Source organism: Camponotus vicinus, unplaced genomic scaffold (assembly GCF_025532165.1).
Source record: "Camponotus vicinus isolate PSW18456_S1 unplaced genomic scaffold, iyCamVici1.0 SCAF_13, whole genome shotgun sequence".
Taxonomy (NCBI): domain Eukaryota; kingdom Metazoa; phylum Arthropoda; class Insecta; order Hymenoptera; family Formicidae; genus Camponotus; species Camponotus vicinus.
Window position 1 is genome coordinate 10,689,775 of NW_028141949.1, and position 56,026 is coordinate 10,745,800.

The window sequence follows — 56,026 nt, forward strand, 5'->3', positions numbered from 1 at the left end:
CAACATAGCCCGACGGTCTATTTTATATATTATTATTATTATTTTTTTATATTGTATACTTTTTATTAAACACACATTTAAATAAATTATATATATATTTTTAATTGTAACAAAATCATGACGTAATTTTTCTTCGCACACATTTCCATCCACCCAATCCTTCAAAGAATACTTCTATTTATATTGTTTGTTAACTGGTAATATTGTATAATATCTCAAAAATGTGTTGTTATCTCGCTATGATTCACAGATTGCTCGAAAACGTCGGACCACGAAATATCTCAAAATATAAGTTTATGACTAATATTGTATACTTGCGATAATACAGAGAGAAAGAGAGATAAAAGGGATAAAGAGATAGATAGAGGGATAGAGGGATGGAGAGGGAGAGAGAGAGAGGGATAGAAATATAAAGGGATAAAGAGAGAGAACGAGAGAGAGGGAGGAATAGAGAGAGACCCAAAATCTTCTTCATAGGAATACCGCCATTTTTGTTTATACGTGCGTCCCCCGCCCCGCAGCCCCCGCGCCATAGAAATTCCCTCCGTCCCACGTGACGTCATCCCCCCTCCATCCTGCGTGACGTCATTCCCCCGCGCCGCTGAGATCCCCTCGCCCCTCACCCCCCTGAGATCCCTGCGTTAGAATTCTCCTAGTGCTAACTACTATGAGAATGTAAAAAAGATGACTTATTTGGACAAAGTTTTTAAAGGTTCGTCAATTAAAAAAGAAATTTAATAAAAGAAAAATACTGTGTCAGTTTGTGTCAGACAAGAATATTATAATATAATATATTGCTAATGTCTAATATAAGTAAAAAATGCATTTTTATAACACATTTTATATACATACTTCTTTTCATGCATATTTCTTTTTCATTGTCCTTAATGTATAGAAACTTTACGAAAATATCCTCCATTATTTCATCTTACAAGAAAAGCGACATCGAGTTATACTTTTCATAGTATCAACGTTAGTATACCAAAAGGTCAGGATATATGGATTCCAATTTACGCAATTCAACGAGATCCGGATATTTATCCGAAGCCAGATGTATTTGACCCAGAAAGATTTTCTGACGAAGTTGCGCAAATTAAACACCCGATGTTTTATTTGCCTTTCGGCGATGGACCAAGAAATTGCATAGGTAAAATGAAATAAAAAATAGATTTAAATATATATTGTTAAGTTCTGTTTGTTTTGCTTATAGGCAGAAATTTTCTCTCTTGACAAGCTTAAGTTTATTCTTATAGTATTTATTTTTTATATTTTTAGATATTTTTAATTGAAACCTTTAATACTATACTTGTAATAATTTTTTATTTTAAGGTGCTCGCTTTGCTGTTCATCAGACAAAAATTGGACTTATAAAAATATTGCGAAATTATAAAGTCGAAATTTGCGAAAAAACGCTAATTCCCTATATAAACGATCCTCGTTTGTATCTCATATTAACCATTAGATGGAATATATTTGAAAATGATTAAAATCAATCGATCTTAATTTATGTTCGGCTTTTTCTAAAAAAATATGCGTCAAGAAGTGAAGAAAATATATAAAAATAATTGCCATTTATTCCAATTGGACTATTTGAATTTTAAATCGATATCTATATAATATCATTAACATTTTTAATACTTGCAATTGATTAATAATTCAATTTAATTTATATTGTTATATACGTATGCAAGAGATAGAAAAATTGTACTATATTTTTTCTTCCAGTGAGTTTTAGAATGTGTAAAAATAGAAAATAAACAATATAAATTGTTTATAAATTTCCGATATATTTAATATTATTAAATGTATATAATATATGTATATAATATATGTAATATAATATATATAATAAAACATATATAATATTATATATATATAAATATATATGGTTCATTCCACGTCAAATCAGCCACCCCCCCCGCCCAAAATTGTATTGAAGTAAATTTAACTTCTAAGGTACCAAAATTTAGCTTGAAATATCTAGTTTTTTATGCCGAATGGCGATTTTGAAAAATGTCAAATAATAACCTTGGTTTGTCAGTTAAACAAAAAATGGTGCCTTTTTTCGTGTTCAAATCTTGATTATTTTCTTACAGATGAAGTACAAAAGTAATTTTTAATGTAATTTGATCCGCTGAATTTAAATCTGAAGTCAGAAAAACAAAATTTATATTTTTGCAAATAAATAATTAGTTTTTATTGATATTTACTTATAAAAAATAAAAATAATGTTATTATTTTTAAGAATGCTTTTTTCTCTTTTTAATACGACATTTCTGTGCTAGAATATTAACTAATTATCGTATTCTGCACAATTACATAATTTGTCAATATCAGTTTTTGTGAAATGAACTTTTAACTAAGTAGAAACGTGCGAGGTTTTATCAATTTTTTTTTTCTCTCTCTCTCTCTCTCTCTCTCTCCAATGCCTTAGTGTTTAATGGTTTTACTAAATGACGCATTATACAAATAATAAAAAAAGGATAGACTGCGCGTTCTATATATGAGAGGAGCTGAAGTTGGTTGGAATTATGATTCCCAGCCAACTTCAGCCTCTCTCATAATTTCAACCAACTTCAGCCCCTCTCACGGAACGCGCAGTTTATTCTTTGATATCTATGATTGGAGCGCTTTCGGATGTGGTTTCGCGCGTATTTACAACTTTAAGTTTTATAAACTTTAAGTTAACTTTAAGTGTTGTATATTTTTATGTACTTTTCTGCGAAATATTCTATTATACGGTATTTATTTTGTTTAATGACTTTTATGTCCTTCAAGTGTCTTTTCGAAAAGATAGATGCTGCAATCCTTTTCGTCGTCCTGGCGAAAAGGGTCACGTTGGTAAAGATTTGCGAAATATACCTTTAAAACTACGAGAAAAGTATTCTAAAAACGCTAAAATATGTACTGATTGTCGCAAAAAGTTATATACAAAAAGAAACGAGGAAACAAATTCTAGCGATCATGAAAGTTGTTGTAGTAGCGATTCTAATGCATCGTCGATCGCTGTAGATAATGACGTCAGTCCTAGAGAAGCAGAACTAGAGGAAATATTAAATGGAATAAAACAAGTATTCAATTCTTTGTCTAAGAATGATCCTGAGCGTATAAAATTATTAACGTTGGCTCCTTTGTCATGGAGTATACGGAAAATTTCTAAGGAGTTTGAGTGTTCTAGATATACTGCAGAAGTTGCTAAGAATCTGCGTATAAATGAAGGTATTTGGTCATCTCTTTCAGCAAGAACTGGAAAAAAGTTACCGCTCAATACTGTACAAAAAGTTCAAGATTTTTATGAATCAGATGAAAATAGTCGAATAATGGCTGAAATAAAGAATACTGTTACCATTTGGAGTGATAAAGAAAAAATTAAAAAGCAGAAAAAAGTTACTCCTTTTTGATCTAAAACAATTACATCAACACTTTAAGATGAATTATCCTGATTATCCGATTAGTTTTTCTAAATTTTGTGAATTACGGCCGCGTCACTGTGTACTCGCAGGTACAAGTGGCACACATTGTACTTGTGTTTGTACCATTCATCAAAATTGTAAGATAATGCTTGATGCTATAAATATTTTTGCAATATCAAAAGAAATGGATAATCCATTGAATGATTATAAAGATTGTTTAAAAGTTTTGATGTGCGATAATCCTACTGTTTTATGTCATTTTAACGAATGTTCTAATTGTTCAGATGATGACAAACTTATAGAGATTATTGAATACGCTCCTAAAAAATAAACGTTTCTGAAATTGTCTTTAGTACTTGGCAAACTACTGATAGAGCTACTTTAATTACAGATAAACTCCTAAATCAGGAATTTTTAAAACAGCTTTCTTGTAAGTTACAACAATTAAAGCCACATAATTTTATATGCAAAAGACAGTCAGAATACTTTATAAACCAAAAAAATAAACTCTGTGAAGGCGAAGTACTTGTACAACTTGATTTCGCAGAAAATTACGCATTTGTTGTGCAGGATGCAGCTCAAGTGTTTCATTTTAATAATAATCAGTGCACTGTTATTACAGTCTTATATTATTATCACTGTAATGAGAAACTGCTACACGGTAGCATGGTAATATTATCTAATTGTTTATCACACGATACAGTTGCTGTACACATCTCTCAAAAACTGATTATAAATGAATTAAAAAATACATGTACAATTAAGAAAATGATCTACTTTACTGACGGTGCTAACAGCATTTTAAAAACCGGTTCCAAATTTGTAATTTGTTGCATCATAACAAGAATTTTGGGGTGCCAGCAGAATGGCATTTCCACGCTACTGCTCATGGAAAAGGAGGTTGTGATGGAGTAGGTGCATCTTGTAAACGAGAAGCAGTACGAGCTAGTCTTCAAGCTCCAGCAACATGTCCTATCTTAACTCCTGAAACTTTGTTTGCTTGGGCAAGGAAGAAATGTTCAAATATGAAAATATTATATTTTAGTGATAAACAACATAAGAAAGTAGCAGCATCTCTTCGAAGTCGATTTCAAAACGCACGAGTTGTTCCTAATATACAAAAACAACATGCATTTATACCAATAGAAGATAAAAATTTAATTCTTAAGAGATTTTCTTTAAGTCCTGTAGGTGTAACTTTTTCTTTATGAATTAAATAAATTTGATCTCACGTGATCAATAAAAGTTAATTTTGTTTGTTCATTTTATGATTCCAATAATGAAGCAATAAAGATGTATAAAATGTATTAGTTTTACATTTTAAATAATAAAAATTTAAAAAATTTAACTAAAATTTAAAAAAATCTTAAAAATTTTTAATAAAACATAAAAACTTAAAAAATTTGAAAATTTGAAGGACCTAAAAATTTAAAAATTTTCAAAACTTAAACTTAAATAATACAGAAAAGAAAAAATAATGCGAGCTTTGGAAAATAATCTATAGACAATATTAACCCTGTATAAACGCAGAAAGCTTTTTTATAACAAATTATTAAAAATATTGATATTGACAAATGTGCAATTGTGCAGAATACAATAATTAGTTAATATTCTAGCACAGAAATATCATATTGAAAAGAGAAAAAAGCATTTTTAAAAATAATAACATTATTTTTATTTTTTATAAGTAAATATCAATAAAAACTAATTATTTATTTGCAAAAATATAAATTTTGTTTTTCTGACTTCAGATTTGGATTCAGCGAATCAAATTACATTAAAAATGACTTTTGTACTTCATCTGTAAGAAAATAATAAAGATTTGAACACGAAAATAGGTACCATTTTTTATTTAACTGACAAAACCAAGGTCATTATTTGACATTTTTCAAAATCGCCAGACGGCATAAAAAACGATGTTTTAAGCTAAATTTTGGTACCTTAGAAGTTAAATTTACTTCAATGCAATTTTGGGCGGGGGGGGGGGGGGTGGCTGATTTGACGTGGAATGACCCATATATTTATACAGGGTGTTAGGGAAATTTTTGCCCATACGAAGTAAGGAGGTAAATTGGCGAAGTAAGGAGGTAAATTAAGAAGGAAGGACTTGTACTGTTTTGTGATATTCGCAATAATTAACGAAAAATTAAATAAAGAATATCGGCCAATCTGCGTGAGTAGAAGCACGCGGCGACGAGAGTCGTCCCACTGTAATCTTATACTAGGCGCGCGGCGAAGCGATGGGCGGATCGCTCAGCTGTAGTTGCATGCTGCTGGCGTATGCACTCTGGCAACATCCTGCGAGAGCTGAGACGGTTTTAGTAAAAATCATGTGTTCGCGTAATAAATTAACAGTGAAAATGAAGTGTTTTCTGCAGGAATATACGAATATGATTGAGGCATACGGGCTAGCGGGAGAAAATACTTATCGCGCGGCCGCAATTTACGTGGAATGATTTTCCGGGCGGGCACGAAAGCCAAGTGAACGTACAGTTTTACGAGTTGTGCAATAATTATGTGAAACTGGGTATCGTGCATAATATCGGGATAACCGGTCCAGCAGTGCGTCTTCGTGTACCAGATGAAGAAAGGATTCTTGAAGCATTTTATGAAAATCCTGGAACTAGCGTGCGTCGTGTGGCACACGAATTTGGTTTTTCGCGATACGCGGTACATCACGCTTTACGTGTAACGGATTACGCTCGTATCATTACCAACGTGTGCAACACATTTTATCGAGGGATTTTCAACCACGGATCAATTTTTATGAAGGTACTGTCATCATCAATTTTTTACATTTACGATACATTCAGTAACGGTACAGTACAGTACGGCGTACAGTAACGGTATTTTGAACAATTTTCACAAATATTTAAATTGAGAGTGGAATAGGCCTATGGGGGAAACCACTATAAAAAGAGCGCACCATGCTATCTACCGCAAAGTGGTGTGGAAATGATAGCGCATCATTTTCTCGCCACTAAAAGGACGGGTCATTTTTCGGCGCGGTATTGCGATATATCGCACGCCACCATCATGTCTCGGAGAGCGATCCGCCCATTGCTTCGCCGCGCGCCTAGTATAAGATTACAGTGGCACGACTCTCGTCGCCGCGCGCTTCTACTCACGTAGATTGGCCGATATTCTTTATTTAATTTTTCGTTAATTATTGCGAATATCACAAAACAGTACAAGTCCTTCCTTCTTAATTTGAGCCAATCTACCTCCTTACTTCGTGTGGGCAAAAATTTCCCTGACACCCTGTATATATACTGGGTGATCCAGAACAAACGTTTGTCCTTAAAAAGTAAATTGTCGAGTCTATTCTAAGACGATTTTCCCTTTACCAAAATTGTCTACGAGGCTTAGTTTTTAAATTATTAAATATAATAGTTTGCGAATTACGGAACGAGTACAAGAAGTAGACAGGGACGTCGCAACTCACCGTCCGATACAGGCGATCATGTGGGGCGCTCGACGCGATCAGCTGATTGCTGCACACGATGAGTGTAACAATCAGTGTGTGTGTGTGTGTGTGTGTGGTGTATTTATGCACCCGTATCCACACATGCACCGTACTCTCTCTCTTTCTCTCTCTCTCTCTCTCTCTCTCCCTCTTTCTCTCTCTCTCTCTCTCCCTCTTTCTCTCTCACTCTCTCACTCACTCACTCACTCACTTATTCTTACCTTAATAATGAGATTCTTCATACTGCTGATAAATAGCAGTGCCCAGTGTGTTGCACGATAATAATCGTCGTCGACGAGACGTCGTTTCTTCAACACGCAGTCTGACACATCGTCAAATAAGCGAAGTTTTTTCTTTCATCACTTTCGACACTTTTACAAATTTACTCGCGCACTTAATCACTCACGATTGATAAAAGGAGGAATTTACCAACGGTTACGGTACGAATTTAATAAACGGTTAACGCATTTAATTATTAATTACACACTCGATTAAAGAAACGCGTTAACAGAACGCGATACTCGATGCAAAGTGCGCGACGCGACGACCGACGACAAGCAGGTCAGGTTAGTACTCAATTTTTTAAAATGGAACACCCTATATATTTTTGCACATTCTTGTAGCTTATCTCGAGAGCTTTCCAAAACACTATAATTAAGTACCTTTTCATTAAATACTTTCCGAGTAATGAGGCTTGAAATCATTTCTTAATTTTACATAAACCGTAAAATATCTTGTAAAATATTCATTTTTCGATTATCCTACCTTAATACTTTTATGTACAAAATAATAAGAGAAATCAATTGGTGTAAAGAAAACACATAATTGTTTCGAAAGAAAATATGTAATTTACAATTAACAATTACATATTTTTTTTAGAAAACAACTATGTTTTTTCTTTACACCAATTGATTCCTCTCATTATTTTGTACATAAAAGTATTAAGGTAAGATAATCGAAAAATGAATATTTTACAAGATATTTTACGATTTATGTAAAATTAAGAAATGATTTCAAGCCTTCTAACTCAAAAAGGGGGACTACTTGAGGGAAAAATATTTTATTATATATTATATCGTAGTTATATCTCATATAACGAAAGAGTAATTCAATTTAATTAAATTAGTAATAAAGTAAAAGATATAATATAAAAGTAAATGTAACTTGTAAAACTTGAGATGTAATTTATTTAGAATCAAATTCTTGCTTTATCCCTTAAATAGGCAGTACATGAATAATTTCCCATTTATCATATTGATTCCAATCAGTTTAATATTCTGAATCTCATCTACTTGTATCAGATGTCAAAAATAAGGTGATAGAAATTAAAATCATAATTATTACATTTTTGATCTTTTATTAATAATTGCGACTTTATATGTATATATTTCTGACAGAAATTAGATTACGAGAAAGTATAGATCACATAGCGGTATGCGAAGGAACGAATTATATAAAATGCAAACTCTGTTCCATTTCTGCCGTCAATCTGCTATCAGAGATTGTGTGCGCAGATCCTGCTCGATTTTTGTTATCAATTTGCTATCAAATTGCGCCGCACAGATTTCTGCTATCAATCTGCCGTTAGTTATATCTGCAGACTTTACTCGATGCACAGATTTCTGCCGACAATTTGACATCAAATTTCGTTGCGCAGATCCTGCTCGGTTTCTGCCAACAATCTGTTGTCAAATTGCGCTGCATAGATTCTGTTCAATTTCTGCCATCAATCTGCCGTCAGTTCATATCAACAAGTTCTGCTCGGTTTCTGTTGACAATCTTTTGTCCAGTTATGAACAAATTTTGTTGTATTTCTGCTGACATGCTGGCAACATGATCGAATATATCAGTTCCTTTATACAAACTGTAACTTTCTGCCTTTAAAAATTGTAATAGGTATTTGACGAAAATCTGTTCTAACAGATTTGGCTATCTGGGATATTATATTAAATACGCAAAATACGTTTCGTCGGAGAGAGTCCATAAATATAACAATCAATGTACCAGGTGCTTCAATAATATAATCCAGTTACTCCCATTTGAAATGACGTTTTACTGTTTCTAAATTGTTGTGTTATATTAGATACATCTCTGTACACCTGATAACAGATATAACAATCTTAAATAATCTTAAATAACAAAGTGTAACAAAGTATATTGAAAACAAAAAACATAAATTGCTCATCATTAAAAAGATTTTTACTTGCTTGTCTTTCATCAGTTTCTCATCTCAGAAGACCGCAGTCTCCAGGAAACATTATTAATAATATCAGCAACTAAAATTGCACCATCCAGTGATGCCAGAATGCCCACGCGAGCAACGAGCAACCGTAGTGGAGGGAATGACGCGCGCAAGCGTAAACTGCGTACCGTGAGAGCCGGAGCCTCGGCTAGCTTCGGATAGTAGACAGAGGTATTGTTAGAGGACAGAGATATTGTTTTCTGTCTCCTTCTCACTTTCCACAGTCGGTGACGAGGCAATGCTTCTCGTTCTCGTTACCTCTGGCCTCTCGCTTTATTTAATACGCGTAACAGCATTAAATGTTTTTACAGCCTTTTTGTATTATTATATTATATATTATGTATGCGTTATGTATTAAATATACGTATTTTAAAATCGCTAATATATAATACATAATGAATACATGATATACAATATATATAATACATAATAATTAATGAATGTGCCGATTGCGTCGTGCACGTTGCGATATATCGAAGTCGTTCCGCAAACGTAACAATATATTTGCAATAATAACGACAACAAACGTATACTGACCACTTATACGTTTGCGTCGTGACAATAATATAAAAATAATATAAATGAATGGTGACTTTGGGGTATCACCAAAGACGCGTTAGGTTTTTTATTTTAAAGTGTGGACCTTCGCCCGGAGCCCTATTGTACCACACTTTAAATAATATTATATTGCACTAATATATCTACATATAATTATCTATATTACATTTATGCAGAAGTTATGTTTTTTAAAAAGATATTTTTTACACATTAATATTTTTTAAGTCTGGTGTCTATTATCGACAAGAAATTTTTTAATATTTTGCAAGTTTGGTGTCAATTAGCGACAAGAAATTTTTTAATATTACATAATATAACATAATATAACAATATCTGAAAGAGAGGGAAAAAGAGGATAAAGGAAGATAAATAATTATTTGACACATTAAATTTAATTAAAGTAATATTTTTTTATTATAGTTGGGCCACTGCGGCCCCTCATAATTCGGCCTCGAAAATTTCTGCGATGTTGGCTTCCTCGACCACCTCGGTCAGCTATCATTTGCCGGGCATACCAACGGGCAGGTGATCGCCCGCCCGGTCCTCTTCTTTGTGTATCTAAAAAATAAACATTTACATAATTAATAGTGCATTATAATATTCGTGCAAAATAAATAAATATCATTTAAATAATAAATAATATATACTATTTGAATGTTGCGACATTGGTGTTGTCGCCGGCGTTGACGTTGGTGTTATCGTCGGTGACGGCGTCGACGTCAATATCGATGGCGGCTGCTGCTGCTGCTGTTGCTGTTGCTGCTGTTGCTGCTGCAGCAGCAAATACTGCAACAAGTGGTGCAGGAGCAAAAGCTCCTGCAACGACAGTTGCAGTATTTTCTGCATATTTCCAATTTCATTTTCTCCTGTAAAAATAAAAAGTACATAAAATTAAAAAAAAGATAAAAGTATAAATTAAGAATTCTTAATATTTTACTAATGAATAGAAATAATAATAAATTGATTTATTACTTACGAGACATGCTGGCGTGTCTAGTCTTATACGACGTATCGTTGTTTGTTGACGTATTACAACGGAATGAAGCACTATTGGCATTTGTTCCAGTGATGCCAGATGACCAGCAACGTAGTGGAGGGGGTAAGCACACAAGTGAAAATCGCGTGTACAGATCACGATACGTTCTGGCATTACCTTGTACTTGCTAATATTATAATATATATATTTTGTGCTAGTAATGTATTTCACCTTGTGACTTGCGCTGGGTGTACAAGAAAGAAAGAAGGTGAGAAAGAGAGAGAGAGAGAGAGAGAGAGAGAGAGAGAGAGAAAGAGAAGCTGAAACAATCTTGGTTGTAAGTTCCAATTGTTTTTAAATTCTTATATATTTTTATCTTCCTTATTTTCTTTTATTCATTCTTCTTGAATTCTTTGTTTCTGTCTATTACTTGTTCTATAAAAATGTCTGATGAATTAAGAAAAAAACCTAAACAAAGTTTTCAGGAAGCTTGGCTTAGTAATGATGTAGTTAAATCTTGGATACGTAAAGTATCTTCTAATGATAGCTTGTATCATTGCACTATATGTAATAAAAATATTTCGTGTAACACACATGTTTTGAGGCATGCGGATTCTGCGTCCCACAAAAAAAAATATTCAGGAAAATACTTTGTCTTTAAATGATAATAATGAAAATTCACATAAAAATATATACAAAAAAATCTACATTTCAACCACAATGGATGGAAATCGAATTATTTAAATCGTGGTTACGTGAAGTGCCGCATAATAAAAGTTTATTTTTTTGCACTTTTTGTGATAAATCTATGGTTGGTGATTTATCACATATTTATCGTCACCCAGAATCCAAACCACATATAAACATGTCTAAAAAAAATAAAACAGAAATAAAAAATATAGATATAGATATGATAGACGATTCCCTTTTGCCGTTTGATGAACGTAAAAAAGCAGCGGAAATACAATATGCCGTTTTAATTGCAAAAAAAAACATACCTCATCAAACAGCACAAGAAATTTTAAGTTTTTTTCAACACGTAGGGCAAGATCCTAATGTGTTAAAAAAAATGAGCATGGGTCGAACGAAATGTAGAAATATAATTTCTAATGTTTTGTATCCTGTTGAAAGTGAAAATGTCGCTAATAAGCTTCAAAACACAAAATTCTCCATTTTTATTGATGAAACATCAGATATTTGCAATGAAAAGTGGATGATATTTTTCGTTCGATACATTGATCCCGAGACATTAGATATTCGCTCACAACTAGTCAAATTAATTAATATTGATGCGAAAGATTATAGCGCTATAATGTTATTCCATGCATTTAAGTCTAAAATGTGGAAATTACAAATTCCCTTTTTAAATATTGTTGCCCTATCATGCGACAATACACCTGTAATGATAGGGAAACATTTATCATTTAAAACCAAATTAGAAGAGATGTGCCAACATGTATTAACATTTCCGTGCCCATGTCATTCAGCTGCGTTAGCTGCGCATGCTGCGTGTGCGAAAATATCATCATTTTGTGATGAATTTAAAAAAAAATAGCTAATTATTAATAGCAGTCCAAAACGTTTGTCAATTTTTCAAGAATTTTGTGATTGCTTTCAAGAAAGTAATCGCAAAATTTTAAAATTAAGTGAAACGCGCTGGCTATCTCACCACACATGTGTCGAAAGGCTTTTTGAATCGTGGGATACAATTAAAAATTTTCTACAAGAAATGGTTGTGAGCGATAAAACAACATCTGGAGAATATCTTTTGTCTATGATGTATAATATAGAAATGAAAGCTTATTTTCTTTTTCTGAAATATATTTAAAATTTTTTTAATATATTCAATGCATATTTCCAATCAACAGAAACGAGAATTCATTTATTGCAGTTTAAATCAGTTAATTTTTTCTCCCAAGTCTGTCAAAATTTTGTTAAAAAAGAATATCTACAAAACATAGCCACAAATATGGATTTTCGCAGAAACAAATTTAGAAAAATATAAATGAAATTTTTATTAGATGAATGTGAAGCGTATCTTAATAATTTAATAATAGAAGATCATATAGAAGCAGTTGTAACCATTCGACAGAATTGTTTACAATTTTATATAACTGTTGCACAGGAAATACGTAAAAGATTGCTTATTACACATAATTTTTTGATAAAATTACAAGTTTCTGATCCATCTATATCTTTATTCGATAATAATAGAGAAACATCGTTTCAGCATGTTTCTTTTATTGCTAAATATCTTGGTGATTTCGATGAAGAATCCTTAAGAAAAGAGTGGCTTGCGTTACCAACAGATTTAACTCAAAAAGAGAAAGAAAATCTATCGAAATTAAAATTTGATGATATGTGGAAAAAAATCTTACAGTACCAGTTGTCAAATAATACTTATAAATATCTCACTTTAAGAAATGTTCTCAGTGCTGTTTGATCACTTCCTAATTCAAATGCAGATCCAGAGAGAATGTTTTCAATTTTAACTGATTTAAAATAAAAAAACCCAATAAACTTTCTTCAACCATTGTTAATGCTATTTGTGTAATAAAATCAGCACTGAAAACTAGAGGGGAAACAGCTATAAGCATGACAATAAGCAAACAACATTTATCTCGAATGTTATCTATTAAATTATATGCAGATTATCCTTAAAAGAAAAGTAGTTTAACTTTATATGCAGCAGATGAAAGTGTCGGTTAATCGTTTACAATGCAATAATAATAAAAGAGAACAAATACTTCATAAATATTAAAAAATTTCTTGTCGCTAATTGACACCAAACATGCAAAATATTAAAAAATTTCTTGTTGCTAATTGACACTAAACTTGCAAAATATTAAAAAATTTCTTGTCGCTAATTGACACCAAACTTGCGAAACATTAAAAAATTTCTAGTCGCTAATTGACACCAAACTTGCAAAATATTAAAAAATTTCTTGTTGCTAATTGACACCGAAGTTAAAAAATATTAACGTGTAAAAAATATCTTTTTAAAAAACATAACTTCTGCATAAATGTAATATAGATAATTATATGTCGATATATTAGTGCAATATAATATTATTTAAAGTGTGGTACAATAGGTTCCGGGTGAAGATCCACACTCTAAAGTAAAAAACTTAACGCGCCTTTGTGATACCCCATGGGTGGTGAGGAAAGTCACCATTCATTTATATTATTTTTATATTATTGTCACCATGCAAACGTATAATTGGTCAGTATACGTTTGTTGTCGTTATTATTGCAAATATATTGTTATGTTTGCAGCTTCGATATATCGCAACGTGCACGACGCAATCGGCACACTCATTAATTATTATGTATTATATATATTGTATATTATGTATGCATCAGGGTTGGGAAGTAACTCGTTACTTGTAACGAAGTTACAGTTATAGTTACTTTTTTTCGGTAACTCTAACTTAACTCGTTCCTTTTCTTCAATTTGTAACTGTAACTTAATTCAGTTACATATTTTCGGTAACTAGTAACTAATTTAATAATTACTTTAATAGTTACTTTATATGTATATATATACAGGGTGACCCATTTTAACTTAGGCAGCCAAATAACTCGAAAAATAAGCAAGATAGAGAAAAATGTTTTAGACAAAAGTTGTATGGTTTCGAGGGGGCCATAAGATGGTATCATTGGTTTGACCTTGAAGAGTCATTTGAAGGTCACGTGAAGGTCACTTCAATTTTTTTAAATGGAATACCCTATATATTTTTGTACATTCTTGTAGCTTATTTCTAGAGCTTTCCAAAACACTATAATTAAGTACCTTTCCGTTAAGTACTTTTTGAGTTATGATGCTTGAAATAATTTCTTAATTTTACATAAACCGTAAAATATCTTGTAAAATATTCATTTTTCGATTATATTACCTTAATACTTTTATGTACAAAATAATGAGAGGAATCAATTGGTGTAAAGAAAACACATAGTTGTTTTTAAGAAAAAATATGGAATTGTTAATTGCAAATTACATATTTTTTCTTCGAAACAACTATGTGTTTTCTTTACACCAATTGATTCCTCTCAATATTTTGTACATAAAACTATTAAGGTAAGGTAATCGAAAAATGAATATTTTACAAGATATTTTACGGTTTATGTAAAATTAAGAAATTATTTCAAGCCTCATAACTCAAAAAGTACTTAACGAAAATGTACTTAATTATAGTGTTTTGGAAAGCTCTCGAGATGAGCTACAAGAATGTACAAAAATATATAGGATGTTCCATTTAAAAAAATTGAAGTGACCTTCACGTGACCTTCAAATGACTCTTCAAGGTCAAACCAATGATACCATCTTATGGCCCCCTCGAAACCATACAACTTTTGTCTAAAACATTTTTCTCTATCTTGCTTATTTTTCGAGTTATTTGGCTGCCTAAGTTAAAATGGGTCACCCTGTATATATATATATATATATATATATATATATATATATATAAAGATATAAAATATATAATATATAAAGATTTAAAAAAAATATATATATATATATATATATTTTAAATCTTTGCAAATCGTATTGGACCGCCTTACACTTGCATATAAACGCTTTTATCGATTCTTTATGATCCAATGCATATGCTCCCATTTTTTATTAATAAAAATTTTAAACATATTGAATCATTTAACACATCTTAGTATTTCATGATATGTGTTACATTTGTATTAATCATTATAATATGTAGAGTATTTCATATATGTTATAAATATTAAAAAAACTAACTAAAAAAATATAGTAATAAATATTTGTAATTTGGATTATTCGTGATGTATATATATACACATATATAAAATATATAGTAAAAATGTAAAGATTAATTATATACATATACTATCTATCTTAAAATAATGAAATTAAAAGAGCAATGCAATAAAATTATATTTTTTATAAGTTTTCTTTTACATTAAATAAAAATTTTTGTTTTTATTTAGCTGTTTTGAAATTAAAATAAAATATATATTTCTCTCTTTAAAGTGAATGCCATTCTAAAATTCCCTATAATTTGCAAGAATTAAATTAATACCTTATAAGATTGTCATTAAATTTTTATTACTGCGTGCAGATTTAATATTTTTATTTCCATTCCAAGGAAGTAACTACAAAGTAACGACTCGTTACTTTTTAAGTAACTCTAACTGTAACGCGTTACTTTTCAGAATCGGTAACTTGTAACTGTAACTAATTACATTTTTTACTAAAAAAACTGTAATTGTAACTAATTACTTTTATAAAGTAACTTTCCCAACTCTGGTATGCATTATGTATTATATATTAGCGATTATAAAATACGTATATTTAATACATAACGCATACATAATATATAATGTAATAATACAAAAAGGCTGTAAAAACATTTAACGCTGTTACGCGTATTAAATAAAGCGAGAGGCCAGAGGCAACGTGAACGAGAAGCATTGCCTCGTCACCGACTGTGGAAAGTGAGAAGGAGACAGAAAATCAATATCTCTGTCCTCTACTATCCAAAGCTAGCAGAGGCTCCGGCTCTCACGGTACGCAGTTTACGCCTGCGCGCGTCATCCCCTCCACTACGGTTGCTCGTTGCTCGCGTGGGCATTCCGGCATCACTGGCACCATCTGAATCCACACCAAAATCTATTTTCATATCTATCGAAGCACTATATATAGCGCAAATTCGCTCAAGAATCTCAAAAATAACAAGAGTAATACGTTTCATAATATCCACTTTCATTTTTTGTTATTTCTTTATGCCACCCATTACGAAACCTGCAATGATTTGCTCATCGAACCACTGTGGATCATGATTAGCATCATCTTTAAAGAATGTTTCCTGCAGAGGTAGATTGAAATTATAAACTATAACCCTCTGGCACTCCTGTAAAATGTATAATTATACATGAATGTATTATCCATTCTGACATACTCCTAGACTTGTTAATGCCAAGAGAACAGTATATTAATATATATACTTGGATATCTTCATTTCAAAGCATATATTTCATATTTATACATATAGAAAATGTATTTTATTTAGAGATTATATTATATTATTATAGAGAATATATATTATATTATTATAGAAAGAATATATTATATTATTATTTATACACATAGAGGATAATATTTTATATTTATACAGGGTGTCCCATTTTAAATAACGACCTCAAATATCTCCCGAATAATACGTTTTACAGAAAAATGTTTCAGACAAAAGTTGTATGGTTTCGAGGAGGCCATAAGATGGTATCATTGGTTTGTCGTTAAAGAGTCATTTGAAGGTCACGTGAAGGTCACTTCAATTTTTTTAAATGGAATACCCTATATATTTTTACATATTCTTATAGCTCATCTCGAGAGCTTTCCAAAACACTATAATTAAGTTAGTTTTCATTAAGTATTTTCCGAGTTATGAGGCTTGGTCATTTCTTAATGTTACATAAACCGTAAAATATCTTGTAAAATATTCATTTTTTGATTATGTTACCTTAATACTTTTATGTATAAAATAATGAGAGGAATCAATTGATGTAAAGAAAACACATAGTTGTTTCGAAGAAAAAATATGTAATTTGCAATTAACAATTATATATTTCTTTTTTAGAAACAACTATGCGTTTTCTTTACACCAATTGATTCCTTTCATTATTTTGTACATAAAAGTATTAAGGTAAGATAATCGAAAAATGAATATTTTACAAGATATTTTACGGTTTATGTAAAATTAAGAAATTATTTCAAGCCTCATAACTCGGAAAGTACTTAATGAAAACTAACTTAATTATAGTGTTTTGGAAAGCTCTCGAGATGAGCTACAAGAATGTGCAAAAATATATAGAGTGTTCCATTTAAAAAAATTGAAGTGACCTTCACGTGACCTTCAAATGACTCTTCAAACCAATGGTATCGTCTTATGGCCCCCTCGAAACCATATAACTTTTGTCTGAAACATTTTTCTGTAAAACGTATTATTCGGGAGATATTTGAGGTCGTTATTTAAAATGGGACACCCTGTATATGTGTATGTTAATTTTGCGTCTTTCTCTTTCTTGTTGTATCTTTCTTATCAGATAATGCATTTTATCACCTGCATGTTGCAATCAGTTCTTTATATGTTTTACAATCAATGCGATGGTGCAATCAGGTGTTTTTTCTTTTGTATGAGTCACAGCCTGTGTAGATAATATATGTATATATATTTACATTAGCAAATAAACACAGTTAAAAAAATTAGTCTATTTATATAAATAAAAATATTAATATTTTAAAAGATCGTTAAAAATAAGTTATAATTTTCATACATCTCACATGTCAATAAGATTTTTATACATCTACATTCGCAAATAATATAAATAACAAAATAGCGCGAATAGAAAAAAGTTGAAAAATACATTGAGATAATCTTTTATTGTAAAGTACATTACCAATTATAGTGCAAAAGTAGAATTTTCGATTGCGACAGTATTTTTTGTACCAGTCCTAGACAGCTTATGTTCTACTTCAAATGTAATACAGTATGTAAGTATATTGGAAATAATTTTTTGTACAGAGTTACCACCAATATATTTTATTTTCAATATTTATTATATTCTCAGAAATATCTCGTATATTTTATAACGTAAAAAAAAACAAAATTTCAAAAAGTTAAAGATATTTTTTGGAAATCTTTATAAACTTGTTATTTAAATTTTTATATTATTTATAAATTTATATTTATATTTATATTATAGTATTTGTTGCAGTGTTGCGAGTGTATATGTACTTAAGTTTTATAAATTTATAAAACAGTGAAAAAACCATAATTTTCGGTATAGATGTATCTATATTATACACTCAACAAAATTATCAAAAATTATCGTTGTATTATTATTCATTATTACTTATTTACTTTTAATTATTTATTTTTTTAATATAAATTTATCATTTATTTTTTGTGATTTCTATTTAAAAAATTCTCATAATATCTCATAATATTTTCGAGAAAATATTTCATATATTTTAAATTTATGAGAGATTTCCAAAAAGTATTTTGAACTTTACAAGTTTTCTTGAAACTTTACAACCTTTTTTTAAAAAAAATGTGGAATGTAAAACATTTTATTTCAGAATATACATACAAAAGGCATATACTTACAAAGCATTTACGAATTGTTTCATCATTTCTCAACGTTTCATTGAATCACATATATATTCCTCGACAGATGTTAATGGAAAATCAGGCATCGTTATTTCTTCATTTCCTTCGTTTATTGGAATTTTTTCTCTAAGAATAATAAGTATTTCTTCCATTTCTCGTTTATTTCTACTTGCTTCGTGTCTCATTTCTGTTTTAAATTGTTGAAAGTCTTCGTGTAAAATGTTCACTTTTTCATATAAAGAATCTGAAACAAAATAAATCATTCATATTTCATCAGTCTTTTATTAAAATATATAAAATTCTACTGATAATACAATCATTACTAGTAGAACTTTATATATTTTTAATGTTAAAATGTACAGGGTGTCCCATTTTAAAAGTTCCACCCTCATAACTTTTCAGGATCAACGTTTGAAGGAAAACGACTCGGATAAAAGTTGTAGGGAACAATGGGGGCTATCTAATAGTGACCTTGGATTCGACATTGAAGGTCATTTTCAAGATCATTTGAAGGTCAACTTCCGTTTTCTTAATGGGAACCCCTATTTTTTATTACTTATTCTTGTAGCTTATCTCGAGAGCTTTCCAAAACACTATAATAAAGTATTTCTTCATTCAGTACTTTTCGAGTTATGAGGCTTGAAATAATTTCTTAATTTTATATAAACCATAAAATATCTAGTAAAATATTCATTTTTCGATTATCTTACCTTAATACTTTTATGTACAAAATAATGAGAGGAATCAATTGGTGTAAAGAAAAAACATAGTTGTTTTTAAGATAAAATATGGAATTGTTAATTGTAAATTACAATTTTTGTCTTACACAATCAATAGCTATCAAACTATCTTAGGTGAAAAACGACTAATTATTACTTAAAATTGTACAGCGTCATAGAGCATTTTGTGTACATTAGCATTCATGTATGATAATGTATTTAAAAAAGTATCATCTAATCATGTTGCATTATCAATTTTTATTTTAATATGCAATTCATCATTAATACAAGTGGAGCATTGTAAATGCGAGAGATGAATATTACAAATATAATTCCCGAATTCATGTACTCATTCTCCTTGTGTTGACAATGTTGATTACACATCTCCATGTAGTGATGATAATAATTGATATTATCATACATCACATACATACTTTTGTAGATTAACCGAACTTGGATCGTGGCAGCCAATGTTATAAGTTAGTTGGCTGAGATAACATAGAGCTGTAACTGCCAGAGTTCCATTGCTGTTGCATTCAAGTGCGTCAAATTTATTACCATTATCACTTATTTAGATGTCGTTCGTTTCAAAATGAATTTTGCGATATAAAAGATTTGTAAATTTTCGCATAGCATATTTGGCGTATAAATAATAATAATAACATATTTCAAAGAATTATTTTAATTTAGCTTTTTTATTTTTAAGCATTTTGTAATATAAACATATCGATAATTCCACGGAATTTTGATAAGAAATTCGATGAAATTTAATTAAATCAAGCTTTGTAGACATTTAATTCATTAAAAATGCACTAAATTTATTATACTGTTTAATGTTTCATTTTTCTTCTGACGGAATATTGTTTTTCTCCGTTTTAGTTAATATTGTGTGAGACAATTTATCAGGAGCATTTTAATTACAAGGTTATGGAATCTTTCGAAATAATATGCAGCATTGCCGTTGCATTTCTTGGTGCGTATTATTACTTTACATTGAACTTTGGTTTTTGGAAGTCACGTGGCATTCGCGGTCCACAACCGGCACCAGGATTCGGTAATATTAAAGATATTATGTTTATGAAAAAACCCTTACCTGATTTTTTGATGGAAATATACAACGACTACAAAGATGAACCCATGGTTGGAATATTTGCTAACAGGACACCAATTCTTATCGTAAAAGATCCAGATTTAATTAAGGATATTCTTATCAAAGATTTTACGAATTTTGCCGATAGAGGATTTCCCTTTCACGAAAAGGTTCGAACGTACAAATATGTATATTTTAAACTATATTATAACATTCGAATTATATAAAAACGGAACGTATTTTTCAATAATTATAATACATTTTTCTGTTTCCCATATGATAAATTATTGACAATTACAAGATTTGTTTCCAATAGTCTTGAGCAAGTTCTTGCATAATTTAATAAAATGTTCTTGAATTGGAAAATTTGATTATAAAAAATTTGATTATAATTTTGTATTTATTACAGTTAGATCCGTTATCGCAACATCTTTTCGCTTTAGAACCTGAAAGATGGCGACCATTGAGAACAAGGTTTTCGCCCGTTTTCACATCTGGCAAATTAAAGGAAATGTTCTCTTTAATAACACAGTGCGCTGATCGACTTGAACGATACATAGAAAAACTAGTGAGCAAAAACGAGCCTATAGAATGTCGCGAACTAACGGCCAAGTATACGACCGATGTAATAGGTACTTGTGCCTTTGGTATTGAAATGAATGCTTTGTCGGACAAAGACAGCGAATTTCGCAAAATGGGAAGATTGGTCTTTGCGCCAACTTGGGAAAATATTCTACGAGGAAGAATGAGACGATTACTACCTAAGCGACTTTGCGATATACTCAGTTATATTTTACCAAAAAGAGAAGTCACCAAATTTTTTACACGTGTTGTCGTAGAGACTATGTACTACAGAGATGCGAATAATATTGTTAGGCACGATTTTATTGATACATTGCGTGATTTAAAAAAACATCCAGATAAAGTAAACAATATCGGTAAGTAATAACTGATCTTTTATCATGGATTCTTAGATACAAAACATCAGTTTACGTGTAAGGAATATTAATAAAGTTCATAAAATATTTAAACTGTTAAATAGACAGATAAATTATAATTTTTAATTATCGAATAAAAAAAGAATATTTCTAACAAAAGAATATTACATTTTAGATTTAACTGAAAGCCTAATAGCTGCTCAAGCATTCGTATTTTTCGCTGCTGGCTTTGAAACATCATCAACAGCTATGAGTAATGCCCTTTACGAGTTAGCATTAAATCAAGAAATACAAGAGGAGCTACGTGAGGAAATTAATGAAGAATATATAAGACATAATGGCAATTTTAAATATGAGAATGTAAAAAAGATGAATTATTTGGATAAGGTTTTTAAAGGTTCGTCAATCAAAGAAGAAATTTAGTAAACGAATAATACACTATGTCAATTTACAACAATATTATAATATAATATATTGCTAATTTCTAATACAAGTGAAAAATGCACTTTTATAACACATTTTATACTTCTTTTTCATTGTTCTTAATATAGAAACTTTACGAAAATATCCTCCATTATTCCATCTTACAAGAAAAGCGACATCGAGTTATACTTTTCATAGTATCAACGTTAATATACCAAAAGGTCAGAACATATGGATTCCAATTTACGCAATTCAACGAGATCCGGATATTTATCCGAAGCCAGATGTATTTGACCCTGAAAGATTTTCTGACGAAGTTGCGCAAATTAAACACCCGATGTTTTATTTGCCTTTCGGCGATGGACCAAGAAATTGCATAGGTAAAATGAAATAAAAAAATAGATTTAAATATATATTGTTAAGTTCTGTTTGTTTTGTTTATAGGCAGAAATTTTCTCTCTTGACAAGCTTAAGTTTATTCGTATAATATTTACTTTTTATATTTTTAGATACTTTTAATTGAATGCTTTAATACTATTCTTGTAATAATTTTTTATTTTAAGGTGCTCGCTTTGCTGTTCATCAGACAAAAATTGGGCTTATAAAAATATTGCGAAATTATAAAGTCGAAATTTGCGAAAAAACGCAAATTCCCTATATAAACGATCCTCGCTCGTCTCTTATATTAATACCATTAGGTGGAATATATTTGAAAATGATTAAAATCAATAGACCCTAATTTATGTTCGGTTTTTTCTCAAAAAATATGCGTCAAGAAGTGAAGAAAATATATAAAAATAATTGCCATTTATTCCAATTGGACTATTTGAATTTTAAATCGATATCTATATAATATCATTAACATTTTTAATACTTGAGCAATTGATTAATAATTCAATTTAATTTATATTGTTATATACGTATGCAAGAGATAGAAAAATTGTACTATATTTTTTCTTCCAGTGAGTTTTAGAATGTGTAAAAATAGAAAATAAACAATATAAATTGTTTACGAATTTCCGATATATTTAATATTATTAAATGTATATAATATATGTATATAATATATATAATATAACATATATAATATTATATATATATAAATATATATACAGGGTTTCCCATTTTCACTTGGACAATAAAATATCTCAAAAACTAAGCCCAGCAAACAAAAATGTTTCAGACGAAAGTTGTATGGTTTCGAGGAGGACATAAGATGATACCATTGGTTTGACCTTGAAGAGTTATTTGAAGGTCACATGAAGGTCACCTTCAATTTCTTAAATGGAACCTACTATTTGTCATTGCATATTTTTGTAGCTTATCTCGAGAGATTTCCAAAACAGTATAATTAAGTTAGTTTTCATTAAGTACTTTCCGAGTTATGAGGTTTGAAATAATTTCTTAATTTTACATAAACTGTAAAATATCTTGTAAAATATTCATTTTTCGATTATCTTACCTTAATAAACCTAAACCTAAACCTAAACCTAAACCTTAATAAAAATAATTTGCAATTAACAATTACATTTTTTTTTTCGAAACAAATATGTGTTTTCTTTACACCAATTGATTCCTCTCATTATTTTGTACATAAAAGTATTAAGGTAAGGTAATCGAAAAATGAATATTTTACAAGATATTTTACAGTTTATGTAAAATTAAGAAATGATTTCAAGCCTTATAACTCGGAAAGTACTTAATGAAAACTAACTTAATTATAGTGTTTTGGAAAGCTCTCGAGATGAGCTATAAGAATACGCAAAAGCATATAGGGTGTCCCATTTAAAAAGTTGGAGATGACCTTCACGTGACCTTCAGCTGACTCTTCGAGGTCAAACTAATGGTACCGCTTTATGTTCCCCTCGAAATCATACAACTATTTTTTGAAACATTTCTCCCAATCTCTTTTACTTTAAGAGATATTCAGCTGCATCATTTAAAATGACACACCCTGTATATATAATCGATATACAGGGTGTCCCTGAGCACTACCTCACGCACTTGTAAGGAGGTAGAGCGCAGTAAATTAAACGAATGAGAGAAGCGCTCGACTGCTCGAGCTACAGCACAGCCCACTGTACCAGACATTGCCTGCCGGTGCGCGGCGAAACGTGAAAATGGCGATGGCGGTAACCACAAGTAGCGGCTCGCTGTCCCTCCCTTCGCCGCGCGCCGGCAGGCAATGTCTGACACGGTGGGCCGTGCTAAAGCTCGAGCGGTCGAACGCTTCTCTCATTCGTCCGATTTCAATAATTAATATTTCTATTATTATTGCAAAAATTGTTACATGGAATAGGACTTCTTTATTTAATTTACTGCGCTCACAAGTGCGTGAGGTAATGCTCAGAGACACCCTGTATAATCGATATTATCGATATATACAGGGTGATTCATATAAAGTGACTGATGTGAATATTAGCTAAAGTTGAAGAGCTATGAAAAAATTTTTATACCAAAAGATGTTTGATACAGAGGGGGACATCGTATGGTACAAACGATATTTTTATAGATGAAGGCATTAAGGAGATTTCAAGATCAACTTAATTTCTTTAAATGGAACCCCCTATTTTTTATTACATATTCTTGTAGCTCATCTCGAGAGCTTCCTAAAACACTATAATTAAGTTAGTTTTCATTAAGTACTTTCCGAGTTATGAGGCTTGAAATCATTTCTTAATTTTACATTAACCGTAAAATATCTTGTAAAATATTCATTTTTCGATTATCTTACCTTAATACTTTTACGCACAAAATAATGAGAGGAATCAATTGGTGTAAAGAAAACACATAGTTATTTTTAAGAAAAAATATGTAATTGTTAATTGCAAATTACATATTTTTTCTTCGAAACAACTATATGTTTTCTTTACACCAATTGATTCCTCTCATTATTTTGTACGTAAAAGTATTAAGGTAAGATAATCGAAAAATGAATATTTTACAAGATATTTTACGGTTTATGTAAAGAATATGTAATATAAAATAGGAGGTTCCATTTAAGAAAATTAAGTTGATCTTGAAATTTCCTTAATGCCTTCATCTATAAAAATATCGTTTGTACCATACGATGTCCCCCTCTGTGTCAAACATCTTTTGGTATAAAAAATTTTTCATAGCTCTTCAATTTTAGCTAATATTCACATCGGTCACTTTATATGAATCACCCTGTGTATATATATATATATATATATATATATATATATATATATATATATATAATGTCTATAAATGAAATCACAAAACATATAAATAATTTTTCTAAATAAAATAAACGAAATGATTATTTTTCAAACTTGTTTTATTTCCTTATCTTCTAAAGTGAAATAAAACATTATCAATGGATGTGTTACGTCTAGGCCCGAGGAAGGATGGACCGAAGGAAGAACGTGACACTTGTATCCCAAGAACAGGTGCCTTAAGGGCAGATGTCTCGGGTTGAGCAAGCCTGCGGGAGGGCCGAAATTAGGTCAACGACTAGAAGGGTCGATCTTACTCTATTCTCGGTTCGTAATGCCCGCTCGACGATCTCTTTTTGATAAAGGAACTTAATCTTCTTAATCCTTATTACCCGGGACAGGACCTAGTGCGATTCAGGAGTAGGAGTGGTGAGAGGGATCGATTGAATTGAACGCGGAAGAAATAATTAGTCTAAATGAATTTATTATTCGTCATTCTTAAGAGAGAATTTATAAAATTTATAAATATGAAAGGTATATCTAATACATTATTTTGTAATATAGTACGTGTATATGTGTGTGTGAGCGTTCATGTATTTTATCTCGCAAGTGTTACATAAGTGCGGAGGTCATCAGTCGAAATATACAAGGGAGTTGAATCTACGAATTTAGTTGCGACTGGAGGATACAATATTTGATAATAATAATAAAATTAAATAATAATAATAAAATTAAATAATAATGAATAATGAGTTTGCGTGTGCGTGTATATATTATAGGAAATGGGAGAATTGTGTACAAATTTGTTTGGTTATGAGGAGAGGTGGAGGATCAGGAATCTTCAAATCGAATTGGAAGGGGTGGAAGGGGGAACCTCCTCCAAAGGGCTTGGATAGGAACACCTAAGGGGAGGTGATAATCCGGAAGGTACCAAGGGATGATGGAATTGGAAGAGCCGGTGGTTAAATAATTGAATACTTCTTCGTGGTCCACTGGACCTGGGCCCACGCAGAATGCTCCTTCTGATATGGGGAAATCGAGGAGAGGGAGATAGAAAGTAATTCAACGGATCGGGCTCGATGGGTTCAGGTGTTTCGTGAAGGTGAGGGAGTTCTGCGGGATTAGGCGAGGGCTCCTAGTTCCGCGAATCTTCGTCTAAATCAGGGAGATCTCTCGCGAAATCTTCGAGAGCCTCGCCAATTTCGAAAGAATTTGAGTGATCGTGGACTGAAAGGGAGGGAGGATCGGAGTCGAGGATGATGACAGGTATGGGAGGAGTACGCTCTCGGACAGGAAGGGAGGGGGAACGAGGGGGTTCGGGAGAGGAGACAGGAGAATAACTAGGAGAGGGGAGTGTGTCTTGTGGATCGTGATTTTGTGAATTGTCGCTATTATTACTAAAATTATTGGACGTCGAAGGGCAGTCCGCTATATTATTTCTTTCTATGCCATTATTTGAACTTTGGTTTTCAGTAAGGGGGATGGTTTTCTTAGTCGATTGCTCTTTAAGCGCCCGATTCCAACGATTCCGGCGCCGCAACGCTGCCCGCCGTTTACCGTGGCGCGACACTAATAATAATTTAACGCTGAATGAGGGATAGTTTGAAGGATAGTCGTTAAATTAATTACTATTAACTCTACTACCGTTGTCATTGGGAAAAGATGCTTAAACCTTAGGTGAGATAGTAACCCGTTTCGAAAGATTTGCCTTTTGCTTCTAGGTTTAAATTGATTTTAATTTGTTGGTTATCGGTAATGGAATAATAGAAGGGACAGTTAAGTAATAAATAAAAGGAAATAAAGGAAAATAACAATGTTTGTAAATGCTTTTAAAGAAAAATTTCAAATCGAGGAGAACTCAATCAGGACTCAGTTCTCGGGAATTCAAACTGGATTAGGAATCGTTTGCGAACCGCCTTGCGGAGATTCTAGGCAAACTGGGAATCGTTCGCGAACTGCCTTGCAGAGATTCTAGGCGAACTGGAAATCGTTCGCGAACCGCCTTGCAGAGATTCTAGGAGAACGGGGGATCGTTCGTTCGCGAACTGCCTTGCGGAGATTCTAGGCGAACTGGAAATCGTTCGCGAACCGCCTTGCAGATATTTTAGGAGAACGGGAGATCGTTCGTTCGCGAATCGCCTTCCGGAGATTCTAGCCGAACGGGGAATTGTTCGCGAACCGCCTTCCGGAGATTCTAGCCGAACGGGGAATTGTTCGCGAACCGCCTTGCGGAGATTTTGGGCGAACTGGGAATCGTTCGCGAACCGCCTTGCGGAGATTCTAGGCGAACAGGGAATCGTTCGCGAACCGTCTTGCGGAGATTTTAGGCGAACGGGGAATCGTTCGCGAACCGCCTTCCGGAGATTCTAGCCGAACGGGGAATTGTTCGCGAACCGCCTTGCGGAGATTTTGGGCGAACTGGGAATCGTTCGCGAACCGCCTTGCGGAGATTCTAGGCGAACAGGGAATCGTTCGCGAACCGTCTTGCGGAGATTTTAGGCGAACGGGGAATCGTTCGCGAACCGCCTTCCGGAGATTCTAGCCGAACGGGGAATTGTTCGCGAACCGCCTTGCGGAGATTCTGGACGAACTGAGAATCGTTCGCGAACCGCCCTGCGGAGATTCTGGGCGAACTGGGAATCGTTCGCGAACCGCCTTGCGGAGATTCTAGGCGAACGAGGAAGAATGAGGAAGGTGATTAGAAAGAGGAATGAGACAAGGAGTAATTAAATGATTATTAAATTGTCGAAATTTATTTCCCAGAAATGGATTTGATAATTTCTTTAATATATTTATCGATTAAAGTAGTAATTAAAGATTAATTGGTCAAAGATCATTCCCAATGACAATCAGCTAACAAGTGGGAGAGGGGAGAAGAGAAAATTAAATCGGACTTACTATTTATAGCGAGCATTGAAATACTAAATCAAGTAGAACGGAGCTTGAACCCCGGTTGCAGAGTAGGCTGGTCCCGCAGTTGGAGAACGGATGGGTCGATTCAGTCGTATTAGCACCTCACTCACACTTCACGTGTTCAGTCAATTGATTAGCGAAAATTTGGTTGATGTCGAACTGCCGTACTTTTCGTTTAATACAGCGGAATTGCTGAAAAAAATTGTGTATTGTCGGAAAATTTTGCGTACGGAACTGTGTCTCGCGTCTTGCGCTCGAGTTTTTAAAGTTATTGCTTCTCCTCTTTTCTGGATAGTGGGAATCCCTTTTGAACGAATGAAATAATTTCAATTACTCCCTTTTTAAGGGCAAGGAGGATTTTGGGAGGAGAGGCTGATTTTGGGAGCATTTCTAAGATTTTTAATAGGTTGGGCCTTTTGGCTCGAGACTTGGCTCTATCCAGCAGAGAGTGGGAGCTAGCTGACAAGTTTATGACTCGCGAAAGTCTTCTCGCGTTTCGGCACTTAAGGGTGGCCTGTCGAAATTGTTTAATTTCTCTTCTTTTTGATAGCCTGCTTAGATACTGCAGACCTTTTGTTTCAATAGAAGGGTTTTCGATTTCGTAGCTTCACGTGTGGAGCGCTATAGCATATCAACTCGTAAGAATTTTTTTATTGCGGCTCCGATTGCGAATTTTGTTTAGAAATTCTAAGTTGCGACGACTGGCCATCCTTAGCTCTAGCTTTTCTTATTTATTTATTGCTTTGAATCTCTTGGTTTCAGATATCCGCTACAAGGATTAGATATACATATGTTTATCGTTGGCGATTCCTAAGAAGGATCGCATTGTTTCTTGAGTTTCGAACGGTTCTGACGGACGTGCCAACTGTAAACATATGCGACAGTTCGATTTTATGACAGCCTTTATTTAAATGCGGTTATCGTATAGTTTTTTGTACGGTTTCGAAGAAAGAAAAGAATCGCGACGTCCACCGGATGTAACAGATGGATTCAGTATAAAGCAGTATATTACAAAATTCAATTTCCTACTCAACCCAATTTAATATTTATTATATAAGTTTATATAAGTTAAAGCTTTTATATATATAATGGATTTTACATATTTTCATAAAAATAGATACTTCAACCTACACCAATTATAGGAAATAAATTCCTTTCTTATATTTTAAAATCGCAACAACTGAATTCGATTTTAAAATATATTATTTTAAAACGTTTTATTGTAAAATATGTTTGGTAACTAAATGCTTTTTTAATGAAAAATACTATTATTATGCATAAAATTTTTATTTAATTTTATATTATATTTATTGCTTCATTCAATTTGTGCCTATAACTTTTTTTAATTTAGCTGTCGTACTTATTTTGTAATAACCCACACAGCACATTATACTAAAAGATAACGAAAAGATGTCTTTTTTAAGTTATTTTTTCGACAAAACAAAAAAATGTCTATACCCAAACAGCACCAAGTCGACTGTTAGTTGACTGTCAGTCGGCAGAAAAAGTCTACAGTCGACTTCAAAGTCAGACTGACTGTTAACTTAAAGTCGACTAACAGCCGACAAATGAGTCGACTATAGTCGACTGTCAGTCAGCTAATAAGTCGACTTAGAAGTCAACTTTATGGCGATTATAAGTAAATTTTCAGTCAATTTAATATCATGTCCATTAACTACTAAATTTTTATTTTTATGTCAATTCTCAAAAACTTGATCGATTTAATGTTCTGTATATAGATATATATATGATGGAATTAAAAAAAAATAACCATCTGCGGTTAATTACATAAAGTTCTGAAGCTCTTTACAAAAGCTAGAGGAGATGCGACTGTAATAGTCCGCTCTCTTTGACCGATAAACCGTGATTTGTGGCCGTGTGCCGCGGCCTTATATTACTGTCTTAGATGAATTCCACTTTTGAGTTAGGCGTTTTCCTTTTCGCCACCTAGCGGCGAGGCGTGAAGCTCGTGGAACTATATGAATATTTCTATTTATCCATTGGATATCTTTGGTAGCTACTTAATGAATATACACTCACACACAAAGAAACCAGGCCACTAAATTTTAGCAAAATTTTTTAACATCTTTCAATAGCAACAAATCAGCAAAAAAATCACCGTATTAATATGAAATAAAACTCAAATTAAACAGTCCTCTTAAAAACTAAAAAAACAAAATTTGAGTTACAAAAAATGTTTTACTAATGACGAATGCTGAAAATAAACTTTAAATAGAAAACAAATTCTTTTTGAAACTGCTGCATTGCTCAGGAAAATCGGCTCCCTGATATAAATACTTTAATTATATAATATTGTTACATATAATACAATTAAAGAATAATGAAATTAAATTAATCAAGTCTTTGAAAATGCCTAATTTAATTGAAAATGCTTAATTTAATAGACTTTTCGCTTTGTCGAAAGGCGACTTTTAATATTCTGAAAATGGTCGACTTTAAGTCGATTCATAGTCGATAGTTAAAGTCGACAATAAACTGTACTATAAATAGTTGACTAAATGTCGACTTAAAGAGACGACTTCAAGTTGACTAAAAAATGTCGACTATCAGTCGGCAAATAGCCATTTATGCTGTGTGGGTAAAGACATCTTTTCGTTTTGTCGAAAAAGATGACATAAAAAAGACATAATAGTATGTGGCATATGTTTCTTCGCTTGCCGCTACGCGGTGAGTCACTCTTAACTTATCTCGTATTTAATATTTATCACGAAATGTATATAAAGAATTAGTAATTAATATAAGATCTGACGCATATTTTTGCCTTTTACAAGCAGTAATGCCAGAAAGAGGATACTGCTCACACGTATCAATCAGAGAGAGCGACATATACATGTGCTACGCAGAATGATTGTATGCGTGTGAGCCGCATCCTTTTCCTGACATTACTGTTTATCAGTTTAATTTCTGACATTACTGTTTATCAGTTTATTTTCTTCCAGAGAAAGATAGGGATGTATGTGGGAGGAGGTCGGACGTGTTTTTACGCCCATTTGATCAACGAGCGACAGAATCCATCGGTGGCAACGGCATTGACGCATATCCTGTGGAGAGAGCATTCACACATTTTTCAGCCTAACGAATAATTGCTAGAAAACAATATTTGCAGACTAGAAAAATATGTGAGGCGCAAGTGGCTGGATCGGGAATCGAACCCGAGTCTTTCGCTTTCCGGGCAACTGCTCTAGACCACTGAGCTATCCAGACCTCACACCTAATGCTGCTTTTTAACACAGTGATATGCGACTCCAGAGCGATGTTGGTATCAATATTATATTAAACATATAATATTGATTCTAGCATATTTTAAATTGAATTTAAAATAATTTATTTAATCTGGATTCCTTGTTTGGATTCAGAATATTAAACAGATTATTAAAAATTAGGCGGATAAATGGGAGAAAGTAGTACATTTATTGCGTATATTGAAGTATTCCTATTACCGAGTGTCGATAATCTATGTAGAATGAATCAAGTCATCCTTTAGTCATCATATGGACAAAACTAAAAAGTCACTCAATTCGGGTCATGAGACGACTTTTAGTCATCTTTCCGTCAACTTAACGATGTCAGTAAAAGATGTCTGTGACAAAAATATGTCCAGTTTTAGTAATACTTTTAGACGACTTGGTGCTGTGTGGGCCCATACAACACGAATGACTATTTGACGTCTGATAGTCGACATTTTTTAGTCAACTTGAAATCGTCTTTTTAAGTCGACATTTAGTCAACTATTTCTAATACGGTTTATTGTCGACTTTAATTATCGACTATGAATCGACTTAAGGTCGACCATTTTTAGAAAATTAAAAGTCGCCTTTCGGCAAAGCGAAAAGTCGATTAAATTAGGCATTTTCAATTAAATTAGGCATTTTCAAAGCTTCGTTGAGTTAATTTCATTATTCTTTAATTGTATTATATGTAACAATATTATATAATTAAAATATTTACACCAAGGAGCCGATTTTTCTGAGCAATGCAGCAGTTTAAAAAAGAATTTATTTTTTATTTTTCAAAGTCTATCTTCAGTATTCATCATTTTGTAAAACATTTTTTGTAACTCAAATTTTTTTTTATTTTTTAAGAGGACTGTTTAATTTGAGCTTTATTTCATATTAATACGGTGATTTTTTGCTGATTTGTTGCTATTGAAAGATGTTAAAAAATTTTGCTAAAATTTAGTGGCCCATTTTTTTATGTGTGAGTGTATATTCATTAAGTAGCTACCAAAGATATCCAATGGATAAATAGAAATATTCATATAGTTCCACGAGCTTGACGCCTCGCCGCTAGGTGACGAAAAGGAAAACGCCTAACCCGAAAGTGGAATTCATCTAACAATAAGACAGTAATATAAGGCCGCGACACAGGTCGCACGAGTGACGGCTTATCGGTCAAAGAGCGTTATTATAGCTGCATCTCCTCTAGCTTTTGCAAGGAACTCCAGAGCTTCATGTAATTAAAGTATACCGCAGACGGTTAATTTTTTTTTTAATTCCATCATATATGTATCTATCCACACAGCACATTATACTAAAAGATAACGAAAAGATGTCTTTTTTAAGTTATCTTTTCGACAAAACGAAAAGATGTCTATAAAGACATCTTTTCGCATTGTCGAAAAAGATGACATAAAAAAGACATAATAGTATGTGGCATCCCACACATTCTACTAAATGGAAACGAAAAATTGTCTTTCTTAAGTTATCTTTTCGACAAAGCGAAAAGATATCCATAAAGACAACATAAAAAGGACATCTTATCGTCATCTTTTTTTAGTTGCTTTTCCGGTAAAGCAAAAAATGTGTGTTAAAAATCTTTCCGACCAATTACAAAAAGTTATTATTTTATATTATTAATTTATTATTTATATTTTGCATCAAAACTCATATCTCGTTCGAAAAAATAAAATCATATCATGCTGATAAAGTAGAATCCGTTCGTAGCCCGTGAACCAATTAACCTCTTCAAATTGCGAGTTGCGAGTTACGAGTCGCTGTGCTCAACCTCTTTGTGTCCGACTCTGTGAGAAGAAAGCACGAGGTAAGAGGAATAGAATTTTAATTTAATATAATCTTCTTTTTTACATGTATAATTATGTACAAATATTACATAATAAGTAAATAAAAATGTGATTTCATACATTTGTTATAATATTTCTTACTCAAATTGATTAATTTTTCGTAAAATTAGATATTTTAAAGTTTGAGGTTATTTTGGAAAGAAAAATTTCTTATTAAATTATTTGATAAACATTACATAAAAAAATATATTGATCAATATTTGCTAGATTTCAATTTACTGTAATAATGTTAATCAAGCTTAATTCTGAAATTTTTACTTGCTCATTACAAGTTCATTAACAGAATCTTTATGATTGCATTACTTATTATATTTTAAACTTTAATACTTTTCTTAATTTTTTATATTTGTATTTTAGAGTCTTAATATTTCTTATCGTTTTTTCTAAATTATGTCATAGATATCTTTCCATTACAAATTCTGCTTATCTCTACGCAGCTAGTATATATGCTGTTACATCGCTTTGCATTTTTGTTTTTATACATGACGACCTTCTCTTTTGACACGATTAAAGGAACAATACATTTACTTCCAGTTACTATTATTTCCTTATGATATATTTTTCAAATAAATTAATGAATTATAGTTTATAAGATTATATATATATATAAGTTAAATTCTAAGTCTGATTAAAATTAAAGAACAATACTCGAAAAAAGGTTTGCTAGATTTCAACTAAACTTATAATAACGTAAATCAAGTCTAATTTTCAAGTTTTTATTTGCACATTATTTAGAAATTTATTAGCAGTAATTTTTTTATGATTGCTCTACTTATTATATTTTAAATTTAATTCTTTTGATTGCTAATCTTGATTGTTAATCTTCTTGATTGCTAATCTTGATTGTTTATATTTTCATGATAGTTTATATTTGTTTTATAGATGTATTCTAAAGCTTATCATTTCTTATTATTTTTTTCTAGATTATGTCATAGACATCTTTCCGTTACAAGTTCTGCTTCTCTCTACGCAGCAATATATGCTGATACTTTACTGTGCATTGTACTTTGTATTCGTGGTCCTGTATGCGTCTTTCTTCTTCTGCTCAGTTAAGGGACAACAATAATACAGTTGAAGGAACAATACAATTATTTCGAGGTAAGTTTTTTCTCTTATATAATATATTTCTCAAATGAATCAATAAATTATTGATTGTAAAGTATTTTATGTTTGTCTAACTTTTTTAATTTGTAAAATTGTTGGTAGCGTACACATGGGAAGGTCAACGTAAAACAGAAGGAATTAAAAACACGGCTTTTGCGAATATTATCATAATTGCATAAATTTATTTAATACAACTAATTTTTGAAATATGTTTGTTTTATAATAAAAATTTTTTACTATTAGGCACTATTTCAAACATAAATAGTTCATCGAGTTATTACGGCTTAAAAAATAAATTTGCAGAATGGCTACGAAGAGCGGGAGATAGATACAGATACCATCAAAAAAAATTATGTCATACATAATACTTTTGTCATGACTTTGGCGAGTACCAAAATTAAAAAAACTCACTTTAAATGTTTAAAGTTTATAAATGTTTAAGTTTAAAGTTTATAAAGTTTATAATTTATAGGTCAAGTTGAATGTATATAATTTTCTTTTTTATGTAATGCTCGACTTTTCATTAGACATTTTATTATCAGTTACTCATTAGACATTTTATTAATCAGTTACTCTTACATTATGCGCTGTTATGTAGCACGAGGAATACCTCTATAAATATATTTAATAAATTCTGTAAATATTATATTTGTATATTTTATTATAACCTATAATTAAGAACACATACCGAAAAGTAAGTCTTAGAAATGACTAATAAATATCTAAAAGAGATCTTTAAAGCAACTAAAAAGATGTCTAAAAGAAGTCTTAAAGACTACTAAAGGATGTTCATGAATAGCCACGTTTTAGTTATCTTATGGACAGACTAATATGTCACTGAAAGCGGGTCATGAGACTGCTTTTAGTCTACTTTCCGTCGACTTAACGATATCACTAAAAGATGTCTGTGACAAAAATATGTCCAGTTTTAGTAGTACATTTAGACGACTTGGTGCTGTATGGGTATATACAGAACATTAAATCGATCAAGTTTTCTGAGAAATAACATTAAAACAAAAATTTAGTAGTTAATGACATGACATTGACTGAAAATTGACTGAAAATTGACTTATAACCGCCATAAAGTTGACTTCTAATTGTAAATCGACTTATTAGCTGACTGACAGTCGACTATAGTCGAGTCATTTGTCGGCTGTTAGTCGACTTTAAGTTGACATTCAGTCTGACTTTGAAGTCGACTTTAGACTTGTTTGGGTATCCAAACAGCACCAAGTCGACTGTTAGTTGACTGTCAGTCGGCAGAAAAAGTCTAAAGTTGACTTCAAAGTCAGACTGAATGTCAACTTAAAGTCGACTAACAGCCGACAAATGACTCGACTATAGTCGACTGTCAGTCAGCTAATAAGTCGACTTAGAAGTCAACTTTATGGCGATTATAAGTAAATTTTCAGTCAATTTAATATCATGTCATTAACTACTAAATTTTTATTTTAATGTCATTTCTCAAAAACTTGATCGATTTAATGTTCTGTATATAGATATATATATGATGGAATTAAAAAAAAATAACCATCTGCGGTTAATTACATAAAGTTCTGAAGCTCTTTACAAAAGCTAGAGGAGATGCGACTGTAATAGTCCGCTCTCTTTGACCGATAAACCGTGATTTGTGGCCGTGTGCCGCGGCCTTATATTACTGTCTTAGATGAATTCCACTTTTGAGTTAGGCGTTTTCCTTTTCGCCACCTAGCGGCGAGGCGTGAAGCTCGTGGAACTATATGAATGTTTCTATTTATCCATTGGATATCTTTGGTAGCTACTTAATGAATATACACTCACACATAAAAAAATGGGCCACTAAATTTTAGCAAAATTTTTTAACATTTTTCAATAGCAACAAATCAGCAAAAAATCACCGTATTAATATGAAATAAAACTCAAATTAAACAGTCCTCTTAAAAACTAAAAAAACAAAATTTGAGTTACAAAAAATGTTTTACAAAATGACAAATGCTGAAGATAGACTTTGAAAAATAGAAAACAAATTCTTTTTTTAACTGCTGCATTGCTCAAGAAAATCGGCTCCCTGGTACAAATACTTTAATTATATAATATTATCCACACACAGCACCAAGTCGTCTAAAAATATTACTAAAACTGGACATATTTTTGTCATAGACATCTTTTACTGACATCGTTAAGTTGACGGAAAGATGGCTGAAAGTCGTCTCATGACCTGAATTGAGTGACTTTTTGGTCTTGTCCATATGATGACTAAAAGATGACTTGATTCATTCTATACAGGGTGATTCAAAATAACTCCTGTGTCCCTGAAATGACATATTCTTGAATCAATTCTAAGACGATTTTTCCTTCGGCAAAATTTCATCCGAAGCTTAGTTTTTAAATTATTAAAGGAAGTAGTTAACGTATGACGGGTCGAATACAAGAGGCAGGCAAGGGTGGCGCGATTCACCGTCAGACGCGGGAGCTTACGCGGGGCGCCTGCTGCGATCAGCTGATCGCTATACACATACAGACACACATGCGAACACATACATTGTCTCTCTGTCTGTCTGTCTGTCTCTCTCTCTCTCTCTCTCTCTCTCTCTCTCTCTCTCTCTCTCTCTCTCTCTCTCATTCGCTCACTCACCTGTAATTTTTTTTTTTTTTTTACGAGAGAGGGGAAAATGCATTTTATGCATACCCACCGGTCGATCCAGTGAGTTATGTGGGACTCGAGTACCAAGTCGAATTACCAACTCGATACTCCCTACCCACTAAAAACCCCTCTCTTTTCACGAATTTCCTTTGACACACTGTCCCTCTGACTTCCCGAGATCTGTTTTCACATAACGTCAAAAAATAGTTATTATTACCTTGTTCGATGACTTTTGATGTATTGCTGTAATTGCTTGAAGGAGAAATGAATTTTCCGATAGATCGTACGTTCTCAAATTTTACGTAGATATCACGTTGCAAAAGACAAGAAATCCACACTAAATTATTAACTGAAAGTTTTTCTTCTTTCATGAACTGTATTCTTTTATAAACTTTAACGTAATCACATTTATTTACTCACTCGATGAGACGAGAAATTTACTAATGACTCTATCACTAATCACTATTAATCACTGTCGAATAATAACTGTTGGCGATTAAAAATCACTCGATGAAAGAAACACGCGCGGACACGTTACTACACGACACGACGACGCGACAATGCGACGATAATTACTCGGCGACTGCAAGCAGTTTTTTGTCATGGTAGGTTGCGGTAGGTTAAGGTACTACTGGCGCTATCGAACGCGATCATGTGTTCGATTGAAGAATGCGGTAAACATAATAAACATTTAACATATTAATATTATTATTATCATGAATGTGTGTGATATCCATACATCGTATGATATCTATTTAAAAATTAATTAGATTAAATAAGTGTTTTTAAAATATTTATTACTTTTACTATTATCATATAAAATATTAATATTAAATATTTATTTAAGATAATAGTAAAAGTAATAAATATTTTAAAAACACTTATTTAATCTAATTAATTTTTAAATAGATATCATACGATGTATGGATATCACACACATTCATGATAATAATAATATTAATATGTTAAATGTTTATTATGTTTAACGCATTCTTCAATCGAACACATGATCGCGTTCGATAGCGCCAGTAGTACCTTAACCTACCGCAACCTACCATGACAAAAAACTGCTTGCAGTCGCCGAATAATTATCGTCGCATTGTCGCGTCGTCGCGTCGTGTAGTAACGTGTTCGCGCGTGTTTCTTTCATTCGAGTGATTTTTAATCGTCAACAGTTATTATTCGACAGTGATTAATAGTGATCAGTGATAGAGTCATTAGTAAATTTCTCATCTCATCGAGTGAGTAAATAAATGTGATTACGTTAAAGTTTATAAAAGAATACAGTTCATGAAAGAAGAAAAACTTTCAGTTAATAATTTAGTGTGGATTTCTTGTCTTTTGCAACGTGATATCTACGTAAAATTTGAGAACGTACGATCTATCGGAAAATTCATTTCTCCTTCAAGCAATTACAGCAATACATCAAAAGTCATCGAACAAGGTAATAATAACTATTTTTTGACGTTATGTGAAAACAGATCTCGGGAAGTCAGAGGGACAGTGTGTCAAAGGAAATTCGTGAAAAGAGAGGGGTTTTTAGTGGGTAGGGAGTATCGAGTTGGTAATTCGACTTGGTACTCGAGTCCCACATAACTCACTGGATCGACCGGTGGGTATGCATAAAATGCATTTTCCCCTCTCTCGTAAAAAAAAAAAAAAAAATTACAGGTGAGTGAGCGAATGAGAGAGAGAGAGAGAGAGAGAGAGAGAGAGAGAGAGAGAGAGAGAGAGAGAGAGAGAGAGAGAGAGAGAGAGAGACAGACAGACAGACAGACAGACAGACAGACAGACAGACAGACTGACAGACAGACAGACAGACAGACAGAGAGAGAATGTATGTGTTCGCATGTGTGTCTGTATGTGTATAGCGACCAGCTGTTCGCAGCAGGCGCCCCGCGTAAGCACCCGCGTCTGACGGTGAATCGCGCCACCCTTGTCTGCCTCTTGTATTCGACCCGTCATACGTTAACTACTTCCTTTAATAATTCAAAAACTAAGCTTCGGACGAAATTTTGCCGAAGGAAAAATCGTCTTAGAATTGATTCAAGAATATGTCATTTCAGGGACACAGGGGTTATTTTGAATCACCCTGTATACATAGATTATCAACATTCGGTAATAGGAATACTTCAATGCACGCAATAAACAGACTATTTCTCCCATTTATTCGCCTAATTTCTAATAATCTATTTAATATTCTGAATCCCAACAAGGAATCCAGATTATTAAATAAATTATTTTAAATTCAATTTGTCAGATATTCAACTGATAAACAGTAATGTCAGGAAAAGGATGCGGCTCACACGCATACAATCACTCTGCGTAGCACATGTATATGTGGCTCTCTTTGATTGATACGTGTGAGCAGTATCCTCTTTCTGGCATTACTGCTCGTACAGGCAAAAATATGCTTCAGATCTTATATTAATTACTAATTCTTTATATACATTTCGTGATAAATATTAAATACGAGATAAGTTAAGAGTGGCTCGCCGCGTAGCGGTAAGCGAAGAAACACATGCCACATACTATTATGTCTTTTTTATGTCATCTTCTTCGACAAAGCGAAAAGATGTCTTTATAGACATCTTTTCGTTTTGTCGAAAAGATAACTTAAAAAAGATATCTTTTCGTTATCTTTTAGTACAATGCACTGTGTGGGTTGTTATATATAATACAATTAAAGAATAATGAAATTAAATCAACCAAGTCTTTGAAAATGCCTAATTTCATTGAAAATGCCTAATTTAACCGACTTTTCGCTTTGCCGAAAGGCGACTTTTAATTTTCTGAAAATGATCGACCTTAAGTCGACTCATAGTTAAAGTCGACAATAAACCGTACTAGAAATAATTAACTAAACGTCGACTTAAAAAGACGACTTCAAGTTGACTAAAAAATGTCGACTATCAGTCGGCAAATAGCCATTCGTGCTGTGTGGATAAACATTGCTTGAGATAATCGGTCAGAATTATCTTAAAACAATTACATAATTATGGAATCTTTTGAAACATCATGCATCATTGCCGTTGCACTTCTCAGTATATATTATTATTTTACATCAAACTTCGATTTTTGGAAGTCACATGGTTTGCGATCCACTACCAGAATTCGGTAATTATAAAGAAAAATTCTGTGCCTAATTATTTGATGGAAATATATAATGAGTATACAGATAAATTCATGATTGGAATATTTTCTAACGGGACACTAATTCTTATCGTAAAAGATTTAATTAAATCCAGATTTTCTTATCACAGATTTTACCGATACAGGATTTCACGTAAATGTTCGAACGTACAAATATATATAGGGTGAGTTTTACTGCTTGTGTCAATCTTTTTATCATGCAGGAGATTACTGACTGCATAATAAATTGATCCGTACATAAATGTCAATTATATGGATCAACCGTATCGAAGGCCCGAATATAATGTGTATAATAATAATAATAATACTAAATATGTAGCTTTAATAATAATAATAGTAATAAATCCATACTACATAATTTCAGCTTTTAATTTGTTTTTATATTCGGGCCTTCGATACGGTCGATCCAAATAATTGACATTTATGTACCGATCAATTTATTATGTAGTCGGTAATCTCCCACATGATAAAAAGATTGACACAAGTAATAAAACTCACCCTGTATATACAGGGTCACTTAAAACCGGCCACCCGAATAACTCCTACAATTTTAGTAATAGGAAAAAATATTTGAAATAAAAATTGTTTGTTATGGAGGGGGACGTCATGCTATGGTGAACATTTTTTCCCAGATGGAAGCACGTAGGAGATTTGAAGATCATCGTCATTTTTTTAAATGGAACCATGTATTTTTGAACATCTACAATTGTAGTCCTTTTCAAGACAATTTTAGTGGTCATCAAGTATTTAAGATCATGGACATAAAAAAAAATTGAAAAATTAAAATTTATCGTAAATGTTTCCCAAACAGAATACTCGTAGTTTTATTCATTGAATCAAATTGAAATATTATTATTAATACATTAATTATTGTCTGACCGTGATCTGGGTTACCTCATATGCTACAGTTCAAAATGGTGATCGCCTACAACAAGACACTGTCTAAAACGTTCACCTACAGACTGTGTTACACGTTTAACTCTTTCAGGGACGATTTTTTCACTAAAAAAAACTCACAAATACAAAAATTTTTTTATTGAAACAAATGAAAAAAACATGGTTTACAAAGTTAAATATTACTAAAAACAACAAATTAAAGATATTTTGTAAAAAAAAACTTTATAATAATTACAATAAAGGGAGGTTCAAATTTTGAACCAAAGTACATCACTGGAAAAAATAAAAATTTATTATTTTCTATGGAAGGTCTGGAAACATTGTTTTGTTTTTCTCAAACAAAGCGCAACTTTGCAGACACTGCATTCCCAATTGGTGCGAACATCAGCTTTCTTTGTGCTACATATATTACATCTCCTTCGACTAGTTCGTACTGGCTGATAGGTACTCTCTGTCAGTCTAACTGTCTTCAGGACATAACCCAAACAGCACAAGATATCCTCAGGATGATCCTGAATATATCCTAAATATCTTCGGGATATACGCGAGATTTATTCAGGATATGGTATAAAGCCGAACAGCTCAGGATATTTTTTGGATCTCTTAAGGGAGTCCTGCGGATATCCTTTTGTGTTCCTCATTGTATCTCAAATTAGTTCAGAAAATATGTGATTGATACTATATATATGTTATTTGAAGGATTAATTTAGATTATATTTATATCCAGCATATGTTTTCAGGATTATTTAAGAAGAAATTTAAAAAATTATATATGCGTTGCATATACCCACACAGCACGAATGGCTATTTGCCGACTGATAGCCTACATTTTTTAGTCAATTTGAAGTCGTCTTTTTAAGTCGACGTTAATTATTGTGGCCTGTTTTCTTGTTGTGAGCGTATATTCACCAAGTACCTACCAAAGATATCTAATGGATAAATAGAAATATTCATATAGTTCCACGAGCTTGACGCCTTGCCGCTAGATGGCGAAAAGAAAAACGCCTAACTCGAAAGTGGGATTCATCTAAGACAGTAATGTAAGGTCGCGACACAAGTCCCACGAATCACTGCTTATCGGTCAGCGCTATTATAGTCGCATCTCTAGTTTTTACAAGGAGCTCCAAAGCTCCATGTAATTAACCGCAGACGGTTAATTTTTTTTAATTCCATCATATATGTATCTATATACAGAACATTAAATCGATAAAATTTTTAAGAAATGACATTAAATAAAAATTTAGTAGTTAATGACATGACATTGACTGAAAATTGACTGAAAATTGACTTATAATCGCCATAAAGTTGACTTCTAAGTCGACTTATTAGCTGACTGACAGTGGACTATAGTCGAGTCATTTGTCGGCTGTTAGTCGATTTTAAGTTGACATTCGATCTGACTTTGAAGTCGACTTTAGACTTTTTCTGCCGACTGACAGTCAACTAACAGTCGACTTGGTGCTGTTTGGGTACAAACATATATTCGGCATATAAACTGCCAGATCAAGCAACGTGATATAAAATATGGGAAAAAATATGCTGGATATAACCTAAATTAGTGCTAGAATTTACTTGCAACTTTCGGCTAGATTTCTTGGTTTATGCCTATTGTTCCCCTTTTATCGCTCGCACCGCTCGTAACTAAGGTGCGCTCAAGAACGTGCGCGTCATAAATGTATATGTTCTGTAACAATTTAAAATATTTGTGTTTTAAACGTAATTAATGATAGAGTAATTATTTTTATTATTAATAAACAATAAAGAGAACTTAGATAGATAGATTGCCACATTACATTTGTGACGCGCACGTTCCTGAGCGCTCCTTAGTTACGAGCGACCGGCGGGGCGGTCGCTAATGCGCGAGCGGTAGGAGGGGAACAGTAGGCGTAAACTAAGAAATCTGGCCGAAAGTTGCATGTAAATCCCAGCACTGACCTAAATTAATCCTGAAAGTAGCATATAAAGCACCTCAACGATATATTCTAGATCAATTTAGGATGTATTGTAGACATTTCAAGAGTTATAAGATTTCCTATGGACATCCTGCAAATATCTTTAGGACTTTGAAATAGAATCTCCTGAGGATATATCTAGGCTTTATGTGAGGCGCTCATTTACTATTCCTCAGGACATCCTCAGGATATCTTCCTATATCTATGCAGGATGTCCTTAGGTGATCCAAAAGACGTCCGTGTGCTGTTTGGGTGAATATCCTCGGGATATACGCAGGATTTATTTAGGATATGATATAAATCCATACAGCTCAGGATATTTTTTGAATCTCTTAAGGGAGTCCTGCGTGGCTATAAGAGATATTTTAAGGATATCTTTTTATGCTCCTCATTGCATCCCAAATTAGTTCAGAAAATATTGGTCAAACAAACGCTTCAAAACATCCAGAGCGTCTCTCCGACCATAGTCTTTAGACTGCCATACTTGTGGATGGAAGGTGTGCCTGGCTTATCAGATTCATTGTGTGCTTAACATGATTTTAATATTATTAGTGTTTACTAATAGTTCAAATTGATATAAGACAAAGGCTTAGGACCGCGGCGTAGGATGACGGTACGGAATGACAAATCAAATAAATAATTCAAAGACAGACCTCGAATGTTAATGAGCAAATTTAATAAAGAAAAAATGTTTGTCAAAAAAAATTTTTCAAATGATAAAAAGCTGATGGACAAACGCACGTTTCGATCTTCTACAGATCCTTCTCAATGTCGAAAAAAAAAATTTTACAAAGGTAAACGCTGTAGCCTAAAGAAGGTCAGAAGAACCTTAAGAACAAAAATTGTTTAAAAAACGCAGAACAATGATCGATATTAAACTCGGTCAAAAACGCATATATAAGAAAAAATTAATAAAATGTACAAAATTGAAAGGCTATAAAATGCTGTAAAAAGAGCACAGTTCACCTCGCTATCGAACTTCAAAACGCTAAAAAAATCGGAGATAGAAAGCGTCTGGATTTAATCCTCGATGAATCCGTCCGAAAATAAAAATTAAAAGTTGTCCAAAGAAATAAAAGTCGTAGCAATAAAATTGAAAGATATGGTCCAATGATGTAAAAATGGAAGTCTCTCTAAGTCCAATCTCTCAAGACGCGCCGAAGAGATAAATTTGAATCTAACGGATAACGAAGTAGCAGCCTGTAAAAAGAAAGAGCACAAAGAGCAAGCACAATCGAAACAACACTTTATGCCAAAAATAACATAAAACTTCTCAACAATTTAAAAATTTTTTGAAACAATAATCCATATAGATGATAATTTAGATAAAAATGTAAATCGCAGTAGTAGATATGGGCCACTATGGTGCGTCAAAACAAACCCCCACCACTCGGCCCCTGGCGCCGTGGGCGTGGCCGGGTGAAGTGGAGGGAGGCGTTCTGATTGGTGGAAACAATACCCCACCTTCCGAAGTCTCGATTTTGATTGGCTTGCACCATAGTGGCCCAGCGTTTGATTGGCTTGCACCATAGTGACCCAGCATTTGATTGGCTTGCACCATAGTGGTCCAGAGCTGTGATTGGTCGGCGCCACCTATGTCGGGGATTTATTAAATTTTTATTTCCCTACCTCCACGGTACTAGACTCGAAGAAGCAATCCTCCTCCCACTCCATCTCAGGTCCACCTGTATAGGGACCCTCCAACAACTCAAATTCCCGTTACCTAGCCCTTAGTCTCGCTACGTCTTGGCAGAACGAACCCCCCACCTACCGACTTACGGGGTAACCGGTATATATGTCTCGAGGAAACAATCCTTACCTTCCCACTCTGTCTCGGGGCCCACTATGGAATATCGAAATAAGTCTCTCCGCTCGAACGGTACATGACGCGCTTTATCGAAAAAGACAAAGTCTCAGCATGGGACAATAATTATAATTAGACTACATTGCACTACAGAGGATTCTGATAATGGAAAATTAAAAAGATGAACATGCGGATGATTGAACGCGAGGGGAGCTGTTATAAAGGAAGAAGGGAAAAGCTAAAAGTATTAAACATGAATTAAGATAAAAAATTTTCACATTTATTAATATTTTTTTCAAAACCAGACATTTTTTATAAAATATTTTGCTTATTATTATTATACAAAAATATATACAAAGAAGAATTATATTTATATTGTTATAAATTTTACATTTTTCTTATGCTACTTACAATATTTATAATTCTATTTTTCAAAATAAAATCAGAAAATGCACGACTGTTTAAAAAAAAAAAAGAAAAAGACACACAAGAAATAAGAATACTGTTATACCCTCGCATATCCATATGGTAGCGAATATTTGTTATTGATAAATCTACGCTTTACTAATACCGGCACGCATATTTTTGTTTTACTTCGCGTAACAATTTCATGAAACGCCGTACGTCGAATTGCATTAAAGCGTAGATTTATCGAAATTTCACTATTTTCTTCTTCGTTTTCTTGTGTTTCTTTTTCTCTCGCTAATAGTAACTTTTTTATAGCATTAAAATTAATTCGCCGCGAGTTCTCGTAATTGAGAGTAATACCCTTAACTTTACAAGTTTCGTGAGTATTACCCTCCGGTGTTCGCACGATGTATGCGTAAAATTTCGGGCCCCCGGACACGAACGCCTCTATATAGCTACCACGCCCGTAGCTTTCGAGTTCGTCCGTCATGTCGCCTAGAAAATTTCCCGTGGGCGGCACGTATTCGTTCAAATCACCTGTGCTTATAAAAATACACGAATCTGTATCATAATATAGTACACGACGATCTAAACGTTCTAGGTACTCATACAATTTTAAACGCGCTAGAGCTGTCATATACGCAGGTATCACGACATTTGTTATCGGCGAGAGAACGAGAGCCTCTTGTCGCAGTCGCCACGAAACATACATCACCTCGTCATTCACGGGTAATATATCGGTTATCTCGTATTCGACGCTTGCTAATAATGTCGCGAAACGCTGTTGCGTTTTTACGATTTCCGTAGTCGGCAAATTGGATCGTTGGCCGAATTTTCCCCAGAATGAATTTAAGCACAGTTTCGCAACCGAGCGTAAACCGGGATTTCGCGCGATGTTTCGTTTATCAAGAGCGATACCCTCGGTTTTTTCATATTCCCTCAAGTATCGCTCTTTTGCCTCATCGTCGTTTTCCCCGCATTCGCCCGGCCAACCACTGGCTTCCTGTTTAAGCTGTAAAAATGTATTAATATATTCGGCGAACAATCCACCTTGGCGCGACGTACGATCGTATAGGCTAACTTTATATTGCCAAATTTCGCTTACCGACGTTACGAGATAACCTTTTTCGACGGCTTTGCGTAATTCGCAGGTTACCCAGGTACCCTCGAATTCACGCTCGCTATCATTATGTGTGCACGGTGTCTGAGAAAATGTTTCGCAGCAACTACGACATAACGCGAAGAGTAATTTTCCTCGTACGCGATGCGGAAGTACGGGGTGAAATAAATCGCGAGGAGGGAGTACTCTACAGCGTATGAGACCCTCGATCAAGTCAAAATTATAATTCGGCGACCTTCCGACCAACGTGCTATATTCTTCGCCGACGTAAATTTCCGGATGACCGATCGGAAAAGCGCCCGTCTTCAATACATATGGGTATAAAGAGCATACGTCGACGTAGCGTATTTTCTCCATACCTGTGACTTCGTATTGAGTTGCGATATTTCCCGTACGCCCACCGAAAAACGCGTCGCGAGGATCGAGCGGCGGTGTTTCTACCATCGGATGGTTCGCGAGAAAATCATACATTACGCGATTGTCGCTCATTTCTTGGTTGAAGGCGCACTCCCATTTTTCCGACACTATGTATCCCCACTGACGAAGTCGCCATGAAACAGCGAGAGTTCGTTCATATCGTGAATTTAATGTATCTCCGCGATCCTCCCCCGACGAAAGCGCTTTTTCGCGATTTACAGGGAAACATGATGGACATCCGTGCCAAAAGCAACCGTGAAATTGCAACACGTGACGCTGCGTCCTTCCCGCAACAGACGTTTCGAAGTAACCATCGACGAGCATACCCTCGATCGTGCGATATTCCCGTGCACGCCCCGCGTGATTTATACGACGGGCGAGTTCGCGCTCCTTCCATATCAGCCATTGCAAGGCTTTACGCGAATGATTGCTCGCGCGTCTGTATCCCCCCGTAGGAATGATGCCTATCGTATCGGCTTGCAAAAAGTTTTTCCGGAAAACCGTCATGCAAGTCGAAGCAATAGTTGTACATTCCTCGAACGGACATACATTTCCGCGATCTAGGAAAATTTTTCTAAACGCTAAGCACGCTCGTCGAAGAATATCAACATCGTTACGGCAATAGCGCACTATTTCGCGTTGGAAATCGAACACGATATTTTTTTCCCTCATTTCGGTATGCCATGTGAGAAAGCGTTCGCGCTCTTGCGATTTCATGCTATCCGGAGAATAATATTGTACATCGGGTAACGGTCCGATGTACGTTTGATTTTCGATAGTATTAAATAAATGCGGAAAAATGCCTTTATCCTCAGTGTCCTTTAGCCCGAAAGCCTTAGGTAATTCGGATAAGCGCATCGGCATATAATTAACGCTATCGATGAATTTTATATGTCCCGCGGTTAAAAGAATAATTTTTGTGCCGTTTAAAATTACTTTCGGTTCAATATCTCTACAATTTTCCACGATATATTTCAAAATAAATTGAACGTCGAACGCTTTCGCATTATGCGCTATACAAATTATGTGCTTAAAATATTTTACCGGACGCGTAACGAAATCTACAAACTGTTTAACCGGATCGCGATGAAATACGAACTCTCGCACTCCGCACCAACGACACCGCACGGACATGTTATTTTCCCCCGCACATGCTTCGCAAATCTGTTGCGCGATGCATAGTGTCGGAATATGCTTTTTTATATTTACCGTTCCTTCGACCGTCTCGTCCTGTCGCGTTTCGAAATCGTAAAATACGAAAGCCACACGTCCCTTTCCGCGTTCATATGCACGTTCGTTCTTTTCCACGTTATCACATATGCTCCGTGCTTCTTCTTCTCGCGCGCTAGATATATGATAATTACCTCATCCGGTACCATCGTTGACGTGGATGGTCCGGCGGAGGAAATATCGCCACGACGACGAAGAGGTTGCATATAACACAAATGATTGCGTGGCTGTTGTGAACGGCATAATTTGCAATAAGAAACGCCGCATTCGTGTTTTAAATTCGATTTAACGATACGCCCGCAACTATCGCAAAATCGCACGATGCTACAAACATTAGCGCGTGTTCTACCGTCGTACGATTTCTCGTTACGATGACGCTCGAAACATCTTGCACCGTAAAATAGCCGATTGCACGCGTCGCATTTTATTTCGGCGTAAGTGGAATCGCACGGTGGTGCGGATAAGCATCGCGGGCATTTATTTAAGCACCGGTGACTATTGGGTCTATCGTTTCGGAAGCCTACATTACACGCTACGCAATAATCGCGAGTACCAGCGGCGGCTTTTAAATTTAAAATAGGATTATAATGTCGCGAATCCTCGTAATACATGATATTTAATCGCCGCGAGGACTCGCGTCCGAGAGAAGCGAGTATTTCGGCACCGTCATACATCGGTTTTTCGCCGCGACCGAAAGTATTAAAATTATACACAATAATCGCGATATTGTCGGCGGCGAAATAACGCTGGAAACGTTCGATTTCACGAATTCCACAACCCTCTTCCGGTATTGCGACACCGGCATTTCTCGTTAATTGCAATGCACATTCGCGTTGTAACGAAGAATGCTGATATCTTATCGCGTTCCATTTCTCATGCAGCTCACCCGTACGGATATTACCGCGCTCGCTATAAGTTTGAGCTACTACGAGAGCTCGAGAGAAGCACAGGTTATCGGAATTATTAATTTCGACTATCGAACGTTTCGCGATATCCCCCCGTGTTAACGTGACGCGACTGCGACCCGAAGGCATCGAGACATTATAAACCCGTATGTTAAATTGATCGGCGATATCGAGACCACCGACGCTCTGTGCTAACGAACTCACAAGTTTCCAAATGTCCTCGTAACTCAAATCACGCGCCGGACGAAAAGATATACCCGCAGGACCATGCGATAAATTCGGCGAATCAAACGATAATCCTACGTAATCGCCCGGTTCACATGAATTTAACGCATACGCGTGAATTTCGCGAAACGCGTTTTCTAACGAGTGATATATATCGTTGCCTTCAGTCAACGGACGTATCGCGAAACTCGCTTCTCTATCGATTACCCGGAATCTTCTAAATTGTCGCGCATTTTCCGATATTAAATTTACAAAATTAAAATTATTATTTCCGACCTGTTGGTGAAGTTGTTGCTGCTGCTGCTGATGTTGCTGTTGTTGTTGCTGTTGTTGTTGTTGCTGTTGCTGCTGGTACTCATGCTCCTCCTCCTCGTCCTCTTCACCCTCCTCGGTCTCGGATGAAATATTTTCCGAGCGGGGTAACTCGGCTACCTCCCCCTCAGTCTCATCCTCTTCCGCTTCTTCTTCCTCATTGGTGTGGGAGAGCGCTGAATTTTGTTGGCCGTCAACACCACCTCCGTATTGTACTGTTTAAAATCCGTATAAATTATAAATACTATTTTTGTTATTTTTATTATTTTAATATTTTTATACTCGAATGTAATCCGTACTATAAATATTATAATACAACGAAATAATCTCACCTTTTTAGCAATATTTGTTGTTTTTTATTCCGCTACTAATATTCTGGGGAATAGCTAATCCCCCAGCGACGAGTTTCTAAAGAAAAATTAAGAATTTGGATTAAATTCGAGCATAAAAATATATCGAGAAATAAATTATTAAAGTTACCTTCTCTGGAGGGAGCGTATATATTTTCCTCTTCTTCTTCATCCCACTCTTCTTCCTCTCTCATAGTCTCTTCTTCTTCTTCTTCTTCTTCCAGCACTATCACTTCTTCCTCTTCCTGCACTTCTTCTTCTTCTTCTCCACTCTCTTCTGGCTCTTCTTCGTTAATCTCCACTCTCTCGCGCTCCTCCATCTCTCGCGAAAATTCTAATAATATTTTAAGATTCGAATATTTAATATTATAGAAACAAAATTTAAAACAGTTCTAAAATTATTTTTATATTCGAATTTTCGTTTTAGCCTATTTTTTACATAATCATCATCTTTACCCGGCGAGAACACTTCGCTATCAGGGCTACTGATTGCATATGTGATGTCGTCAGCGTTCATGTTTTCCTCGTCGTCGTCGTCGTCGTCGTCGTCGTCAAGAACGACAACGGGAATCGCCGGATTTTCCTCGAGTAATCGCGGTCTTCCTGAAATGTAGAATATTTTTTATTAGTATTGATTATTTTTTTTTATTACTACCGAACATTCTATCCGAGAAAAATTAGCACTCGTTTTCATTACGTGCAAAACTTACGCGAAGAACCTGCCTCGGGTTCTTCCTCTGCGCGGCGTCTACCTGAAGGTCGCACTATCGCTGTTCTCGCGAGATTATTGTTTCCTGTGATTAATTAGTAATTAAATATTTAACTTTATAATCGCGATTTTTCGTATTTTTTCTTTGAAAGCAAAAATAAATAAAATAAGTAAAATAATTACCCGTCGACTGGATCCTACTGTAGTTTTGAAGTAGGTAGGTTATATGTCCACCTACATCTTCCTCTTCTTCATATTTTTCATCTTCGCTCAAGGCTCTTCGTGTACTAATTATTTCGCCGGCAATATTTAGTAATTTCGCGTCGCCGCCGAAATGCCCCAATTTATATAAAATTGCAAGCAATGTATCGGAGCAGGCACACGCGAAATTCGAAAATACGCTGTAATTATGTTCACTTGTTTCCGTTAATTTGGAAATGTACACTCGGCAACCAAAATGCCTTAACACCTGAATTTGCTCGTGTCAAGGCATATTCGGACGACGTACTTCCACTCTATTATAATTGTGCGTCATGACTATTTAATATCTGGCAACGATGTTTCAAAGCGATTTTACGCAAAATTCAAACTAATGTGTGACATATCTGAAAAAGTGGTTATATGTCAAATATGTCAAAATGTATATGGTTAGAAAGTAAGTAATGCACATTAATTATATAAAATATTAAAATAAAATACATTAAATATATAAAAAATATAAAGCGTGATATGAATTACACATATTAATGCCAGTTTTTATTGTGTGTCACAGATTTGAGGACGAGCGACTGGTGTTCAAATATAAAAACTTGCCAGAAATAAAATACAAAAAAGAAAGGGGAAAAGGAAGAGAAAAAGTATAATGAAAATATGATAAATATATATATTTTTTTGAAATTATTATTTGTATTTGTATACAATAATAAATAAATATAAATTAACAAGTAAATGTTTTTATAATTAAAAATAAATATAATTAAACATATAATTAACAGATATAATACATACAGGTGTAACACTATGTAACAATATGCAATATCATGAATATTACTGAATATTAAATGAAGTTATCATGGATAGCTGGTCAATTCAGAACAAGAGAAACTATACGTTTCTTTCTCTGCTAAATTTCTGGAAAAAATAAAACATATATATATATATATATATATATATATATATATTATACATGTAATTTATTTTTTTTATTTTTTATTATTATATATTACTTACTAATACGGTATCCAATATCCTTCTTTTTCTATTACCAGCTGTAATCTTCTTTGCATAGAATGAATTAAATTCTGTGTATATCCTTCTTTCTGCGATAATTGTTGCCAAACTTGATGCACGTGGTTTCTTAAAGCATCTCTTGTCCTGAGTTGACCAGCTCTCCATGATAACTTCATTTGAGCCCAAACATTTTCTATTGGGTTTAAGTCTGGAGACTTTGCTGGCCATCTAATTTGTTGAATGTCTGGATTTTCAGTGAACCATGCTTGCACCAATCTGGAAGTATGAACGGCACTATTGTCTTGTGCTATCTTAACAATTGGATATTGATCTTCAGGGAAAATTCGTCTAATTGCCGGTTTTAATATTTCTTCTAAAATTTCCACATATTCTTCCGCATCCATCCTTGAGGATATCTCTGTAAGTTCTACTAATCCATGAGACGTCATGCATCCCCAGAAGCCTAATGTGATTCTGCCGCTAGTTCCTGATGGAAGAACATACTTCGGATTTAACCGTTGTCCCTTTGGTCGCCAGACTCGATATCGCCCTTCTTCTGCGGATGAAAAAACTTTTTCATCCATCCAAACAACGGCATTCCACTCTTCTTGGGGTGTATTCAAATGTTGTCTTGCGAATAACATTCGTTGCTCTCTATGGCGAGGCTTGAGCTCTATTAGCTCTTGTTTGCAATTTCAGTTTTATTGTATCCAGCTTCATGTAAGCCAATTATTTTGCCTCTGTCTGCTGGTGATATATTTGCAAAAATATTATTTCTGTCCATTTTATATTACAATATTTATAATTATGTGTCACAGTAATATAATGATAGTATATTGTTTGTTACTAAGCAAGGTATTGATTTTGCAAGATTGTGCTGTATAAAGAAAAGAAAAGAGAGAATATTTTTTTCAGAATTCTGTATATAAATATTGTAATATAAAATGGACAGAAATAATATTTTTGCAAATATATCACCAGCAGACAGAGGCAAAATAATTGGCTTACATGAAGCTGGATACAATAAAACTGAAATTGCAAACATGGTGGGATGCACTCGTCAGACAGCTGCGTTATGGATAAAAAAACATGAAGAAAGAGGTATGGCAAATCTTCAAGACCATCGCAAAAATAATAAAAGGCCACAGAAGACTACTCCGGAACAAAATCAAGAAATTATAAGAGCTGTTGACGAAAATCCTTTTGATTCTGTTATAAATATCCTGAGGAACAGGGATATAAATATTTGTGCACAAACAATAAGACGTCGCCTACGTGCTGCAAAAGTTCACTGTAAGCCTGCAGCAAAAAAAATAGAGCTCAAGCCTCGACATAGAGAGCAACGAATGTTATTCGCAAGACAACATTTGAATACACCCCAAGAAGAGTGGAATGCCGTTGTTTGGATGGATGAAAAAGTTTTTTCATCCGCAGAAGAAGGGCGATATCGAGTCTGGCGACCAAAGGGACAACGGTTAAATCCGAAGTATGTTCTTCCATCAGGAACTAGCGGCAGAATCACATTAGGCTTCTGGGGATGCATGACGTCTCATGGATTAGTAGAACTTACAGAGATATCCTCAAGGATGGATGCGGAAGAATATGTGGAAATTTTAGAAGAAATATTAAAACCGGCAATTAGACGAATTTTCCCTGAAGATCAATATCCAATTGTTAAGATAGCACAAGACAATAGTGCCGTTCATACTTCCAGATTGGTGCAAGCATGGTTCACTGAAAATCCAGACATTCAACAAATTAGATGGCCAGCAAAGTCTCCAGACTTAAACCCAATAGAAAATGTTTGGGCTCAAATGAAGTTATCATGGAGAGCTGGTCAACTCAGGACAAGAGATGCTTTAAGAAACCACGTGCATCAAGTTTGGCAACAATTATCGCAGAAAGAAGGATATACACAGAATTTAATTCATTCTATGCAAAGAAGATTACAGCTGGTAATAGAAAAAGAAGGATATTGGATACCGTATTAGTAAGTAATATATAATAATAAAAAATAAAAAAAATAAATTACATGTATAATATATATACAGGGTGACCCATTTTAACTTAGGCAGCCAAATAACTCGAAAAATAAGCAAGATAGAGAAAAATGTTTTAGACAAAAGTTGTATGGTTTCGAGGGGGCCATAAGATGGTATCATTGGTTTGACCTTGAAAAGTCATTTGAAGGTCACGTGAAGGTCACTTCAATTTTTTTAAATGGAATACCCTATATATTTTTGTACATTCTTGTAGCTTATTTCGAGAGCTTTCCAAAACACTATAATTAAGTACCTTTCCGTTAAGTACTTTTTGAGTTATGATGCTTGAAATAATTTCTTAATTTTACATAAACCGTAAAATATCTTGTAAAATATTCATTTTTCGATTATCTTACCTTAATACTTTTATGTACAAAATAATGAGAGGAATCAATTGGTGTAAAGAAAACACATAGTTGTTTTTAAGAAAAAATATGGAATTGTTAATTGCAAATTACATATTTTTTCTTCGAAACAACTATGTGTTTTCTTTACACCAATTGATTCCTCTCATTATTTTGTACATAAAACTATTAAGGTAAGGTAATCGAAAAATGAATATTTTACAAGATATTTTACGGTTTATGTAAAATTAAGAAATTATTTCAAGCCTCATAACTCAAAAAGTACTTAACGAAAATGTACTTAATTATAGTGTTTTGGAAAGCTCTCGAGATGAGCTACAAGAATGTACAAAAATATATAGGATGTTCCATTTAAAAAAATTGAAGTGACCTTCACGTGACCTTCAAATGACTCTTTAAGGTCAAACCAATGATACCATCTTATGGCCCCCTCGAAACCATACAACTTTTGTCTAAAACATTTTTCTCTATCTTGCTTATTTTTCGAGTTATTTGGCTGCCTAAGTTAAAATGGGTCACCCTGTATATATATATATATATATATGTTTTATTTTTTCCAGAAATTTAGCAGAGAAAGAAACGTATAGTTTCTCTTGTTCTGAATTGACCAGCTATCCATGATAACTTCATTTAATATTCAGTAATATTCATGATATTGCATATTGTTACATAGTGTTACACCTGTATGTATTATATCTGTTAATTATATGTTTAATTATATTTATTTTTAATTATAAAAACATTTACTTGTTAATTTATATTTATTTATTATTGTATACAAATACAAATAATAATTTCAAAAAAATATATATATTTATCATATTTTCATTATACTTTTTCTCTTCCTTTTCCCCTTTCTTTTTTGTATTTTATTTCTGGCAAGTTTTTATATTTGAACACCAGTCGCTCGTCCTCAAATCTGTGACACACAATAAAAACTGGCATTAATATGTGTAATTCATATCACGCTTTATATTTTTTATATATTTAATGTATTTTATTTTAATATTTTATATAATTAATGTGCATTACTTACTTTCTAACCATATACATTTTGACATATTTGACATATAACCACTTTTTCAGATATGTCACACATTAGTTTGAATTTTGCGTAAAATCGCTTTGAAACATCGTTGCCAGATATTAAATAGTCATGACGCACAATTATAATAGAGTGGACGTACGTCGTCCGAATATGCCTTGACACGAGCAAATTCAGGTGTTAAGGCATTTTGGTTGCCGAGTGTAGCTCGCGGAATTTATCTTTGGAGATAAACTCGCAGCCAACTTTGCACAACTCGATATCAAATTTTTATTACACGTCATTTTTTTCTTAAAGGAATAACACGCGAGTGAAAATCGTACAAGTTTCCTTGGGCAAAGAAAATCTCGAAAATGCTTATATTCGGTTAAGCGTTGTCCATTTTATATATTTTCCTTCCCACTCAAAAAGGAAAATCAAACAAACCTTTATCAGCGCACGGAGAAGTCCATAAAAAATGTAGAAGTTTGAAATTTCTTGTAGTCGTATATACCGTATTGTAATTATATTTTTCACCGTAGCGCGAATAATCTATTTCATTTCTTACTTTGTTTTTCGAGAAAGCAACTGACGCTAAACATTTTGCTAATTACCTTAATTAAGTAATGGTTTACGCATATGACTTCTTAAAAACTAGGCGTAATAAAAAAAAAATTTGTAATTATTTTATTTGTCAAAGATTTTTATTTTGCGTCGACCATAGCTATTGCACGAATATAATAAATTTTTAAAATTATTTGTTTCTTTATAAGAAAAAATACACGTTTAATGCTAATAATAATAATAATACACGACGTGTTGCTGCGTGTTCGCAGTAAAGGACAGAAGGAGATATTGGGAAATATGTTGAAAAAATACGTAGTAAAAAGTACTCTGTGAATTTTTTTTTTTAAGAAAAACTTGTTATGTTATTTATTATATTTTATCGATGTACATTTATTTATTGGTTTTCATAAAATTTTCGTTTTTGTAA

The 56,026-nt window shown here is 33.3% G+C and overlaps 3 protein-coding genes, 3 long non-coding RNA genes and 1 pseudogene across 10 annotated transcripts; 3 read left to right on the forward strand and 4 right to left on the reverse strand.

Moving 5' to 3' along the window:
- Positions 1-7,281: 7,281 nt before the first annotated feature.
- On the forward strand, positions 7,282-10,195 carry LOC145964323 (uncharacterized). Its single transcript, XR_014436413.1, has 3 exons — positions 7,282-7,445; positions 9,101-9,292; positions 10,100-10,195. It is a non-coding gene; the product is annotated as an uncharacterized LOC145964323 (long non-coding RNA).
- Positions 10,196-17,443: 7,248 nt separating this feature from the next.
- Positions 17,444-19,871, reverse strand: LOC145963969 (uncharacterized; annotated as a pseudogene).
- A 95-nt stretch (positions 19,872-19,966) lies between these two features.
- On the forward strand, positions 19,967-22,986 carry LOC145964312 (putative cytochrome P450 6a13). Of its 4 annotated transcripts, none has more exons than XM_083086936.1 (7): positions 19,967-20,058; positions 20,398-20,491; positions 20,648-20,778; positions 21,018-21,546; positions 21,722-21,943; positions 22,098-22,349; positions 22,533-22,986. In XM_083086936.1, the coding sequence occupies exons 2-7, from the start codon at positions 20,446-20,448 to the stop codon at positions 22,706-22,708; spliced, it is 1,356 nt and encodes a 451-aa protein (XP_082943062.1). In that variant the 5' UTR covers positions 19,967-20,058; positions 20,398-20,445; the 3' UTR covers positions 22,709-22,986. The 4 variants fall into 4 exon arrangements, with proteins under 4 accessions (XP_082943062.1, XP_082943060.1, XP_082943061.1 ...); XM_083086937.1 differs by having other exon boundaries at positions 20,057-20,135; XM_083086934.1 differs by having other exon boundaries at positions 20,398-20,778.
- Positions 22,987-32,878: 9,892 nt separating this feature from the next.
- Positions 32,879-34,912, forward strand: LOC145964322 (uncharacterized). Of its 2 annotated transcripts, none has more exons than XR_014436411.1 (3): positions 32,879-33,122; positions 34,086-34,260; positions 34,369-34,912. It is a non-coding gene; the product is annotated as an uncharacterized LOC145964322 (long non-coding RNA). The 2 variants fall into 2 exon arrangements; XR_014436412.1 differs by having other exon boundaries at positions 34,510-34,912.
- Positions 34,913-43,074: 8,162 nt separating this feature from the next.
- Positions 43,075-47,774, reverse strand: LOC145963970 (uncharacterized). Its single transcript, XM_083086330.1, has 3 exons — positions 45,464-47,774; positions 43,354-43,418; positions 43,075-43,242 (listed from the first exon to the last, which is right to left on the reverse strand). Exons 1-3 carry the CDS (start codon positions 47,772-47,774, stop codon positions 43,075-43,077), a joined length of 2,544 nt encoding a protein of 847 aa, XP_082942456.1.
- Positions 47,775-49,230: 1,456 nt separating this feature from the next.
- Positions 49,231-49,850, reverse strand: LOC145964320 (uncharacterized). Its single transcript, XR_014436409.1, has 3 exons — positions 49,793-49,850; positions 49,645-49,720; positions 49,231-49,527 (listed from the first exon to the last, which is right to left on the reverse strand). It is a non-coding gene; the product is annotated as an uncharacterized LOC145964320 (long non-coding RNA).
- Positions 49,851-49,891: 41 nt separating this feature from the next.
- LOC145963971 (uncharacterized) lies at positions 49,892-50,635 on the reverse strand. The gene is made up of 5 exons (XM_083086332.1): positions 50,610-50,635; positions 50,555-50,568; positions 50,373-50,456; positions 50,051-50,265; positions 49,892-49,996 (listed from the first exon to the last, which is right to left on the reverse strand). Exons 1-5 carry the CDS (start codon positions 50,633-50,635, stop codon positions 49,892-49,894), a joined length of 444 nt encoding a protein of 147 aa, XP_082942458.1.
- Positions 50,636-56,026: the final 5,391 nt, after the last annotated feature.

What these genes read in the sequence shown, in the direction of transcription:
- LOC145963971 (XM_083086332.1), bottom strand. Translation starts at nt 50,635, where the DNA reads ATGAAAAATATGAAGAAGAGGAAGAT. An exon ending in ACCCGAGGCAGGTTCTTCGC is followed by an intron (nt 50,266 to 50,372) that starts GTAAGTTTTGCA and finishes TCTACATTTCAG; the next exon opens with GAAGACCGCGATTACTCGAG. An exon ending in ATAAAAATAATTTTAGAACT is followed by an intron (nt 49,997 to 50,050) that starts GTTTTAAATTTT and finishes AAATATTATTAG; the next exon opens with AATTTTCGCGAGAGATGGAG.
- LOC145964312 (XM_083086934.1), top strand. Translation starts at nt 20,446, where the DNA reads ATGGAATCTTTCGAAATAATATGCAGCATTGCCGTTGCATTTCTTGGT. An exon ending in AGATAAAGTAAACAATATCG is followed by an intron (nt 21,547 to 21,721) that starts GTAAGTAATAAC and finishes ATTACATTTTAG; the next exon opens with ATTTAACTGAAAGCCTAATA. An exon ending in TGGACCAAGAAATTGCATAG is followed by an intron (nt 22,350 to 22,532) that starts GTAAAATGAAAT and finishes TTTTATTTTAAG; the next exon opens with GTGCTCGCTTTGCTGTTCAT.
- LOC145963970 (XM_083086330.1), bottom strand. Translation starts at nt 47,774, where the DNA reads ATGTCCGTGCGGTGTCGTTGGTGCGGAGTGCGAGAGTTCGTATTTCAT. An exon ending in CGAAACTTGTAAAGTTAAGG is followed by an intron (nt 43,419 to 45,463) that starts GTATTACTCTCA and finishes AATCATGTTAAG; the next exon opens with CACACAATGAATCTGATAAG. An exon ending in ATGGCAGTCTAAAGACTATG is followed by an intron (nt 43,243 to 43,353) that starts GTCGGAGAGACG and finishes TATCTCTTATAG; the next exon opens with CCACGCAGGACTCCCTTAAG.